This window comes from Maylandia zebra, linkage group LG1, assembly GCF_041146795.1.
Source record: "Maylandia zebra isolate NMK-2024a linkage group LG1, Mzebra_GT3a, whole genome shotgun sequence".
NCBI classification, from domain to species: Eukaryota; Metazoa; Chordata; class Actinopteri; order Cichliformes; family Cichlidae; genus Maylandia; species Maylandia zebra.
Genome location: NC_135167.1, coordinates 28,956,296 through 29,017,243, shown reverse-complemented (window position 1 = coordinate 29,017,243; position 60,948 = coordinate 28,956,296). Strand labels below are relative to the sequence as shown.

The window sequence follows — 60,948 nt, the reverse complement described above, 5'->3', positions numbered from 1 at the left end:
AGTTTGAAGTCCGCACGTTTCACCCAAGTTGAAATGGAGACTCTGGTAGCTAGTTATGTATCAGGCTAATGTTTAAAGCTTTCACTTGAGCAAAGTAACTGATATCACTGCTAAGTAATGTTAGCTAAGTTCACAGCATATTCCATAATAGCGCTGCCATACTGCATCACACTCAGTGCATTTCAGTCATTTCTCCAGCGAGTTTGATAGCTAGCAAAATAATCATAATTTTTTAAAAATAGCATGTGTAACGTACACGTACTGGAAAATTATTTACTAGGACTCACCTATCATGCGACTGGAGAGCGCAAACTCCGCCATTGTTGTTTTCCATCAAACACTCATTAAAACAGCACCCTACAGGTATGTTAGCCACTCATACCTATACAAATTTTGCCTCTACATTTTGCGACTCATTTTATTTCTCTATCTGATAAGAAAACTATTCAATCAGATAGTTATTTGTGGTGAATGAAATACAGTTACACTTTCAAGCACTTTGAAGCACAACATCTGAAATCCAAGCACTTTTCAAACCTTCAAAAGGCAACATTAAGATTCAAGCATTTTTCAAGGATTTCAAGCACACGTACGAACCCTGATAATAGTAATAAAAAAGGAGAGTAGGAAACAAATGGTGACCTTTGTCAAGATGGATTTGTTTACCAACAAACATTCACACTGTCGAAACCTGCGTCACGGTGACCTTCACACAGAGACGGAGCTGATGCCACTCATCTGTTCCCATCTTTGCGCCCTAAATCACTGGGACACCTCATTTCTGCTGTGCTGGGCGATGTACCGAGCCCTTTCTCTCTGCTGAACGTATTCATCTTCATTTAATCATTGTTAGCTGTAAGCAGGCAGCCCCAAACGATCCATTTCCCTAACAACATCTGAATGAAATTACCTCAGTGTGACACTAATCTACACCTGAATATGTTGTGTGTGCTGTCTCACAGCATAAGTCTTAATTTTATCACATGCAAAGTAAGTGCCCTTTGTTTTCCCGCCTGATAAAGTCACGTGGTTTGCCGTGCCCCGCGAGCAGACTGCGTCCAGCTGTTTTAAGTTCAAAGGTTTAATAGTTAAGTGCAAAATCTCCTGATCAGTTTTATATAAATCGAGACAAAAATATTCTTTCTACATTGCGTGTGAAAGATGGAAAATAAAGGCGAAAAGATTGAAATAAATCAATAGAACAATGTATCTGGCCTGCTATTATTCTGTGCGAGCAATAGGTGGCAGTGTTGAGCTAAAACTGTTTATTATTACCGACCCGAGAGTACGTCTTAAAATATTCCAGTCTGTGACCGCTTATTATATCTGTTAGGGTACTCATTTCATTGCGGGTGCACTTCTTCTGTGTGTGTGATGAAATCATATAAACTCATTTTGGCCCGCTCTTCTTTGCAGCGTCGCTCATTCAGGTTTGTGGGCACAGCTCTCTTAACGTCCCACCACAACCTTGGTGGCTACAGGTAACATTTCTTTGTGGTTTGTTCAGATGCTCTTTTGTAAACTGAAACCGTGCTACCACGAGACTCAAAGAAGCAGTAGTTTTAATTCCATTGATAGCTCAGTAGGTAAAGTGGTCGCCCCATGATCGGAAGGTCGGCGGTTCGAATCCACTTAACGGCTACCCTGAGGTACCCCTGAGCAAGGTACCGCCCCTACACACTGCTCCCCGGGCGCCTGCTTAGTGGGCTGCCCACTGCTTCACTGAGTGAATGGGTCAAATGCAGAGAAAAACAAGTAATTTCCCCATGGGGATCAATAAAGTATCCATTATTATTAACTTTAACCTTTTAACACAGCCCTGTAGAGTCTGAGATGCAGCTCTTGGATATTGTAGTTTCGCTGAACATGGTCTGACCTTGGGGTGAATTTGTTTGGATATTCACTCTTCACTCCTGGGATAACTGTGGTAACACATCTGAATGTTTACACCAGCAGACTGACAGATCTTCAGGGTTTTTATTTTTATTGAGGTGCTTGGTTAGCAAGCCCTGTGAAGACTTTATTTTTTTACACATTAAAAAAATGTAAATTTCCCTGTCAGGTGCTCTACCAGTGGCCTGGGAGCTTGAGGGTCCTGCGCAGTATCTTTGCTATTCCTAGGACTGCGCTCCTCTGGACAGAGATCTCGGATGTTGTTCCTGGGATCTGCTGGAGCCACTCGCCCAGCTTGGTAGTCACATTTTCACCTTCCCGGCCATACTCTGCACAGATGTTCAAGTATACTTGGTCATGATGTTCATTCTATGTCCTGTCTGCTAGCATCTTACACCCTGCTGTTACGTGCTGGATTGTCTCAGGGGCATCTTTACACAGCCTGCACCTGAGGTCTTGCCTGGTGTGGAAAACCCCAGCCTCCATGGATCTTGTGTTGATGGCTTGCTCCTATAACACACTACCACAACTCTGTGTTAGCTGGTTCCACACAAGGACCCAGTACATTCAAATCTTTTAATGCTGCCGACTGTTTTTGCATTTTGCTACAAGCATTCGCACCACTGTCCATGTACATGTCACAAACTGCTCTATTTATATCTATATTATATGCCCATGTCTTACTATATTTGCAATACTGCCTCTATTGTACATACCTTTGATTTTTATATCGTCTCTTGAATGTCCTTTCAATGTCTTTCCATTCAACTGTATGTTCTGTACAATCAGCAAATTTACTATTAAAAACAAACAAAAAAGCTTTCTAAGTTACGCTCACACATATTCATTTCTTTTTAAATGACTTGTTCCAGAATCAGATCATGACGAAAAGTGATTATCAGTGCTCAGACACAAGCAGCACTCTCTAGTTTCTATATTAATCCATTCAAGTTTTTCATGTGGTTTGACCTGAAACTAGTTTATAATTATCTGCCTTCAGGTATAGTTCAGATAAATGTGAAACAGGATGTTTAACAGAGGGCTTAATTGTCTGCACAAATTCATTTTGTATCACATACTTTGCTCTCCTGCTCAGGTAGAAGGTTATGGTGGAGACAGACATCCACTCAGCTCTTTGTCTGTCTCCTCTTATACAATCGCGAAGAAACAATTAATAATGAAGCCTCACTGCTGCGCTGACTGCCTTTCAAATGCATGCACATACAGCAGACTTTTGTGAGCCAGCTTTGGTCCTTTCACACAAACTATTCGTCACCACAGCAGCAAGGTCTCTGCAGCGACAAGCAGCTTGTTCCGGCCCTTTTCCCCTTGAGGGCATCAACAACAAAGCCTGCCTTCATGTTCAAAGCCGCGCCGCGCCTCTGTGACGGCACAAATGTTTATGGTTTGAATTAGCTCGTAACGTAGCAGTAAGTAAAGAAACAAGAGAGGGCTGCTGTGGGCCTGTAATTACCGTCTCTGTCTGCTTCTGAAGACAGTATGAAATTATCCACCGCAGACAAGGAATTCCCCACACTGAAGGAAATGTTAATAAAGGGCTTTAAGTACATTTCATGCGAGCAAATCTCGTTTAACTACAAAACTCAGCTAACTGTGATTCATAATGTTGATTTGTTCCGATGTTTGAATAATTATGCACAGTCAAGAAATAAAGATGCAGTTTGTCATGTAAGATTAGTTCCACCCAGCCTCAGTTTCTTTCGTACTTAGCACATAGGCTCACGTATCACCACAAGATATATATTTTATTTTCGAAACAACAATAATACACAGAAATATAAAGCATCACATCAACTCTTCATAAGCAGAGAAAAATAAAAGGGTTTTGTACAAGACATCTAAAAAGACCAATTCAGAGCACAGAAGCAGAAATCACAACTAATAATAGCGATTACAGGGTGAGATTTAAACAAAGGGGATAAAAAAACAAACAAAACTAAACTAAACACAAGCAGAATGTATAAAAATGACAAATTTGCTTTAAAAATAATCCCTACCAGGTAAATACAATGACTATGAGCCCATCAGAATCAGGACTACTGCATTCGAGGACACTAGAAGCTCTACAAAGAGCTGGCTCGTCTCAGATTGGTAGATGCTACTGTTTCTGAAACCATCCCACTAAAGTTTGCAGGTTTAAAAGTCATCATCATTCCAAAGAGATCAAAATCTACCAGCGTTGATGGTAAACTCTCGGGCCTTTGTTGTTTACTCTTCAGTCCCTAAAATGTTAAAGACTAGCACCACTGGGCTGCTGTTAACATCAAGAGCCTGGACAATGTAAATAAGCACAGTACAAAGATTTAAAATATTTTTCATGCTCACCCACTGAGTCTTTGTCTAGTGTTAGAGAACAAGAAGGAAATGGTTCCACTTCCATCACAGTGGGTGGCTGAAAGGAAACGGGACTAAAGCTTTGACTGTCTTTCTATTTCTGCCATCGCTTTTCCCAACATTTGTTTTTCTTCAGTTTTTGATCTTTTTTTCTTCTTCTGTTTCCAAAACGATCAACATTATAAAGGCTAATGGCCACATTATTAAAACACACGTATACTATATGTACAGGCCTAAAAAGAAAAGACAAAAAAAAAGAAAAAGGGAATTTTGAGAAGCTATTGGTATTTACATGCCTCTTATTTATCTCAACAAGTCCCTTTGTTAAAAGCTGTGCTTTGTACTTAAACTGTCTTATCCTCACAGATTATTAAGAAAAAATATATATATATTTAAAGGGCTACTACCCCCCCCCCCAGACCTGCCAGCAGTTATTTTCCACTGTATCATGTTACAAACCTAATTGATAGCAAAATAGACTAAAAAGTCTCAAAGGTCATACATCTCCTCTTTTCATTGGTTTCTGTATATTATTCTGTTTTTTTTTTTTGTTCTTTTACAGTCCTGAGTGCACAAAGTCAGCATGGCTAATTTTAAGACCAATATTATGTATGGCTGAGAATATCAGCGAAAGCAAAGGCATCCCTTTGCTCCCCTTGCACTTCAAAGCGTTCTGCAGATACATAAACAAGTCTGTTCAATCTGCAGTTCAAAGGGGACCTTTTATATTTTTGTTATACACACGTACCTTTACAGTGCTGCATGCTGTTATTAAACATGGCCATTACTTCAGATCCTGTAATAGCACACAATAGGTAATCTCAAGCAGAAAGCTCTTAAGCGCCTCCTATTCAAACCTTCAGTTTGCAAAGGTCAGCCAATCAGAAGAAAGGTGACCTCGAGAGTAGAGGAGGTAACAGTCTGCTCCTGACAAAGCATAACCAGAGCTGCTGGATGCAGGATCAGAGTGACAAAAATGAGGATTATTTTGACCACTGAGCTCAACAATAAAAACCTGGAAGCAGAAATAAGCATAACCGGTCCCCTTTAACAATGCAGAAATGTACAGTATGTGAGATGTTTTCAAGTCTGCATGTGTGACACACTACAATATAAATTGGCAAAGCTTCCAGAAATGAGTGCAGAATACATTTCACTGATAAAGCACCACCTCAGCTGCTGCAACAACACTTTACCGGAGAATCAACATTTTATAAAAGTGCACCACCCTGAATGATCCCACATGTGAGATATGTAACTGTGATTCAGGTAGTAGTTCAAATCAGCACTTGATTAAGAACCACCTGAATGGCAGCAAGTTTGACTGAAGCTTTGCTTTCCTTTGTTTCCGTTTGAAGTTTGACTGTGAAGCTAAAACATCCTGTTATTCACCCAGACAGAAATATATTCCCATTCCTTCACGCTGTATTTTTTATAAATGTTGGTTGACTATTCCCACTATACAATTCTTTTTCAAGCCATCTGACTGGGTCACATTTTCATAAAGTATTAAATGCCCAAAAACAGAAACAAAATCATGTAAAATGCATTTAACATGCACATACACATGCATTACAAATTCAAAAGTAATGGTTAAAAATTAAATCTTTTTTTAAAATGTTTTTTTGGATCAGCCATTTTCTTTAACATCTGTACAAAACAGGTAAAAACTATGAGACTAATGTTTAAACAAACACGACCAGACAGGAAGAAGCTCGTGTAGCAATAACTTCAGTCCTTTAGGTAACAAAGGATAATTACAGACGTCAAATTTAGAGATCCTTCTAACATTTAACTGTTTTAATGCACTCGGCCCCTTTCAAAACAGACAAGTAAATAAAAAGTGCTACTGACAGCTGGTGGGGAGGAAGAACAAAGTAACAGTGGCTGAATGAGGGGGTTCGTCATCTTTCAGTACTTGTGTAGCCGTTCTCGTCCGTGTGCAGTTTGTGTGTTTCTAGTCATTGACAGGAAATGAGCAGGTGAATGGTCTCCCTAAGAGACGCTGGAGCAGCGGAGACTCGGGGAGCCCATTTGTGTGAGCACCTTGTCCAGCCACTGCAGGGGCCCGTTCAAGTGCAGCTCGATCCAGCAGGGGGTGCTGGTCACTGTCTGTCGCCTGGGAGAGACCAAAGAGGCACAAAGGGATGTGAGGTAAACAGACACAGCTGTTAAAGAGTGTGGGCAAACTTACAAAGTCACATTGCTCTGCTTTCATTACAGTGTTGATGTAAGACAGACAACTTTCACAGCTTCTTTGAGTTACACTTTAACACACTGTGTCACTAAAGATAGAATGCAAAAATTCTACTGACTGAAAAACCAACAACGGCAACTATTGATTTTGACCTCTTAAGATATGTATTTGTAGTTCTAATCAATGACACATACTTCTTGAATTTGTACAGTTCAAATAAAGAAATCATTTGGAAGACTTGCAGCAACTGCAAAAAAAAACCTAAAACTACAAAATGATGCAGTTTCTTAAGCTTTTTCTTTAGTTTTTTTTTCTCACTAAAGACAAAAAGGGGGCCATAACATTTTTTCCTTTACTGCTTTTCTCACAGCAGAGAGAAGTGAACAGACACAAGGGACTAAAGAGTTAAACAGACACAGCCAACAATGGAAACAGGCAGTGAGAGTGAGGTGAAGGTGGAGGTAGAGAAGGAGGGCCTGGCTACTCCAGTAACCTGAATCCTGTGTTTAAGTGTCTCCACATGTGAGCATTTGGTCTGGACAGGACTGCTGAGCAGTCACTCCCAGCTCAAAGGTTTCTCCCTTGTGGAAACCGCCTGAGCACGGCCAACTTTCAGCCAATCATCTGCTTGCCTTTAATTCCATCTCTTCCTTTCTTACTATCAGTGAGTCAGACTGTGTGGAAAAAGGGGAGGGAATGGAAGAGGGAAAGTCTGACATCTCTTTTTGACACACCACATGTGTGTTTGCTTAAAAATAGTCTGGTTTGCCAACTGGGGCCCGTTTCTATAGACGAGAGCTCTGTGACATCATTGACCGGATTCACCAGTGTGTGCACATGCCAGCGAGCGGGGGCGGGTGGATTGTGGGATGTAATTCACAGTCTGTTTGTGTCTATTGTCTTCGTTTACATGCAGACCTCGTATGGATTTTACACTGCTACACTGTTGCAGAAACAGGAGACGAGAAAGTGGCTAGCATTAACTCAGAGCTGCAGCTTACCTGTACTCGGCTCCCCAGCCCTTCACAAAGCTCATGCGGATGGTGCACATCCTGGTGAGCTGGTACACAGCCTCGAAGCCCTGGTTTACTGACTGTGCGAGCAGTGCAGCAAACTCCTGATTGTTGAAGATCTTTAGGTTACATCCTGATGAGAACAACAAACAATAGATCAATTAGAGGTGCTAGAAAAAAAAAATCAAGATGAAGCTGATCTCTAGCTTCTACAAAACAAACAATTTAAATTTATCTTACATGAGAGTAGTCAAACTAACATTATTAATCTGATGGCTTTCCACACAGACTTGTGTTAAAAGTGGAGAAATATCTTTCGTGGTCCTACCGAATCAGATTGCAGTGACTTGGATGAAAACAGCCAAATTAAAGGAATGTGTACTTGAATGCGTCACTGACTCAACTAAATGCTGCAATGATTGTATAAACATCTTGTTTCAGACAACAAACTGTTAACATTTACAGATGTGCTTGGGGAAAGCTTTTAACAATCCAAACCAATTATGTGGTAAAAATAAAGAGACCAGTGAGGAAAGGAAAAAAACCTTATTTTTAACCCGACCACAGTTTAGCCAAAGGAGACATTGACAGGCTGGCTGGTGATGAGGTACGCGATGTGTTGTAGCCTCATTTGATGATTGAGCCTCAGGGAATCATTTCTGAATCATCAATCAATTTGTTTTTGTGTATATTGGCCTCTGCCTCTCTTTGGAAAACTGAATGGAATCATATAGCACTTCAATCCCAAATTACTTTACATTCAACCATTTACACACACACACACACACACACACACACACACACACACACACACACACACACACACACACACAAGTTTTGGGGATCGAACTGCCAATTCTGTGAAAAGTAAACTTTGGTCTTTCTCTATTGCACTGTCTTCCGTCCTACTCATTTGTCTTACTCCCTTTCCCTGTCCTGTATGTCTCTCGATGCTCCCAGTGTTAGCTGGACACATACCTGGAGGGATCTTGCAGACTGTAGCAGGATGCCAACCATAACGTTGATTACAGTTGGGGCTCTGGACAAAGATTGCACTGTCACTGAGACATTCTGCAAACACTTCTCCACCAATGTAATACAGTCTTACGCCACGACCTTGAGGTAAAGAGTGAGAGGCAGAGAGCCGAAACAAGTCAGCAACAACAATAATTAAAAGTACAATGTTGAATAACAGGTCTAAAGCAATACGTAATCATGTTTGTTAATAAGCCAATAGTCTTTCAAGAAATCAAGTGAATAAAAGTGTTCTGAGAAGGCAAAGGAGATATTATCCAAATGGAGTCATAAGGCCTACCAATGTGTCTGCGTGTCAGCTCCACAGCTGCGTTGCGGTTGACATTGGACAGAAGACCCAGGCAGAATCTCTCTGAGTTGGACGGGTCCGTAAAGCCGTCCACTGTCAGCGAGGGCTGCGAGGCGTGGAAGGTCTCCCCGACTCGCTGATTCAGCTCATAGTAAGAAATAGAGCACCAGAAGGCCGGCTCACAATACGTCACTGGCTGGAGGTCTGAGACAGAGGAGGACCCCAAAAAGGAAAGAACTGAGTTCAATACTGTTGCTAATACAGTGCAGAACAATTAAACTAATGCAATGTTTGAATGTATTCTCAAAGTCAAAGTAGTAGAATAGTAAGACAGAAATCACAGAATTAATAGACAGAAAATTATTCAGATGGTAAAGAAAACATACATTAAGAGCAGTGATAACAAAGAAGAGGCAAATATATGGAGAAAAGGGCTGAGAGGCTGCAGACAGAGGAAAAAAAAAAAAGAGAAAACCAACAAAAACACGGAGAGAGCCTGCGTCACAAAATGTCAAACCCATACACTGTTTCCCAGAAGCTTTAACCAGACAAAATGTGGAAACTCAACCCTCACTTGAAGGATTCTGCAGCCCAGTTGGACTTGTCCATGGTACTCTTCAGTAAATTCAACTGTTTCTGGTAATTTGCTCCTTTTTGTCCCCCTCTACCAGCTGAGAAACATTCTGTCCTTTGCTTTGAAGTCCAGAACACAACCGGACAGCACTGCCAAATGAAACTGTTGTTGCTTTATTATTTCACCAACTGTGTTCCAGCCAAGCCTCCTGGCGCTTTTCCGTCTTGATAGAATAAACCTAGGATATTGTTATTGATGTTAGTGTGGGCTGCGTGGTGTCTTGACCTGTTCAAAAGTTCACATGGTGAGCGGGGAACACAAAGGCTTCTTTCATCATCTGGTTTCCTCTTACAGAAATGAGTTAAACCAAACAGAGAATTCCCACTGGGGAGATACGCTGCTGAAACATTTGTTTGCAAATCAAGGCAGACAAACAGAAAAGTACACAAACAGACACACGCATTTCTTACCCAAGTTATTGTGTGTGGGTGAAACTGGGTTAGGTGACAGATTTGGGGAGCTTGTGTCCATGCTATGAGTCATCTGGTGATCACTGGTTTCTCCATCCTCACTGAGGTAGCCTGGTGGAGGTGTTTCTGAGACAAGCAAAGACACAAACACTCACTCATACTGAAATGTTGGTGGCCCCTGATCACTAACCAAGCATTGTAGCTGCACTGAGGGAAAAATAACAGATAGAGATGAGGAATGAGAGTAGCCCAAAAGTACTTGTATTTAATAATTTGATTAAATCCAGTATGTGTTACTACTATTATTACAGTTGGCCTGCTGTGCTTTAATTATTCTGAAGTACAACATAATTAACGACGCAAAGAGTGACCGTACAATCACCTACACAGAACTTCCTAAATAGTGAGAAGGTTCTAGTCGGTGAGTGAATGAGTGAAAGTGTTTAAAATTTAATAATCGTTAACCTGTTGAAAAACAGCTTATGTAAGTAAATCCCTTCCTAAATTCATAGTCAAAAGGCCATTTTCTCAATTCTCTCACAATACATCAGAACTCGACTTTTGAACAGAAAAGCCAAAAGAAAAGTAAATCAAAAGGATCAATAACACTTCAACAGCTACCGGTTGACAATAAACATACAGCCACATTATAAATGTGGCTGTATGTTTATTTATAATGTTAAAAGCTTAATCTTGAAACAGAAACACCAAACTTATTGTACATTGTGGCCCACATGAAGCACGCTTTGACCTTATGTGGGCCAGTCATGCAGCTGCCCGATCTCTCCATATAAAGAGAAGGGGAGGCCCTAAACAGTATGAAAAAGTGTAAAAAGTATGAAAATGCAGTTAGGAAGTCCAATGTTTGTGCCCTTCTTCACATATTCCAAGCTTTCCATAGGACCAGATTGGAGTCTTTGTCAGGCCAATTCTGACCCCACGTCCTATGTTTGATGGTCCTGTCCTGGGACGATGTTGTAAAAGCTTTTCATCCAACTCAAGATTCAAAAGGAAAATTATAGTAAAACTAGTTTAATTACACACACACACACACACACACACCTTTGCAATCACAAACTAGGTAGGTCTCTTCCAAGAGCTGTACTTCTGCCTTTTTTGTGACAAACAACCCACAAGCGTGCACCATCATCCTCATATTTTAAGTACTTTACTACTACTCCTTCTCTGTTACAGTCAGTTTTCACCAAACTCTTCAGTACAGCATAAACAGCCCACCTTACAAACTAGTTCTCACAAAGCATAAACCATAAGGAGGTACTTTGTGTGAGTCATGCTAGGAGGCACGCTGGTACCTGGTATATAGTTGCTCTGGGGCTCGATGCCAGCAGGGAAGTTGGTGTTTTCAGGGATTGAATGGCTGTAGTCATCCAGAGGTGGGAACTCAGTGGGGATTTCTGTGTGTCTGGGGACCAGCACTGGTGGGAGTACTGCATAACAGACACAAACACACAGAAAGTATTTTTCTCAGAATATAGTAATAAAGCAATGACTGATTTCATGTATGGATAAAGTAAATATTTATTGGAACAGAAATTAATAAACCGTTGATCAGCTGATAAGAGGAAAGGTGTTTCACAAACCCTGTGGATACAAATAAACCTATAAAAACATCCAGTGGGAGAAAAAAACAAACAAAAAAACAAAACCTATTCCACTAACCAAGACCCATTAGAACACACTGGAAATGTACGTAACTATTTTCTTCAAACAACACAACAGTGAACAAAGAAAGAACTCTGTTTGTCCGAGCTGTCATACCTGGTGTCTCTACTCTCTGATAGTGGTATGGGTTGACACACACTTCATCCTTCTTCGTGTGGAAGGCGTACTCGCACAGCTCCACCGCCCGCAGCTCGTGGTGGGACTGCAGGTCGGGCCAGCGCCACAGACGGCAGTAGATGACGTGGGGCAGACCTTTTCTGTGGGAAACTTGAAGACGGCCATCCAAAGATCTGTAAATACACGAAGAGGAAGAAGCATAAGTTTGAGACATTTGGTTTGACTTTCCAGTTATCCACCGCTTTTTTTTTTTCTTTTTGTGTAGGCTTATATTGTTTTCTGCTGCGTGTCAGAGTGTGTGTTGTGACTAAAATGAGAGGGAAGTGTGCCTGGGCACGACCTTATACTTGCCAGCAGAAAAATATCTGAAACCTCCAACTGAAAACAGAAAATAGAATAGTTACTAAAAAGAAGAACTGCTGAATTTGTTTCTTGATAGCATCTGGCTCTGATGTCATTTTTCTGAAAGGGCTATGTCGGTACTACCACTCTGAGGCTGGTTACGGTTTGATCCACCTGTCCCTTCCCCTGCTGTGACCTTTTGTTTATAAAAACAAATTCATGAACCTAAAATTAAATATTCTCATCCATTGTTGTCATCAAGTAGTAATTGTGTGACACCGCTCCTTTTGATTAATTGTTACAGTATTTTTGGTACTTGATGATATCCAAATTATGGGTATACAGTCTTTGCCTTGACAGTCCTGAACAACTAAAATATATTTCTTCTTTTTTTAAACTGGTTTTCAAGCAAAAATTCACTGTACGCTGCTCTGTCCTCTAAATGTTATCAAATGCTGGATTTGGTGCTCACTACTGTGCTATGCAACTACTTCCCCATGACGAGGGTCCCAGCTGTTAGTGCAGAGGCGATATGAGGTCATGTCTAATAATAAACAATCGGCAATGACATTACAGTATGTTTAAAAGGAATTTCATTGTGTTGTATAACATCTGCACTCATCTGGCATGCTTCTGGCAGGATGATGATTTAGGCCGGCAGATAGTAATGAGCGACAGTTTGACATTGTGGACTGTCATAATAAGGTTAAAGGCTGTAATCTTGGAGCACAATAACCCTTGACAGAGGGGAAAAAAAAAAAAAACAAACAAAAAAACCTCCAAAACAAAACTAAAAAACCCTGCACAACATCTTACGCAAGAGGCAGCAGTCACATACGTCCCCTCATTTTCTGTGTCCCACCCACTCACTCTCTCACACAGAGTAAGGGTCAAAGGCTTAAGATAAAGCTCTTTAGAAGGACAAATATGACTCTCTAAATAAAAACAAGGCCACGCCCAACTGCGGAAAGCTCAGTTGAGCCTCATCTAGGTCAACCACGGCACATCGGGCAAGTGAATGGTGTATGGTGTGATGTGGTGTGTATTGGCAGATACCCAAAACCAAGATACTGGTATCATACTGGAACTGGGAAAGCAACGACAGAAGCTTTTATTGTTTCCCATGCAGAAGTCGAGAGCTATGAAACGAAGCAAATGTCTGATCAAATAACTTCTAAAACTTTATTTTTAAAAAGTGTTGAGAATTAAACATAGAAAATTACAAAGACCTGGCAATTTAAACAGCAAACAAAGATCTCTGGGTTACTATGCATATTGAATAGAAAACCATTTGTTCAATATTGCTTTCTGAATATACCAGTTTTCATTTAGTCAACAAGATCTATAGTGGGTGACTCCACAGTGCACTGTTTAACACCCAACATGTAAAAGATCCCCTTTTTGGAGGAATCTATCCCCGGCAGGATTGTGACCAGAAAAGCATCCGGTGTAAAGATCTGCCAATTCAAGTGTGCTGGAGCAACCCCTGAACAAGAGAGCAGCTGAAAGAACCTGTTTATCAAAGCTATATAGCAATCTATAGTAATGTTAAGCCAGATTTTGCATAATCTTGATTCTATGGGGGTCTGCTTGCAAACACAGTATCTCTTTTCTTTTGCGGTTTTCCTGTGTTGGCATTTATTGTCATGACTTATTGTGGCTGCTTCCTTTTACCATACTGCATAAAGCCACGCATCAAGAAGTCACTTAGACTGCTGTTAGACCTCTATTAAACAACTTAACCACGCACCCTCATTCAATAAACAACTTGGGAAAAACTTAATGTTACACAGAGCTTATGCTGAAATAGTGAATCACTGTAAATTAACCAACAGTGATGATGACATGAAGGAAATGCATGGAAAGTGCATCTACAAGGAAACCACATTCACATGTAGGCACGTGAATGTGACATTTTTCACTGTGGATGTGTTGAATCGTGAGAGAGGGCTGATGTGATGTCACTGGTATGTCTGCTACTGGGTGGGTGGGACTGTGTGGGCTCAGACAGACATACAAAATCTACTGGTCATTTGGTGCCCTACTTACTGTCCCCGTTTCCATTCAGTTTTGTTTGGGTTTTTTTAAATAAGAAAATAGTTATAATGTATAATAATATATCAGCCACAGTAATAACTTCAACCAGGAAAAGGGTATATGACTTTATACTGCAGTAATTACAAGTGACATCACCTATGTATAGGCAGGCATTAACTAATAGTCAGTTGAAGTTATTTGATTTATAGTATATATGTGCTGAACAATGTCTCAGTGACATGGACATTGTGAGTCCATGGACACGGTTTATAAACAGTTACAAAAGCAACAGTTTATAAACCAGAAAGAAAAAAGGAGTGAAGTAATAAAAGTCAGGACAAGAAGAAAATGTCAAGCAGGCTTTTAGTCATTACTGAGAGACATAATGAAAAACTTAGAATTAAACTATGAGCTGGCATGCTATGTCTTTTGTGAAAAAACACTAGTGCTCACATCTGGCCAATAAGCATGCCGAACATTTTCAGGCGGTCTGTAGTGACACATTTTGGTTTGCTTGGAGTCCACTTGGAATTTTCTTGTGTGAAAACAAACCAAATCATAAGGAAAAGCTACAAGTTCACAAACTCATCAACTGATTAAAACCAGAGTAAACAAACTATAGCTGTGAAAACACCCTTAATATAACTTTTAACACTGGCTTCTACTCTATATTTAAAGTGCGCATGGCTTTTGGTGTAGGAATAACACTTTTTTATGGCTCTACGTCATCCTGATTTAGCACCCTGAAGTTAAAAGGCTGGATGATACAATGTTGTATAAACTAACCAGTTTTATTTAGACGTGTAACATAGATTTTCCTACTGCTATAGACAGTGCAATTGCTGATTTGTGTTGAGATGATGATCTTGTGGTTGTTACATGTGCCACTAAATAACTTTTCTCCCAGCACTGACCACCAGTAGGAGGCATCCTACCAGAGGCCCATACCACCTCAACTGGGTTCTTTTAATGTGGAGGAGCAGCTGTTTTACGCTGAGCCGAATGACCGAGCTCTTCAATGGGTCACTAAGGGAGAGCCCTGCCACCTTTAAAGGACACCCATTTCTGAAGCTTGGATCCACGACCTTGTTCTTTCAGTTACTAAGAGCTTGTGACCACAGTTGAGGCATAGACTGACCAGTAAATCAACAGGTTCATTTTTATGCTCATCTTTCTCTTCACCATAACGAAACTGATACAGCATCGCTCCAATCTTTCTGTCAATCTCAAGCACCACTCTCCCCTCTTTTGTGAACAAGACCCTAAGATACCCCAACTCCTCCATCTGTAGTAGTAACTCATCCCTGACCTGGAGTGGGCACATATGTACTAGAAATGTGTAATCACAACTTACATTCACAGAGGCCGGAGAAAGAGATTCATATTGAACTCTCCTCTGCTCAATAAGACACAGGGCAAATCAGCCTGGATAACCAGGACAATTATCTCCCACCTAGGCCCGAGACCTCTCATTTAAAAATGCACGATTTGTTGACAGGAGCCTCAACACCTCCCAACCAAGAACTGAAATCAGATGCAGATCAAAGTTTGTGCCAAGTCCATCCTGGTCTAAGTTGACCTCCTACTCAAGCATACTCAGGCACTGGGGAATTTTTTTTCCTAATACAGAAGCTACAACTGTTTAGTTAGTAACTGAAATGTATGAACCTACTACTGCTGCCAGCTGTTTTACAAATACATACAAATACACCTCAAAGAAAAATGAAGCAAGAGATTTAAAAGAGTAATACTAAACCATATCTGGCAGTAGTTGTGAGTTGATGCTGTTTCACTTGTCAAGTTTCTGCCCACCTACACTGCCAGTCAAAAGCTTTGATTACTGCTTTGCACACTCTTGGCATTCTCTCGATGTGCTTCATGAGGTAGTCACCTGAAATGGCTGATTGGTTCTGGCCATAACAGGGATTCTTGCACTTGTCAAATAGGGCTGTCAGCTGTTTACCAACCTGACTTCTGCACAACACACAACTGATGTTCCCAACTCCATTAAGAAGGCAAGAAATTCCACAAATAAACCCTGACAAGGCACACCTGTGAAGTGAAAACCCATTTCAGGTGACTACATCATGAAGGTCATTGAGAGTCCGCCAAAGGTTTGCAGCACTGTCAACAAAGCAAAGGGCTGCTACTTTGAAGATATAAAATATACGGCATTTTTAGAGTTAATCAATTTTTTCTTTGCTACATAATTCCATATATCTTGCTTCATACATTTGGTGTCTTTAGTACGCATCTATAATGTAGAAACTAATAAAAATAAATTAAAAAAACATTAAATGAGAAGGCGTGTCCAGACTTTTGACTGATAGTGTATATCCACTAATCACGTTAGTTTGCATCAATCTTTGCTACCCATCAACAACATTAACTGAGACTTGATGCCCTCTTGCTGTTACAGGCTGTAAATTAAGAAATAAACTCCCCAGTGTTTTTTCTCTTTGCCACAAACAGTCTATGCAGAGCTGCACCTCAGCCAAACACCACACTCACCACATCATTATAGTCCATTACATCATAAATGATTATATCTATGTCTAACATCAATTTCCACATAAAAGAAAGTAATTTCTTTGTCACCTGATCTGCTGTTTAATTACCAAATTAATCAGTGAATTACTTATATGGGCACAGCTCTCACTATCTCTATTACTACACCAGAGAGTTTATCACCCAGTTTCTGCATGAAGAGTAAGTCAGATAGGTTATACATGTGGGAGAGCACCAAATCACAGTCAGTGTACTTCAAACTGTGATGAATCATTTAGTCCACGATAGCTACTGAGCTCAACTCTGTGGTTCTCAACCCTTTCGCTTCTTCTAAACCCGGAACAAAAAGCTCACATTCCACAGTTTTTATATAAATTATTAACAATAAACAAGGGATCCAGGTTGAATTTTACTTGAACAAAGGTCAGCGAATAGGATCAGCAAACTCTTCTTTAGCAGATGAACAACTGAGGGTAAACAAGCATTAGATCATTACTCTGCACTGCTGACAGGCAAGGTCAACTAACTCTCCTACAAAGGTGTTTGTATGATTTAAACGTAAACCAACGCTATCAGCAACAGACAGTATTGCGTATGAGACAAGTCAAGACACATTATATCCTGCTCAATGAGAGTGACTCACTTCAGAGATTTACGATGGCCCACTGAATGAGACAAATGAGAAACCCTGCTCTGACAGCAAAAACCACTCCTGTGAAACCATCAAGCCTCAGTTTGTTGTTTAGTGGCAGTAGTAGCTCTATTTAAACAGCCAACCTCAGATATTGAAGAAAAAAAAATGATCTGGACCTCAAAATACTCCAGACATGAGGCAGGAGGTAGCTGAGGGGAGAATAATCATGACCCCAAATTCCCAGCTGGGCTGACCTCTGCGTGTGTGTTCCAAACTGAAGATCTGAAGTCCATGGGTGGGGCCTTCAAGACTTTATACAGGACATTTTTCACTCTTCAGCTTCTCTCTACAGGATCAGAAACTAATCAAATCAGCACTGACTGATTTTATCTACAAAACCAAAATGTGAATTGAAAAAGTGAACATGGGCACTTAAAATGAATGAATAGCATTATTGACAGTGAATGCATCCAAAGCTAGGGGAGTCACATTTAACAATATATCACAACATAATTCTATTTTTACAGTATATCCAATACCATAATGCTATAAACCAGGGGTAGGCAACGCCAGGCCTCGAGTGCCGGTGTCCTGCAGGTTTTAGATCTCACCCTGTGTCAACACACCTGAATCAAATGATTAGTTCATTACCAGCCCCCTGGAGAACTTCAAGACATGTTGAGGAGGTAATTTAGCCATTTGAATCAGCTGTGTTTGATCAAGGACACATCTAAAACCTGCAGGACACCGGCACTTGAGGCCTGGAGTTGCCTACCCCTGAAAAGCCATGATTGATTGGCCTGGTTATCAAGTTCTAGCTCTACAGGTTAATTTGACCTTAAATTTTAAATAAAATTTTGTTAAAAATGGCTAAGATTTCTTAAATCTATCAACTACATTAAGTATTAGATAACTCTTTTTAAAAAATCAAATAAAACCAGTGGGTGTATATTTTGCTGTTACATAACATAATCAAGAAAATCCTCAAATCAGGTTTCTATTGAAGGAAGTACAATGAAAAAATTATAATGGATTTTTGGTTCTTTAAAAAAAAAAAAAAAAACATTGGCTGTGTAATAATTCAATTATCTAAAAAGAAAACTAAATTCAGCTGAAAGTTAACTTCAGAGGGGGAGCATTTCCTTCAGCAAGGCCAATCCTGGAGCACAAAATTTAAAATAAAGTGATTCAGATCCATATGTATTCTTCCTTTGCCTACAGTTCGCCTGCCCCAAATATTGCCCCATGAAATCTGGGGCAATATTTGTGTTTTTTCATGCAAGCTGATGTTGATCTCAGAATATAGACCGGAACTGATGTCTAAAAATAAAGGGATAAATAGGTATAGATTTTTGCCAGAGGGGTAAATGTGTCAACATCATTTTGGCTCATGATCCAAAGCTGAGACTGAACATGAGCTTTACATCCATCCAGCATGTATGTTTGCGTGAATGGTAGAGCTCCACAGATGGACACACGTACAGAGAAATGTAAGAACAGAAGGGATATAAAATAATTAAGGTAACTTTACATTTGAAGTATGCATTAATTTAGCATTTGCCAGTGTAGCAAAAGTAGTGAAATAAAAAAAATATATAAGCAGATGTTAGTGGCTGTGAAGGTTAGTACATACATAAATTTTGAATATGTGCGCTTTTGGCTGACTCAGACAGAGCAGATTGAGCTTCACTAAGCTGGGGAAGGGGGAGGGGGCAAAACAAACACCCTGAGGCATACCCAGTTACGCTCAGAGACACAAACATATACACTGTGTGTGTGTCCAGGCTGGCAACAGTCCGAGAAGTGTTGAACACACACACGCCTTCCTTGTGGGCTTAACATGGACTTTTTTTACTCTCTTACTGAAAGCCTTACCTCGCTAAGAAGATGCCAGCACATACAGTTAGAAACTGAAGGCCTTGGAGAAAAAATTGTTCTCATCCAATGCTGGTTATTAACTATGTAACTAAACTTGCATGTTTAACTTTAAAAGTAGAATATTTTCACCATTTTAAGGTGCCTGCAAACACATCACAAAGATCAGGATCAGTCACAGTCTGTCCTTTAAAAGCATGCAAGGGTAGAGGACAAAGTGGGTGATGGATAAAGAAAGGAGGGCTGCAGCTGCACAACAGGTCTGCCAGACCATCTCAACAGCTCAGGGTAGCTCAGAGTGTCTGTGACTGAACCCCTAAACCCCCCCTTTCCTTCTCCTCCGTCTGTCCCACTATCCTGATCTCACAGCCTCCATTGCAGTGCTGAGTGCGGGATGAGGGCGGTGGGGGTGAGGGGCTATTGGGCTGATATGGCCTTTGTGCCTTTCATAAAGTCTGTGGCCAGTCTGTTGAACCCCGACCAACAGGGCTACAATCTGGTGACATTTAGCAGAGGCTGGTGCCTTCCAACAACAACAACAACAACATGTAAAGAGACAAATCATTCACCAATTCTACCTTCGGTTAGACACGACTAACTCAGCAGTCTGTGACCTTTAAATAATTTTTTGTTAGCCCTGTGATGAAGCGAAAAATTGTTTAATTTGCTTTTCCCTGTAGTAGCTGTTTCTGTGCAAGCGTCATCACAGATTAATCCTTCACTATCCCAACAGTTTAAGGATCTGAAACTGCAGAATCACACAGAGTCAACAACATAACACAACTGGGAAAATAAAGTTGGTTACAATCTGGACTGTCTCTGCAACCAACCTCTTTGTAAAGTCTCTTTGTCTTCCTTGGCCAATGCCAGCCGATACGAGGGAGAATGCAGCATTATCTTTTAGATAACTGAAAGAAAATTAAATAATCCACGAAGGATCATCCAGAATAACAAATTTCTAAATTGCTAGTTCACCCGAAACTCTGGCTGATTGGGACCCACACCCAGTTTCACACCTTGGCTCAGACGATTAGATGATCATCAGGGGGTCCTTTGTCCCTCTGTGGGGGGATACTCCCACTAGGTTTATATCTGGGACTCTCCACCATTTGACCTTAGAACTGAAGAAGCTTCTCGGATGAGAGGTGAAACATCTTCAAGTAACTTAAAGAAGTCCAGACGCTTTTCTTTGCAAGCTCCTTTGACTACGATGACCTGGATGACTGAGAACCTTCACAGACATATTGCTAGTTCACTAATATACTTGTTTGAACTACAAGCCCACATGTGCACAATGGTATTCCTTGAGAGTGTGGTTACTAATGTCCTGAAAAACTTATGCCAACTGCTAAAAATACAGCTCACAACATGACCGGGGCAGGCAATATTATAAAGTAAGAAAAGCAGCGATTCTGGATCACTGTAGAGTTTGGAAGTGAAGTTCATGTATAACTGAGATGCCCAGTTTCTCTGCCACCATCTCCACATCAGCAATAATGCAACAACCTCCAGTGTTCACATGGAAGATATTTCAAATTTGGACTGGGATAATTAAGTCCCAATCTCTCCAGTAGTGGATATGCTCTAATCATCCAGATAAACACAATATATGCAACCATGTGAACTGTGTCGACATTAGAGGTATTGCAACACTTCTGCAAAAAGTTTTCCTTATTTTACTTTACATATCCTGATATCATCTGACCCTACTTGCCACATAATACTTTCTGTGGTTGGTTAATCTATTCTGGTTTGCTAAAACAACTGTCAGCTGCAAATTTAAAAAAAAAAAAAACTACAGAAACAGATTTCACCATGGTTTTTTTTGTTTTTTTTAAATCAAGACTAAATCTGTTATTAACCTCTGTCTCCCTTCCACAGCATGTCTTTTATCCTGTCTTCCTTCTCTCACCCCAACCGGTCGCAGCAGATGGCCGCCCCTCCCTGAGCCTGGTTCTGCCGGAGGTTTCTTCCTGTTAAAAGGGAGTTTTTCCTTCCCACTGTTGCCAAAGTGCTTGCTCATAGGGGGTCATATGATTGTTGGGTTTTTCTCTGCATCTATGAAGCGCCTTGAGGCGACTTATGTTGTGATTTGGCGCTATATAAATAAAATTGAATTGAATTAAATAGTGTACTTAGTACAGCTGAAATAATAATTTTTTAGTCAACAAATAGAAATGTGTTAGCTAACTAATTTCATAGCTGACCAGTTATTTCAGTTTCAAGCTAAGTCTCTGAACATTCATGGGTTGTAAAGTCTGGTAACTTTCATGTTTTGCAAAGTGGTTTGAGCTACAAAACAAGACATTTTATAGCCTAAACAATTAAGTGAACAATCAGAAATTGCTGTAAATGACCTTTTTCTTGAGTTGAGTTTGTCTTCATCCAAATGCTTTAGTTTACATACATTTAATCACTGATGTCTAAACATATATGGACTTGCAGCAGTCCAGCAGTGATGAGGCTCGGGCGGAAAAACACACAAAGACACACACCAACCTCCCACTCTCTCTGGAAAAGCCATCAGACTTCTCTATTTCTAACAAAGGTGGAGGAAGGAGGAAAGGAGGGGGTGTCTGGCCCATAGGTGATATCATAGGGCTGAAGTGTGCTGGGACCAGTGAAGGAGGGCCTAAAGTGAAATACAAAACCAGCAGACAAACGACTGGCAGGGCTAGACGACAAATAACAGAGTCTGGACTCCAAAAATCTGGGGAGACAATGGAGGACTGGGAGCCATTAGTTTTACTGCAAACAGTCAATGAGCAGAGCAGTATGTCTCTCTCTTTCTGAAGCATGATGATGAATTACAGAGAATATTCCAGATGCAAGTCATCAATAAATTTCTCTCTACAGTCTAGTTGCATTTTTTCGTAGGGAAGGGCAGAGTGTAGGCTGGTTTACCTCTCATGAAAAATTAATGTTTATTCTTAAAAACATACCCCCATGCTGTGTCAGCCTGATATCCCTCAAAGAGAAATTTCCACTATAAAAAAAATTCACAAATTTCACAACTGACCTTAACTTGTTGATTCTTCAGTGGCAAAAATCCAAATGATGATATAATTAAAGCTCAGAACTGGGTAACTAAGATAAATTAAGGTCATTACGGTGCATGTGTGTGCCGTGAACCCTGGATGCTTTCCTCGCCAAAGTTAGAAACCTGTGTGCTCGAATTCATACATGTCAGAATTGTTTAAAAGATGCTGGATATTTGTCTGTTATCCTGACTGCTTATTCTTTATTAGGCTTTCGATTAGAATTCATTGTAAGATGGCGAAAGATGTACCCTTAGGCCCCCTCCTCGATTCAGAGATGGTCTTTCCCTTTTCACGTAAATGGCCTCCTTGACTCCGTGCTCAAACCAGCGTTCCTCCCTGTCCAAGATGTGTACATCCTCATCCTTGAAAGAGTGTCCGCTGGCCTGTAGATGTAAACAGACTGCAGAGTCCTGGCCTGACGAGGTAGCTCTTCTGTGTTGTGCCATCCGCTTCGCCAGAGGTTGTTTGGTTTCCCCGATGTATAAATCCTGGCAATCCTCTTGGCACTTAACAGCGTACACTATGTTACTCAGTTTGTGTCGGGGGATCCGATCCTTGGGGTGGACCAGTTTTTGGCGCAGCGTGTTTTGGGGGTTTAAAAGCCACAGAGACTTTTAGAAAAAATGCGTCTCAACTGCTCTGATACTCCTGATACATACAGGATCACTACAGGTTTTCGCTTGGGCAGCGGTTGTCCTTCTCTCCTGGGTCGGCTGGAGCTTTCTTTAGGTGCCTTTCCAGCTTTGACAAAAGTCCAGCTGGGATAACCACATTTACTCAGGGCCTTCTTGATGTGGTGTTCTTCTGCCTCCCTGGCCGCTGTGTCAGTGGGGATGGTGTTCGCTCTGTATTGTAGCGTCGTAATGACACCCAGTTTGTACGCCAGTGGATGATGAGAGTCAAACCTTAGATACCGATCCGTATGTGTAGGTTTACGGTACACATCAGCTTTTAGATGTCCCCCATTACTGATGGAAATCTCACAGTCTAAGAAGGCTAACCTGCCACTTTTCATATCCTCCCTGGTGAATTTGATGCGTAGATTTGATTTTCACCCAGGTGTCATCCACATATCTGCACCAATGGCTTGGTGGTGTTCCAGGGTAGGATAGCAAAGCCCTCTTTCCCACTTCTTCCATGTACAAATTGGCCACAATGGGTGAAACTGGGGAGCCCATGGCACACTCATGTTTCTGCCTGTAGAACTGACCCTTGTATGTGAAGTAGGTGAAATGAAGACACAGTTCCAAAAGCAAACACACTTGGCCGATGCTGAGAGTGGTCCTGTTGCTGAGGTTGGTGTCATCCTGTAATCTCTTACAGACTACCTCCAACGCTTCCGTGACTGGGATGCAAGTGAAGAGAGATGTAACGTCGTACAAGACCATGGTTTCATCTGCCTCCATGATGACATCTCTCACCTTCTCAACAAAATCCAGGTTGTTCTGGATTTGGTGTTCAGAGCTGCCCACCAGCGGGTTGAGGATGGAAGGCAGAAACTTGGAGATGTTATAGGTGACAGAGTCGATCATGCAGACAGTCGGTCTTAAAGGTGCACCCTGTTTATGTATTTTCAGTAAACCATACAGACTTGGTGTGGACTCCCCTGGGTATCCGGTTGTTCAGTGATGACGCGACGAATCTTACTTCCGGGTCTAAAGTAGTCTGGTTTAATATGGCTTTTGTGTTGTTAACATGTTTAATGTTATGTATTTTCTTCTATTTAATCTCAAAAAGCTCCTAAAACAGTCAGTGATCCCTGTTGACCTCCCTCGGCTTTTATTACCGCTAATCATTTATTTAAGCTCAGTTTTTAAAACCTTGGGATGTAACTACAGCCCAGCCCATGCAGCAGTATATGAATGACTAACCTCGTATTGTGGATGGATTATCTCAGTTGTTCTCCTGGCTGAAGTTTGGTCCTTTTAAAGCATCCTGCCATGCGATTACATTTGTTCCTGACCACCGAGAACACTCACGGTAACTTTTATCGAGTGGAAAAAAAGTTAGCTTGTTTATATTATGCTAACATAGCTGTGTCGCTAGCGGTCACGTAGCACATCATTATATACCAGCTAGCCCAACTTCAGTAACCCTACAAACGTCACTGCTGTTTAGTTTTCTGTCTTCATTTATGCTGGAAGTGATAACAGAGCTGTACGTTTTAATTTGTTTCCAAAACCCCACAGTCAGGACATGCTATATTGTATTTAGATAGAAGCTAGCGAGCTAACTCCCTGCTAACTTCTAACTCCGTTAAATGTCATAAATTCCGTTTTCATGGATGCCTAGATGTTAAACTTAATTGTTACACCTGGTAGAGCAGAACGCTGATCATTTTATTAAAGATGAAAGACTTTAGACAGTTTTTCGACTCTCAGTAATGCCATAGTGATCGTTTGATATATGGACCTGCAGCGGAGTTTAGACCCAGACACGGCTAGTGACGTCAGACTGAACAACCGGATAGCCTGTGGTATGAGGTCCGGTCAATAGCCTTGTCTTGTTCCAACTGCTTCAGATAGTCTATCACCCTCTTCCTGTAGCCACTTCCTGGGTCTCGTTTCAGGGGCTCATAAGTATTTTCATCACTGAGTAGTGACAAAATTTTCTCATGATAGTCTTTCTGGTTTAGCAATACTGTGCACCTACCCTTGTCTGCCGGAAGGATGATAATGTTGTTGTCATCACTAAGTGATGTGAGTGCCTTCCTCTCCTCCATGGTGATGTTGGATGCTGGGGGCTTTGCATTGCTGAGACAGGCCGAAACTTTCCATAGTTGCTCTGCTTCCACTTCTGCAATATTGTTGTTGCAAATTGCTGTTTCTGTGGCTGTGATCAGCTCCACTAGCGGGATTTGTCTCAGTGTGACAGCAAAATTCCCTTTAGCAAGGATGTTTTGTCTCTGTTTGGGTGAGCTGTCTGTCAGACAAATTCTTCACCCACACAGAAGAGCTACCTCGTCAGGCCAGGACTCTGCAGTCTATTTACACCTACAGGCCAGTGGACACTATTTCAAGGATGAGGATGTACACATCTTGGACAGGGAGGAACGCTGGTTTGAGCGCGGAGTCAAGGAGGCCATTTATGTGAAAAGGGAAAGTCCATCTCTGAATCGAGGAGGGGCCCTAAGGGTACATCTTTCGCCATCTCACAATGCTGTGATTGCAGCCATTCCCCAACTCTCTGTGAATGGTACTCATGGCCATTGATCAGTGGGTTTTGGTCAGTGGTTGTTGATCAATGGTCATGAGAATTTGCATAATTAAGATTAAGGAACTGACCTCCCAGCCCATTGTTCCATCAGTGGACTGGTTTCAGTCATTATGCAAATGTACTGTTTATAAGATTGGGGAAAACTGCAGTCAGCTGAGACTGAAGAAGTCACTTGGATGAGTGACGAAACATTTCTCCCACAAAACGCTACAGATGAACAGAACCAACTTTTGGAGATTTACTTTCCTGGATGATTGAGAATGCATCAAGACATATAATCATTTCCCAACACTTGGTACAATTATAGCATAATATATCCATCTAGACACACGATACAATATCTAAAGCATTTCTTATCATGTTTCTGCCCAAAGTTTCTCGTGTCACTATTTCAGGTGTCATTGACAGTAAAGTGTAAGAAGACCTCACAGTCACCGCTTATCGTGATAAAATGTTTCAGCCTATCAAACCTTACAAATTGTGGCCCTGTGGCCAAGAAAGACTCATGTTTCTTTCCTGTTTCTTGTGTTTTCAGCAAGTCCTGAACGACTATGGCAACTTCAGTAAGAAACACTTATCACACAACCTCCTTGAAAAGTCATTGCGTAATTTCTGTATTTTATGACTTTCACCTGTACTTCCTCTCCCTGCTTAAAAACCCCTACTCCTTCCAATCAGCTGACCTTCCCCCACATACCCAGCTTTACCCTAGCACCTGAAGCAGCAGCAGCGGCAGCAGTGGTGGTGGCAGTGGCCAGTGGAGCACAAAGGCGCATTTGTTGTCTGGAGAACACGTCTGTGTGTGTGTGTGTGTTTCTGCATGTGCACTCCCCCGCAGATAGTGAGACAGGCTAGGGCCAAGTTGAGGCAGAGCTGTGTCTCTAACCCTTCCACCCGTGGTGCAAGCCACAAACCAAACAGCAGCCCACACCCTCCTCAAGGCCCCAGCAGTCTGAAAGAGCATTCCTCTAAGCTGACTAACTACATGCACACACGCACACAGAGTCATGTACAATGGCATAAATATATTTATATCTATTAACGTATGGTTAAGTAGCCTGAATTCTACAGTCAGTATTCTGTTTATTTCCTTTGAAGGAACAGAAAACAGAAGCACGATGAACACCAAGCTTCAGGCATGGCATATACACTAGACTTATAATTGATCAGGATCTTAAATAAATTCTGTTATTGTTTGTACAACCAATGATACCCTCAACAAAAATGCAACAATATTAGGATGACATCACCATGTGACTTAACTAAGAAATTACTGTCCAACAGTAGCGAGGACACTAAACTCTTTTGTTTTTAAGGTCCAAACAAAGTAAGCACAACAACACAGTTACTACTGTCTACAAACAGACTTCAGTCATGACTCACAGCAGCAATCCCTTTCAGTCAAGTAAATCAAACAATGACAGGAATCCTGAACCCAATCCTGAAGAAGCAGACTTGTCACTGTCATTAGAGACGCCAACCACACACAGACAGACAACACACATAAACTCTCTGTGACCCGTCTTGAACAGAGTCCTGTTGAACAACACTGTCTCGGGTGACCCAGGTGTGATACTTGACATGAAAGTGAATGACAAAGTGTGTGTGCTCATTTAACAAAGTGATGACGCATTTTGTTAAATCACGCCTACAATATCAATCTAATGTTTTACATTCATTTGTCATTTTAGCTTTCAGCTTCCTACCTTGAAAACTTGGTGTTCTTCATTCTCATAACTTTCTAAAAAGTTTGATTTCCTTGAGGCGGGGTTGGATTTTTAATTGCATAAAAAAAGATGAACTTCTTACAGTTCTGAAATTATACAAACCACACAGTTGATTTGATTATGTGAGAATATAAGTAGCTAAATAAACAGAAAATTACAAAATTATTATTTGAGAACGAGAGGAATCAGAACGGAACTACCAAAACAAAAGTTTAGCAGGCACAAACCTCTGTGGGTGCTTTCACACTCATGCCCTTTAGTTAGGGTTTCCCCTGTGCTGCGATTTCATTGAGCAGGCAATCACACTAAAGTGCAGAATAGAACAACCAGAACCTTCATAAGAGGCTCAAGTCCATTCAGCTTTAGTTATTTTAGCTGTCTTACTTAATCCAGTCCCAAAGAACTCTGGACAGGTTGTTTGTAGGAGGGAAAAATGTACTGCACAATTCTGTAGCCTGGCGTGCTTTGTATTCTGGAAGGTAGCTGTGCACTCAAACTTTTATTATGAAGCAACATACTGACTGCTAATTTCATGAAAAGATCTCCCTGGTTCTGCTCAGGTGTCTGGCAGCTCCATATCATCTTTGCAAAGTGTGCAGCAGTAAAGTTGTTTAAGACACGTCCATAAAGTGCTTTTAGCACGCTTCTAGAGTAGTTTTATCTGCTCTGCTCATATAATTAGCACAAGAATGAGCAAATACCAGCTCTGTTGTTGTTTCACTTTAAAACTGCACCACATCTCTCTCTAACAGACAAGATCCCAAACCACGAAGGCTCATTATGTTTTCACTTTTGTGCTCCCACCTCAGACACATCGGACTGATCATCAACATGCTTGCTCCTCTGTAGTGACACTGGCCTACGCTTACAAAATCACCAGATGATTTGAATGAGACAAAATTAACTCTGAATATGACAACAGCACAATGACATGACAGGGCCGAGGTGCACACTGTATGAGTTTGGCAGTGTGTGTCAGTGTGCATTTAATGAAGTCTAGTCTGTCATCCAGACACATGCAGACATCTCTTTTGATGTTCAAATGCTGTCTAGAAGGTAAACAAACCAGTTCTATTTCATCTATTAGCCGGTATATTTTTTTTGTGTGTGTGTGTGTGTGTGTGTGTGTGTGTGTGTGTGTGAATCCCACTAACCACTGTCTCCCTCTGATAAGCCTGAGAATTCAAGACGCTGCAGCTTGCCAAAGAGACTGCTTCCTCAGTGTCTTTCATCTCAACCCTTGACTTTCTGTTACCTTCTACTTTTATACTTTTCTCATTTGTCAACTGTGTTTTTGGTCACCCATTAATGTCTCATCTTCCCTCATTAAAGCACATTTTCCCCATTATAACAACAACTTCCTTGCAACACTGGGAATTCCATACTTCTCTTCTGCACTTTTTTTCCCTCTACATCTCTCTTTCAGTGCAAGTGTCCACAGCTTTTATAATGAGGCAAAAAATAAATACTGCTTTAATTCTATTGACTAACCGGAAGGACTATTAACCAAAAGTAGCAAATATAAAAAGACACCAAGTATACAGCAAAAGTAAATCTGTTTGTTTTCAGTCTACATTTCAGGATTAAATTCTGCTGATGTGGATCACAAAGCCATCTTTACATAACTGCTGCACACTGATAAGGTGGAAAACATGATGGTCTGACAAAAGTCAACAAAATGAATTTCCTTAATCAAGAACTGTATTGTTGAAGTACTTTCAACAGTGATGTATAAAGAAACAGCAGTGTGGATGCAGTCCTTCTCACTCTTGGTCCAGTCCCTGTCTTTCTCATTTTATCCCATCTTTTACATCTGAACTTGAAGATCCTACACTCCCTCCTGCCCCAACATGCAGTGTGAATCAGACTGTAACCTTAGTGCCAGGAGAGATGTGTGTACATAAGACAAACCCTCTCACCACCCCTTGCACAAAGTCAGAGAAAATTAAGATAAAAGGTGAGGAATCCACTTCCCCAGGCTCTGTGAATATAAAACTCACTGTCCACAGTACACGTATCACACATGATATTAAGACAATGGAAAATGTCTCAATGTCTTTTTGATGCCAGTGTGCAACTGTTGGAACTCATTAACCCCAAATATATATTTTTAAGCACACACACAGAAGACACAACTTTGATGAGTGTGTCTTTCTAAGGAATATTTAACTCCCATTAAGTTTTGTCATTGAAAAGTTACCTCTGTTCTAGAGCTGGGCGATATATCGAGTTTTTAAAACATATCGATATATTTTTATACGAGATATAAGATGTGACAATATCCTTTATATCGATATAGTCTATGTTACGTTATAATTATAGTTGTGGAGCCGCAAGTTTGCCTCTCTTTCGTCCACTTTTGTCTCTACGCAACGTTACTCCGCCTCGCCTTCACTGAAGACAACTCCCCCTCCTCCCCCATCGCTTCACATGCAGGCAGCGACAAGACGGACACGGCAAATCTCCGTTAACGAGTTACTGCGCATCGCCCCATGCGTGGGGCTGGACGGCGTCAACGTGCTAACGAGCTAAACATGCTAACGAGCTAACAGCGCTAACCCTAAAATCCTTTCATTCTCTCAAAAGTTGATAGCGCGCCTTATGTATGAATTCTGGTTGTGCTTGATGGCCACGAACTGATTTTATGTGGTACACGGCGCTCAGCAATCTGTCAAAAATGTTTGAGTACGACTTTGGTAAGCTACGGAGCTGCACCGCTTGATAGATTGTCGGCGCATTACGGCTACCGAGGAGCTTCGCGGAGTGATACGTACTGTGCATCAACGTAATATTACCGTATTGTGTGTGGATAAGGACCATAAATGGCACCTGTAAGAGACGTGGTTATGAAGCGGATTTCAAACTCCAGGCTATCAGTCACACAGTAAAACTTGGGAACAGAGCAGCTGTGAAATCTGTCTGTCTTTGTTATTACGCTCAGCGTCTTTTAGTTTACATTTTGACTGCACAATTGTGAGCTCTTTGTTTAGCACAAAAACAACCTTGTTTTCTTTTATTTATGGAGCATTATTATTTAATGAATGCTCATAATTTAATTTTGAGTAATTTTTCATGTACATCTGTGCTGTATGTTAATAAAAGTGCCTGTGTGACATCTGGGACACAGCTTTGACTAAGAACTCTCTTTTTGTTCTTACTTTATGGCTTAAAAAAAAAAAATCGAGATATATATCTTATATCGCCATCCAGCTAAAAAATATCGAGATATGAATTTTGGGTCATATCGCCCAGCCCTACTCTGTTCACACATGACAGACCCTATATGCACAGGTACATGATTGTGTCATAATTATTAAACATTTGGCACAAACAACTAGACAACAGATTGAGTTAGTGTGATGTTGTCTACCTATTGTCACAACAACTATCATACACAAAGTACAATCAGGTCAAAAGCAGCACAGTATCTTCTACAAGTTTTGTTTGTGATTAGTTCACACATTATACTGTACTTACAGGAACTACTGATTCCTCCAATGACAACTTGTATAATTGGTCATTTCAAAAAACTTCAAGCCGATATCTGATTCCAGCTTCCCAAAAACCAACACTTTTTGTCTTAATTTCATTTATTTTATTATAATCTATATGCTATACGCTTCTAAACAAAACCTATCTGAAAGTGTCAACTCGGACTGCACAAACAAAGTGTATCTTTGTTATTTCTATCATTTTAAAAATCATCTTAATTACTTGAGTAACCAAAACATTAAGAGATTGATCAACACGGCAACAGTTATTAGTGGTTGCCCTAACTGACAGTCACACATTAGTATTTACAGAAGACAGTCCATCTCTAAGGTCTGTCTCAGAGATCCTCCTATTCACAACAGCAAAAATGGTGTGTGGTGAAGGTCAACTGTTTGCTTGTAGACTAATCTATGCAATCCATAAAAAACACAAATAAAACAAATTAAAAAAAAGGACGCTGTAGTAATAATAAATTTCAAAGTAACAGCTAGTTTAGGGTATGGAATTATATACATTGGTGTTCTCTAGTTTATGAATGGATTCCCAGTCATAGATGACAAGAACAGAGTTTTCTATACTTCACCATGATTTATGCAAAGTAGCCTGTGAGTGTGTAGTACCATAGTTAGACCCCCTGTCCTCATCACATCTGTTTTGTTTTGTTTTGCAACCAAGATAGCAATGAAGGAAACACTCAAAAGGCTTCAAAAAGGGTTTAAAGCAACCAATAGGTGACCTTATGGTAGCAATGTCCTTTTTTATACCTTCTATAAATATATATCTCTAAAGGAGGTACAGGAAGAGATTATATTGTTTTTAATCAATATGGCATTTTTTGTTACACTGTTTGCAACTGTTTGACTTGCTCAACCACCGCCTCCCAATTACCTGCACCTAAAATTCACCCTCAAAAACTTTAAGTTTAAATGTTTACACTAAGTTTGACTGTGTGGCAATGGTTGACAAAGTTTTTTCATTTGGGGGGGGGGGGGGGGGGGGTGAAATGTGGTAGTGTCTCCCAAAACAGTGACAAAACAAGTCACTTCTCTGAACAGAAAACCACTCAAGAATGGACACCACTATGGTTGGAGTTTGAGAGAAAAAAACGTGACCTGGTTAGGGTTGGCAAAAGGTCAGGGATTTAGGTTAAAATGTGAAATGTAATAGTTTGCTTTAAAAATGTGGTCTGGGTAAAGTAACTACTTCCTTAAGGCTAAAAAGCCTACGTAATCTTGGTTGACGTTAGGAAACAATCATGGCCATAACTCAGGAAAAGAAAAAAGAAAAACGACATTTACTACGCTTAGGAAACAGGAAGCATACGTACATGTTTGGTCTCAAAGCCTGAGGTTTTGTTGACCTATCCAACCAACCTGACCTCCTCCCAATACTGACTTTGTAACTATATTTAACTCTGCTCCCAGTTTATCCTGGTATAACGGAAACACAACTTGGCTCCTGTTTATAGATACAGGTCTTGGTAAACAACAGGACACACATCTGTTAGTCATCTTGTCACACTCACACAGCAGGCTGTCACACTACACATCCTTCCCTCATGCATTAGAAACTCATAGTGGCTTGACGCACTTTACACACTAGTGTTTTCGGCTAACCCAAGTTTACAGCTCACAGGAAGACAGGACTTTAATAGGGCCAATGGAGAAAAGAAGAGGGTAGGTCAGTACCACAGCTGCTCGTTGCTGAATGAGTCAGGCTTGAACTTGGACAGAGGTTTAAACTTTTACTTACGTCTTAAATGAGTAAAGCTGCTCATTGTCAAAAACCACTAAAAGGCAAGTAGAGCAATGGCACTCTCTGAGTAACAGTCAAAGCCTGCAATACTTTGTTTTGACCTCAACTGGGAACATGACTAATGTTTTTTTCATAAGATAAAGGCACACCTACACCTACATGCAGCCCCACTGACCACGTCAATGACCTCCAACCCAAAAATAACTTAACCACCAAACTCACCAAGCTGTTATACAGTTTCCACAGATAGTCCTGTAATTGTGTGCTAGTGTTATCTAGCAGATTGCAGCCATTCAAAAACAACTAGTCTTTCCCAAAGCTCCCCAGCTGATTCGAAGATTCATCTGACAGACCAAACTCACATACACAAAAAGAAATAAGTGTTCTTGACACGACAGGAAAAAAAAAAAACAGCCTTGAGATTTCAATATAATATTCTGTCACTTGGCCTGCTGAGATCTGATCCTTTCTTTCCCCATAACTCTATCTCAATGTACACCACTGAGATGTGATATAATTTTCCTGCTATTCCCCCACCATATACAACTATTGATTCAATCAATATACACAGAGCCCGCTTCCTTCGACTCAGCATCACTGCAAACCACCATTAAGACGGGTAGCAATGAGCTTGAACAGGGAGTTCATGTGTCAGAGAGATAGAAGCTGACCTCCCTGTGGACAGGCCTGAACATGCAAGCAGCTGCTGTCAGCAAGCCAAAACGTGGGGGAATTAATAGAAACAGCAGCTCTCCAGGGACTCTGTTAGCCAACACTGACAGCCAGCTCTGATCTGGGGTCATCTTAATGCACTCCACCTCTTCCCTTCTGCATTAGTGGTGGGAAATATGAAACCTGGATCATGACAAACATTATTTAACTTTCTGGGTAGGCTTAATTCTAAACGCTGGCCCAGGCCTGTGCAAGCCGTGATATGCACACTTGTGGCAATGAAGAATGTGGGAGTGCCCCACTGAGGCTCAATTTTCATCTGACAGTATGCTATTAAATCTGAATAGCCCACAAACACTAGTGAGATTTTGCAGATGCAAGCAAAGGTCTGGAGAGTTTAGTTGTAAAAGTGGAGAAAGCAGAAGAAGTAAAATACATGTGAGCACACACTGTACTTTTAATACAAGTTCCACCTGTCCATCCATCCATTTTCTTTCGCTGCAGTTGGACCTGGTTAAAACTAATTCTATTTGATATGACATCTCCAAAGCAAAATGTATCATGTTCAGTTTTTAGAACTGTTATAGGGACGTGTAACAGGCTCTTTATAGCTATTTTGGAGGCTGCAGACTACTCGCTTCTTCTGCACAACAGACTGGAGGCATTCTCCATCTGTAGATACTGACAAAGCTTTTTATTACTGACACGGGTGTTAATTATATGCCAAGTATCTTATCTTAAAGGGATGCCCCTTAAAAACCACATCACGTAAGCTGACACATGTGAGTATGCAAAATGACTCAAATTGATTATCCATGTAACGGACAAGAACTTTCAAGTTGACGAATCAGTTAATCTCTGCTCATTGGGTGGATTAAGGTGTACTAAAACAACCGGCAACTGAGAGTTACTTGAAAAATCAACACTGCAGTAATACCACACATACATTTTAAAGAGTGGCAGGGGTAAAATCCATGATTTGTGTTTACATTGTGCACCTCAGAGGCTTTTACAAGCACAGCCTCTCATCGAGGGAGGAGAATGACTGCTCAGGAGAGAAGTGACTCACAGAAGCTACCAGCTGTGATTTACTGACAAATGCCACTGTTGGTTATTTGTTCTAAATAATGTGTTGATGGACAAATGGCTGTGCAGACTGAGAGCAAGAAGAAGCCAGCTCCACGGGCTCGCCTACGCACTAAGAACGCTAGAAAGCGTCCCAGATTAAGGCCAAGTTATATAACTTGGACTCCATTAATGCTTTTGCACTGCATGTGCTCTGCTGGCTAGTTAATGCATGGACTGTACCCTTTTTATTCTCAGCAAAACACCCTCAGCTGAATGCTGATGTGATAATAAGAAAGTGCTGAAGGCTGCTCGCTTAAAGTGAAGTGTGCACACGATGACAGCATGATGCCCCAGCAGCTCGCCACCGAGATGTTTCAGACATGATCTGCTAGCTCTGCTCATGGTCCAACGCTAGCTCGTTAAGCAGCACCTTAGCCACCATGTTGCTGCACAATAAACACGTAAAGGAAATCAACAGTTTGAAATATTGACGCCAGAAAGGAAGTGGAAATGTCAACTTCTCAAGTCGAGCAATGATGCCATACATGTGCAAGGCGCCGAGGATGACAGAAACCAGGGAAGAAACCTTTTTGAGTTTTCTGTAACAAAGCTGTAATGAAATCAGCTGAAGTAATAACCCCCCGGGGAAGCTACTAAGTGTACAGCTAGCTAGGATGCTGATTTCACGGTCAACGCTCAAACTCTCCTTACCGCGGTATAGTGATGCATTTCGTGTTGATATTCTGGGTGGTGATGGCTTTCTCCAGTTCGTCCAGTTGTCCCGTCTTCTTCAGCTTCTTCACCAGGCTCTTCACCGCTTTTTCACACCACTTCTCTTCCTGGCCGTTCTGCTCTCCCTTCTTCCAGCCCAAAAGTCGTTTGACAATGGGGGGAGTGAAAGGCAAAATTGACATCTTTTGAGTTCAGCTGAAGTCAGTCCAGTGTCGAGAAGTCCGTCAGTTTGGAAAAAACACGGAGGAACAATTGTCCCTAAAGCGCTCCGAGTAGTGGAGACGACGGGAGTAAAGACAAACTGCTGCTGTTGTTGTTGTTTTTAATGTCACACAAAACACATCTCGGAGTCGCACCGACCACTTTTAGCGGACTCGCTCCGTCTGTCTCGAGCTCAGCGGTGAACTGTGCACCGGTAGTCTGTTGCGCTGTGGATTTAGTGCTACTCCGCCAGAAAACCTAGTTCCGTCTGCACTCTTTCAGGCCAGAGCTAGTCTAAACACACCTCACTTGACTCACACCCAAAACTGCGTCGCTAGCTCTAAGGCAGAAACGAAAGCGTCGTGATAGGTTTTTTACGTCTCTGAATGCTCTAGCCTTCCACGAGCAAAGTTTTTGGTTAAGTTCAGAGTCATCCGCGGGTGCTGGAGCCTCCGACTGAAGTCTGCTAAGAGTCTGCATCAAATGCAAATGCATGAGCTGCTGCTGAGAGTCTCAATTCAGACTTTAGACTGCACAGCAGACCCATGAAAGGCCAGTGTGAGCAGCTGGCCAAATGTGTTTCGCTGATATTGCGCAATCTCCATCCTTTTCCCTGTTATTGCTGATAAACCTCCACGTGGCTGTGTCTAAATAAGCAGTCACAACAGATCACTTGATTTAGTTATGTAACACTGGGCAGTTTTTGTTCTTTTGCATGTGACTTCACTTCAAAATTTCTGATGAAATTAGGTCCTTGTTTTCCTTCTGTTTTTCTTTTGTTTCAGTAGGCTGTATAGGACAGTGGAGCTGTCTAAATAAAATAAAAAAACGTTGGCTCTGTTGTGTTTCAGTTTAGACTGTGAGACATAATTATAATCAAAAGAGCTGTTCTTTTTAAAAATAAGTGTAGGTTTCCAACTTCAGCTGGAAAACATACTCTATGCTTCTTTTTCCATTTTACTTTTAGAAATCCACATATGCTTAATTGCCTGGCTGTCAGCCACATAACCAAGGTTGCATAAGAATACAGCCGTGCCTATGTTTTTGTTGAATAAAGGCTTGAGGTTTGACATTCAGCATCTCTAGCGCAAAGGGTTTCCAGTAATTGCTACTGGCTTGTTTTGTCTCCAGATGGGTGAATAACTCTGGAGCTGCTGTAAAGATGGAAGGTGATAGGAGTCGTACATGAATGCAAGAGATGAGCCACTAACTTGCCTCAGCTTGTTTTACATGTGAACACAGGAATCAACGAGGTGGCAGTTTGGCTTTGCAGCTTGGCTCAGCTCCACTAAAGCACAAGTACAGCTTGACACATGCACATGTAGGCCTAAACACCTCCACCACACCACCTTTCACACACACTCCCTGTTTCAGTGTCAAGGAGTCAAGTGGCAGATGTACAATGGGCCGTGCAGTGCCGCTGAGCTCACCGCAGAGAGAGTGATAGCGGGACTGTTTAGGGTGTGAAGCTGCCTTTGTTCCTGCAGCTTCAAAAGAAAGACTTTACTGCTTTCAAGCACAGTTTCCAAAGTCGGGTATCTTATTAGCAGGCACTTGAAAGAGTCGTAAAATGTGAACGCTCTGCACAAAGAAGCCGGTGCACTTGCTTGGATTTAGTTTACAAATTTTCTATAGTCACACAGAAGAAGAACTTACACAGCTGGAATTCAAATGGCCCACAGTGGACGCATATATGAGGATAGTGATGGTAGTGAGGTGCCAATATTTGCTCACTGCCTCCACTGACTGTTCAGAATTATACAACTATAGTGGCATTGACCTGCTGTTACCATTTTGGTATGTGTGTACAGGCGCATTGACCTGCATTCAGCCAGCAAGCCCCCTCCTCCACTCCTATGCACAGTGTGAAGTTTGTGCTAAAAATACAGCTGGCTTTAAGCTCAGCAGGACATACCCGTCTCCTTTCATCTATTTTGGTTGCACAGCAGTGTGTATTTTTATATCTGCTACAGGCATGTCAAGGTTTCTTCATACATGATATCTTTGTTAAATGAATTCTCACCCTTGAGCAAAGATTTTCTAAAAAATAAACAAAGGACTTCTCAGATCAATGAATGTGAGGAAACTATCACAAGCACTTAGTGTGAGCAGCTGCTTTGACCTGTAGAGATTAGGTTTTATGTGCAGTCCCAGATATCAACAGCTCCTTGTCTGTAGTAACAATCAAGTCCACAAAAGTGTAAAACACAGGTTGGAGGAGAAGGCTGGAGGAGCGTGTGGCCGTGTGTCACACGCTGAGGCCCCGCGGCCCTCTCGACACCTGTTTACGCCCCCAGGGACACGACCGGCCAAGACAGCTGGTTTGTTTTGGAGAAGTGCAGGCCGAGACGGAGCGGATATGGGGGTGCGGGGCGGGGGGATGGGATTACAGATGGGCCGCAGTAGACAGGCGGGAGGACGGGTGTACGGGTGGGGGTTGGGGGTGGAGTTGTGGGCTTCTGTGAGAAGAATTACTGAGCACAAAAGGAACGTCAGCGAGACTCAATGGGCAGTGGCCACTGCAGTCCGATGGATGATAATGACATTGTGCTGGCAGCAACCTCAGGGGACTTGGTCCAGTGTGTGTGTGTGGGTGTGGGTGGGTCTTTGACGTCATAATGTCCCAGTGGAGAGGCATTCAAACTGTGGGAGTCTGGATGGATGTGATAAGGAAGCAGATGACCAGTTATTAGCCAATTTTAAAAAGACAGATGCTGAAGATTATCATTTGAACTTAGATGTAAATAACTGCTTAAATACAGTCAGCATCCCCTAGAAAGTTTAATTCATCGCTCATGTGTACCAACCCCAACTACATCTAAAATTATCGCACACTTTTATTTCAGTAAATTAAAAAAATCAATTTAAAAGTTATATATTGGACACAATAAACACAGATCTTTTTCTGTTGGTTATGTTCTGCAGATTTTTGTAACATATACTGTTTAGAGTTTTTTCAGAAGGTCCTGGTTTTGGATAATCACATATAAAATTTTGTATTTGACAGTTGCTACAGATGTTTGAAAAGCAACAAAAATACACAAAAAAATGTAGGTAAATGTCACAAATCCTGCTTAAAAACCCCTCACAGAAGTGTTGCAGCTCGAACGCAATGGATTACTAATAAAACTAGTAAAACCAGACCATGAAATAGAGTGATTGCTCCAAATGTTACATATTTTACTGTTCATAGTTTGTCAAAGGAGATCACTTTATAACAACCCTGTGTATGATTTTACAATAAAATCCACAATTATTATGTCAGAAGATTACACATTTTTAGGTGTTAAAAACGAAATAAATAATTTTAAAAGACAATATTTTACCTGGCCATGAAGATTATACACATCTTTCTCAAACTAAATGCGCAAAATCTACCATTCACCATTGTTTCACCACAGACTCTCAAAGTTTTTTTGGCATGCCCTGCTAGAGAGAAAAAAAACGTATATAATCTTCCAAAAACCTTTTTTTCTGTTATTAAAAATGAAAAAGGAACAAGTTTAATTTTAGTTTTAAAAATGGTGCAATATTCTTTGACTTCTTTTTTTTTTTTAATTCCTTCTCCTGATCCGTCACACCAGCTTCTCCCCCTGAGAATCACTAACATATACAAAGTTGGCGTGACTGCCTGCATGCGTTTGTTTGTGCGTGTTTGACATATACCAGTTCATGAGTGAACAGAGCTCAGGGGTGCCATATAAAAGTGTTAACACTGATCCTCTTGGCAATAACAGGACACTGTGTTTTCCCTCTGAGAGAGCCATCAATCGTTCAACAGCTTATGACAGCTCCTCCAGGGATGGTAGAGCGAGCACATGGTGTACCAATCAACACCATAACTATCACGCACACACAGGCAAACCCACACACACCCTTCCACATGCAGTAGGCCCTTCCTTTCTCACTTCACTACTCTATAAATGACAGTTCGTTGTGCCTGCTTGTGCTTTCACTTTTGTATGCAGACCCATCAAAAGTGACTCTGTTTCCACATTGGTATACAGATTGTTTTGTTCCGGCACTTATTTTGTGTGTGACGTCACTCTTTTTACCAGCTCATCTACTCAAACACAGGAAATGGTGTTCGGTCCAAATCCCTTGTGACAGATCTTTTGAAACTTTGTGCTGTTGCGCAAGTCCCTCTGCTATGAATAACAGGAAGGCAGCTATTTTTCATCTCAGTCTAATTGCCAGTCACTCGGCTAAATCTTCATAGTCAGTCTTCATAAGCATGCCCTTATTGGTTGTTTGCAGTTACTAGAATCACACAATTGCAAGAAAAACTTGAGAGTACATTCTTTTTAAAATATTTGCAGCGTTCAATCTGACTGAACTAACACACAATGCAGGTTAATAAACAATCACACAAGTGAACTCTCGCCAATATAACTCATAGAAAGCGGCAACAACCTCCATTTCCTGTAGCTGCTTATGAGAATTGCACACTGATGATGATTAAATTAGGAAGGTTCATTTTTGCAGAGCTGTTTCAATTCACTATTTCTGCAATGCCTTAATAGAGCAGCTGTCTTCAGGTCCGGCAATAGTATTTTAGTTGGGCTAAGGGGTCAGAATTTAGTCTTGAGTTGATAATTCAAAAACATGCGGGTTTTGTTTTTTGGGGGGACGGGGGGTCATTTACTATGGTTCTCCTCATATACTCCTAAATAAAATCTGGACACAATTTTGAATGTATGCTGATCCGTCCATTGTGTGCAGACCCACTTTTCCTCCAAATAAAGGCATGTTAAACTTTAAACTTGGTCGTAGGACTTTTTTAGTGAGCACGCTTTGTAGTGACACCTTTTTATAACGACACTTCTGCAATCCTAACGTCTGATCTCATCTCCTTAAATTAGAGAAACTGCCAAGTAGCTCTAGGGACATTTGTTGCGACAATGACTGTCTTTTTTTTAAACATCTTGTACTGTAAGTTATTACTCAATATGTTCAACAAGACTGCTTGCCTATTCTCTTCTGTTTATCCAATTTAGGCTCACGGGAGGGCTGGAGCCTATCCCAGCTACCATAAGGCATGAGGCAGGGTACACCCTGGCTAGGTTGCCAGTCTGTCGCAGGGCTTACACAGAGAGAGACAACCATTCACGCTCCCATTCACGCCTACGGGTGATTTAGAATCACTAATTAACTTGCTCACACTAACTGCATGTCTATGGACTGTGTGAGGACGCTCGAGTACCTGGAAAGAATATGCAACCCCCACACAGAAAGGTAACGGCCAGAACGTGGATTCAAACCCAGGACCTTCTAATGAGGCAACATGCTCCACATAACATCCAAAACCTATGAGATTGTGTTGCCTTTCTTTATTTTTGCATTGCTAGAGAAGCAGTTTTTTATTATACAGAATGTTTACATTAGATGACAAATAAACCCCAGAACAACCCAATATTGCTGCTATGAATTTAAAAAATCAAATTAATAAATTAAAGTCATTGTAATGTCTCTTTTTGCCAGCCACGGCATTTTGAATGCATGTTATTTGTTTGAAATGGGCAATAGGAATAAAACTTCACTGTCTGATGGCACGATGACTCAAATTGGTAAAATAAAGCAGAAGCAAAGAACATTTCCCATAAAGCCAAGCTTCCTGAGATAGATTTCCTCTCAGCGCAAATGTAAAATGGTAATAACTGCTTATATTACCCCCTACACCCGCTGAATTATGAACTTTACTGCCCAATAGTAGCTGCTGTTGTTTTTCTCAAAATAAAAGTTCAGTATATTTAATTTTAAACTATTTGTTAGATATTCCCAGAAAAACAAAGGATAGGAACTCAGTAATAAATATTTCCTTTTAGTTTTTCAAGTAGGATTGACAGGATGACCCTGCAGGGAAATGGGTCCGTGTGAGTGTCCTGACTGGTACCACAGACTCATGTTTGTTGCTCATCAGCACTGTGTGACTCTGCTCATACGACTTCTCCCTGGTACTACATAAACACACATGACTCACAGTCCAGGTGGGTCTTTTCTCTTTCCTTATATAGCTGTGGTAAACCTAGTCTTTGTATCTGCAGTGAAAAGTTTATCTCCACTTGAGCTATGACTCACCGTATAAAACGATAGCCCTGGTGATAACCCGTTGTTCCTACTATGACTTATTATAAAATGCAAGCTTGTACAGTGTCGTCTGAGGCAGCGCTGCCATGACTTACCTCTGAGTCATGAGTCACTATAAATGGCTGTTGGTCAATCCCTGTGAGAGCAAATTTCCTTTTGTTAGCATGCCTGCATAATCTCATTGATAGCAGACAGGATATTGAGTTAAGGTCACTCAGTTTGAGACACTGTTTGGAGGCAAAGAGTACTGAATACTGTGCCATATGACACACGGAGTCATTAGGTATCCTCTAACAGCCTTATTAGAGTACTTTCACTTGTAATTCGGGATGTGCTAAACTTGATAAGTAGCAGAGTATGTGGCCAAATATAATTGGAAGAATAATCCACTGAACGTAGACATATTTGATGACAGAAAGTCAGATAAAATAAGCTTTACAACCGATTTCTCATCATATTGACATACCCACAGTGTAACACATATACTTGATATTCAATGAAGGAACTAATCAGTTCTCTTAATTAAGTCTAAAAGTATTACTTTGAGCAAAATCAGATTAATCTAGAATTCTGACTTATTTTCATACTCCTTTACAACGTATAAAGCTCAGTTATCCTTAAACTCATTTTTCTCAGATAACTATACTGTTTCAAAAGAAACATGATGATTATATTACCAGATGTGTATTTTGAGGGTTCAGAAAACTTCAAAAGGGATGAAGGGAACATGATATTCTCCATTTAGTCAGTTTCCTGCAGGAACTTTTCACCTATAAGTAATAGTAAATAGGTAGTAGTTTAAAAAAGAATAGGCAGTATAGGTACTTTGTAGCAAATGTAAAAGTAGGTCATTAAACTGATATAATAACAGGAAGTAAATGGCATTTTATGTTTCTCAGAGTAAAGCGAACAATTTTTCAGTCATCATTCACTTTATTGAACTTGTTTATTCACATTAAATGAACTTAACTCTGTGACTCATGAGGTGATTTGAAGTGACTCAGTCAGCGAATTCCCATTGTTTAAACAGCTTTCAATGATCTATGTGTCTAAAATGACTGCTGCATATAGTATAACAGCATGATTCTGGTCCTCCTATCATCAGCTCCTTTCACTAATGACTCTAAATTTACTCCAGTGTAAAGCAACTGTTGAGCCCTTAGCACAGCAATCTTAATAATTAACACTTGAACAGCTGTTGCTTCAACCAAGTCTTTTTTTTCAACTTTACTCAACAGTGACACCTCAGTGAGGTATATGTGGACATCATATGCGGACACCACAAACCAGAAATAAGGTACCAGGAGACCAAGAGTGTAGCGCTGAAATGGGAAAATACAATGCAGTAAATGATCAAACTAACTGGCTTTGCCAGGAAAAAATTCTGTTTTTACAGACTTTGGGACTTACATTCAACGACCATTTGAACGCTAGTGGCACAGATTCAACAACATTTCCTCAGACATTTTTCTTCATATTGACAGCATGACAGAGTTGCTACAGATTTGTGGGTTGGAAGTGAACCTGTCACTCCACCACAACTCAAAGCTCCCTACTGAACTGAGATGCAGTAACAAGTGAACAGAAATCGAGACTCATCACATCAGATAACATTTTTCTAGTCTCCTGCTGTCCAATGTTGGTGAGTCTGTGTAAATTAATGGGGGCACAAAGAAAGATCCAAGAATTAATTTCAGTAACCATGACTCCTTCAGTCAGCACCACTGCTCTTGGACTTAAACCCAGGGTTGGCCTTTTAAGGGTCTGACAAAATCAAACCATCGAATTCCATCCAACCATTTTCCTCAGCTTATATAGGACCAGGTCGCAGGGGGCAATAGCCTAAGCAGAGAAGGCCAGACCACTTCTCTCCCTAGTTCCCTTCTCGGGCTTGTCTGGAGCAACACCAAGGCATTCCTAGGCCCGCCAAGAGATATAATCTCTCCTGGGTCTGCCTAGGGGCCTCCTCCCAGTGGGACATCACCCTATCTCTAAGAAAGTGGCCAGTCATCCTTCGCAGAAAGCTCATTTCCGCCGCTTGTATCCCTGATCTTGTTCTTTCCGTCACTACCCAGAGCTCATGGCCATTTGTGACGGCCGGGACACAGACCGACCGCTAAATTAAGAGCTTCGCGCTCTCTTTACCATGACGGACTGGTACAGGATTCGTGTCACTGCAGCCATAGCACCAATCGGTCTGTCGATCTCCCGCTCCCCTCTTACTTAAAGTTCCCCACTTCGGGCATCAACTCATCCCTGACACAGAGTAGGATCTGAGTATTCTAACCAGAGGGTGGAAAAAGGTGAAATTGCACCACCCAGAGGTTATTTTCCGTTATTACAATCATATATACCTAATAAATCATCTTTCTGACAATGTAGGCTACTTACTCAACCAAACAGAATATTATATATCTCATGATTCAGTAAAAGGACTAGATGTTATAGTCCCTGATATTGCATTGCTTTATATGGAGAGAATCTTGAGGGATGGCTTTTATGAGGAAAGGCAGCCCAGAAACTTTACCAGCAGCACACATCGTCAGTATTTTATCTCATAAAATAATTAAAGCTCATTAATCCTGGACATAGGGTCTTAATCTTTCTTTCTCCTCCTAAAGACGATCAGCCATCTTTATGTCTAAAGTCCTGCTACTCTGTGGGATTTTAGTATGCTCCAGTATGCACATCAGCAAACAGAAAAGTGGATGAGACTGAGTAAAATCCCAATTTGACTCATAATTGCACATTATGTCAAATATACCAGCCTGCTATTTGCATTTATATGGCAACTAAAGCCCTCAATCTCAGAGAACATATGCATAGAAGAGCAAGCATTTGGTCACAGACCATTGCTTTTCTTTGTGGCTGATATCATTTCTCAATCGCCTAAGCCCCATTCACACACCCCATGACAATATGCAAAGAATGTCCCTGGGCTAACACTGTATTGCTGCAGCTGAGCAATGCGAGAGGAAGGAGCACTCTGGTTGTTGGAGTTGTTATCAGACTCCATAAGCCTTTAAAAATGTGTAACATATAAGTCATGGACACGAACAAAAGAGGTCTGCTTAATAAGGGTTCTGCATTACCGAAAAACATGCAAAAAAGAAGACATTAAACTAAAATTTTCCTCGAGATGGATGTTTAACCAATTTAAGATAAATAAGATTAATAGTAGCAGCTTTTTTTGGGTGCTTACTTGTAAAACTGGAGTCAGTCTACGTGCTTGACTGGATACTTTTGTGCCTCCAGCAAGAATGGAAGCAGGAACATTTCAGTGTCAAGCAGTTGCATTCCCCACTACACTGAGCAGGCAAAAACATTCAACAGACTGACTGAAGAGTCTGCCAAGAACAGGGAAGAATATTGACATGTGACCTGCTTGTAAAGAGAGGGTCAACTAGTGAACTGGAGCCTTGGGATTCTGCAAGGGACCAGCTGGCAGCTACATAAGGATGTGTGAGGAGCAAATAGCTTCCAGTGTGTATGAAGCTTAATGGTAATTAGTATCGAATCACATCAAAGAGATTAAAGCTGGAACATCTGAAGAGCATTTTAACCCAACCCAGATACTGTACCTTCAGTTAGCGAACGCAGTCATCTATTCACACCTGATGCATTTGTTTACCTCCTGCGCACATGCGCTTGAAATACGTGTACATCATACGTTTGCCTTTGATGTATCAAAGACTTCTGGGCTATGATGTCAGTGCAAAGTTCGGTCAGCTGTAAGTAGCAGCAGGAGCACTGACTACAACAAATCCATGTTTTTCTGTATTTATTTGATTGATTATTTTTTATTATTTGGCGAAAGTAAGTACTAAATGCCCCTAAAGCAGCAAGGGTGGAGTGTTAGGTGCTACAAGCAGTGTTTAAGGTTGGCTGTACCTAACATTGTAGCCACTAACCCAGCAGAGGTTATCACTGACCTCTCTGCGGTTCACACTGAATACCATGTTCTCTCCCAAGTGTTTAGTAAGGATCGGGCCTTGCCGCTCCCGCCTCACCATCCCTATTACTTTTGTATAGGTCTTCTCCCTAGCGCTTCCTTTCCAAACAGTTGCTTGTACAGTTTCTCAAAGCCTGAGCACGGGGCTATGGAGCACTATATAACGGACTCACTTGCAGCAGGCATTATTCGGCAATCCACATCTCCCCTCGGGGCGGGATTCTTCTTTGTTGATAAGAAGGATAAAACCCTGCGCTCCTGCATTGATTTTCGGGGGTTAAATTAAAAACTGTTAAGAATAAGTGCTAGCTGATAGCATACGCCTTTGAGCTACAGCAGGTGCCACAATCTTTTCTAAACTCGACCTCCACAATGCCTATCATCTGGTCTGCCTTCGAGAAGGGGATAAATGGAAAACTGCTTTCAACACTCACCTGGGACACTTTAAGTACCTCGTTATGACGTTTGGCCTCACCAACCCCCCCAGCTGTGTTTCAGGCCTCTTAAAATATGTTTAATAATTGTTTGTTTATACCACACAGGTCTGCTGTTGAGGCTGAAACATTACATGTCTTATTTCACTTCAGCTACATGATGACAGCAAAAATGTTATGTGACGGCTGCGTGCAGGCAGGAGAAGGACCCAAAGTGCAGACTCCGGAGACAGAAAGTAATTCAAAACAGCTTTAATGCTGAACTCAAAAGGGTAACAAAAACTAAGACTACAAAATACACCTATGCAGCCAAAACACACAGCAAGATAAAGGTAGATCACAACAATGACAAACTGAAACACAGGGCTTAAATACATAGAGGGAGCAATCAGGGAATGGACAACAGGAGGGAAACACAGCTGCGGCAAATCAGAACTGACAAGACAAGGAAACGTAAAGTGAACACACTGAGATAAGACAGAGACCTTCAAAGTAAAACAGGAAACACATAACACAGACTGAACAAAGACACAGACTCACATGCAGGCACTACAACAGAGGGAACAGAGACGTGGGACCAGGGCAGACACAGACACTGACTGGACACGGGGATATAGCGGACAGGGGAGACAGCAACTAAGGATTACACAGAGACAAACCATAAGACAGAACTCTAACAAAAACCCAAAGACTAGAAATGATAAATAACATAATAAACTCAAAAACCCTGGGTCAACGACCCAGGCATCCTAACAAAAAAAGCCCATACATAAATGTAAAGAGCTCAGCCAAAGCTGTTCTGATCAGTTTTTAGTTTAATGTTAGTATCTTGGTCACATTTTTAATTTGTTTCTCATAAAATAAAATTATACTGGCACAAATTACGTTTTTCTATGTCTTGTCTGTTATGGTAACTGTCCATCACAAGCTGTTTAATTTTGTCATGTGACCTGGCGTAAATGGTAAATGGCCTGTATTTGTATAGCGCTTTGCTTAGTCCCTATGGACCCCAAAGCACTTTACACTACATTTTGTCATCCACCTATTCACACATACACTGGTGATGGCAAGCTACATTGTAGCCACAGCTGCCCTGGGGCGCACTGACAGAGGCGTAGAAAGAGATTGAAGTCCTCGCCCATCCACATCACAGCTAAGAGACAGTAAAAGGTCTCAATATTCAGCCTTATGTGAGTAAAAATCATCAGAGTGCTAAAATAGAGCTTTTCTCTATTTCCAAATAGTGAAAATTTTTTATTCACAAGGATATAAATCAAAATATGTTTGATCAGTATGAGAAAAGCAGTTTGAATAGTAGACATAGCTGTTGTAATGTCTGAGTGTTTGAGGGTGTGTGTGTGTATGAGTACATGTGCCAGCTTCAACCTTGGCAGTTTTGTGTGTTTTTGGAGAAATGCAGGAAGATAAGAACTGTGTCGCCAACTCATCATCCAAATAATCCTAAATCAGAAGAATAGCATAAGCGTTGCAATTCTTAAACACAGAGCGGTTTATATGTGGTTTTGCTGATGGTTAACACCGTTGCACAATCAGGGGGAACCGCAGCCCAAATTGTGAACCTGTGAATAGATTTCAAATTCAAATTCAAATTTTATTTGTCACGTACACAGTCATACACAGTACGATATGCAGTGAAATGCTTACACAACTGCTCGTGACCTAAAGAAAAAAAGAAAAGGCTATGAATAAGATAGGAAATAAATATGAAAATTAAAAAGGGTAAATTTAACTAGGAAGGAATAAAATAAAATAAAATAAAATATAAAAATTTAAGTTAAAAATGAAACAACTGTACAACACAAATTAGAATGAAGGGTAAATTTAACTGGGAAAGAATAAGATAAAATATATAAGTTAAAGTTGAAAATAAAATAACTGTACAACAAAATACACAATACACAATATAGAAGTATATAAGAATGTGTGAAGAAATATAAATATATATATATACAATAACAACAGCTGTACAAGTATTAAATGGAAATGAAGAAATATAATGTCCAGTGTTGTGCAATCCACATTTGTGTCTTGATTTAAGTGATGAAGTGAAAACAAAGTCCAGAAAGTCCAGTGTGTGTGTAAGAACCATATGTGTGGGTCAGTACTGTGTGGTGGTGTGATTGAGAGACCGTATCGCCTGCGGGAAGAAGCTCCTCCTCAGTCTCTCTGTGTTGGTCTTCAGGGAGCGGAATCGCTTTCCTGACCTCAACAGAGAGAACAGTCCGTTGTTGGGATGGCTGAGGTCCTTCACGATCTTCCTGGCCTTGGTCCAGCACCGCCTGCTGGAATTTTTGGCTTTTCATCTGCTCATTTTTGCCGTGTTAGATGGTTAATTCAGAAGGATTTGATTAACATCATATTTCTGAATGCCCAGCTGCTTTCCTGTTGGGTGATTTTCATCAACTTGGAACACTGGGATAAGTGCTTTTTTAGATCCAGTTGTGCTTAAATGCTTATATTGTCAATAATTTTATGAACATATATATATTTTATTAGAAAGTGGGTCTGTTTGCCATACCTTTGTTATAGTGGTGGTGGAGATGCACGCACACATGCACAGTGACATTTTATGCCTGCTCCAGAACACAGTCAATACTCTGACCACAAGTTTGCATCATGGTGCTGATCCAGATCCAGAATCCTTATCTTATTGTTTATTCCTAGTGCTATAATAAAAAAGTAATAAAAACAAAAAAATAAAGTAATAAATTGTTGAGAAGCACTAATGCAGCAAAGTGTTCGCAGGTTGCCTCTGTGGTGGCCATCTTATTTTCCCTGCCTCGGTTGAAGCTCTTTTATAGGCCAGTCTGAATTGAGAAGGCGTGGCCTCAGATTATTTAAAACTGGCAGCTTCATAACATAAATATAACTTTGTATAAAATGTATTTATGATTAGTCAGTTTGTTTGACTATCCACTCTGTGCAAGGAAGAAAGGCTATTAAATGTTTAAAGTGCAGAGATAGAATAATTTTACTGCTGTAAAATCAGCATTTTGTCATATTTGAAATAAAAATCTAATATAATGTGTTTCTTCACGTATTTTCTTTTAAAATACAGTCTGTCTTTTTGCATAATATTATATATATATATGATAATAATCCATAATTATGTGGATATACATATCAAATATCAGTTTTTAGTGATATATACATCTATAAATTCTTATTGTTTAGAATAAATCTGCAGCAAAAGTTATGATGGTAACAGTGGTACCCAGGGTAAGTAGTAAGCCACCTTTGTACACCTGAAAACCCATTCAAACCTCAAGTCTCCTCATTAATCCTTAAATCCTATTTCACAGTATAAGTCTGTCATATCAGAGCACATTCAACATAGACTTGAATTTTATTAAGGGGAAAACCGTGTGGCTCTAGTGCTTTTCATCTGTCTTACTGTTCAGTACGTGAAATCTAAACAGATTGTTCGAGGTGTTTTGTAATTAGTAATTTTGTATCATAATATACACAGTCATTTAAGAACTTTCAAAGGACACACATGATTTTTTTTTAAAGCAATGTTTTAATAAATTAAATTAAATAAATGAAATGAAATGAAATGAAAAATATTTAATTAAAAAAGAAAAAGGAAAGAGAGAAAACCCCAACAATATGTCGACCGGCTGGGTGTGAGGCGCATCAGACTACAAACTGTTAACTAGAGTTACGTGGAGGACGGATGTTTCTCTCTTTTTCCATTTATACTTAACTCCACCACAGTCCTGCATGTCTCCACAGTTTTAGTGTTCATGCCATGCTAGTTTGCCATGAACTCTAAAACTGTAGATACACGAGTACTGGGAGTTGCCCCAGTTGTCATGAATCCGTAGTGTCACGTACTTCACCACACTGATGTTAGATTCCTGTGAGACAAGAAAGATAAATAACAGTTAGTTGAACAAAACCAATGTGACTGTTAAAAAGGTGACAAGATGGTAAAATCAGAGATATTATCATTACTACAAGAGGATATAGGGGATAATCTACAATTATTATTTTCTAAAAAGTTGGTAAAAAAAAAGTGTATGTGCATGTGAACAATGACACAGTGGACTCACGGCTATCTTAAATGTTTGAAGCGGCCCTCCCTTTGGGTCATATTGAAAGGTACCCAGATAAATGACTGGATCCTCAGCATGTTGATTTCCCTGAGACACAAAGAGATGCATATCAAGTTTTTCTATAACACACTGTAATGTATGCAGAAGTTCAATCGTGTGGTACTGAGGAATCTGTGACTTACAAATACTGAAAACTTCCTGGGCGCACTTGACACGGTCAGATATGGAGATAGCATCTGTGGTATGTGCCCCAGTGACACGTGGCTGATCGTGATGTATTGGGCCAGGCCAATTGAAATCTGTCCCTGGCTACCACCAAATGCCCAGCACTGACCTGGAAGCATTGGTGCCCGGCCCTAAAGAGGGGAACCAAAAGGAAAATAGAGTTGAGTAAAGGGCAAAGCAGTCGGGCTGTTATATCATGACATATTTTGCTTTGTGGAATACGTTTTTTTTACCTCAAGAAGGATTCTTGGGCTTCTGTATGGTCGCTGGTTGGGACAAATCAACGTGAAACCAAAGATTCGTAGCACCGGTTTATCAGGGGGATAGCTTTCTGACGTCTTATCGTAAATTATTCTAGCTCCTATAGATAAAAAACAGTGAGAAAGAAATTCCAAAACAACAACATATTTTCTTTGGACCTAACTGACAGTTTGAGTTTCTGACTTACCGAGTGACTCCAGGGCAAAGTTTGGCATCCTGTCTGCCACCGGAACTAGAAAGTCTATTTTCTCTTTCAGACTGGCCAGTTCACTTTGAAGCTCCTCGAGTTGTTTCCAAGCCTGCTTGGAGCTTGTAGTGAATATCTATAATTGCAAAAAGAATTTGTTTATGTTTAATGTAAACACCTTTACAATATTACTTTCTGTTCAGGATTGTTTTCCTTTTATTGTTCTTCTAAACTGCATAAGTACGCCATACCTTTGTCATGATGACAGAGGGGATGCCGGTGAAAACTGCCAGACTGAAGAGTAGACCTGGTGGATGAAGAGAAATCATGTGATAAGACGTTAATTCAAAAGAAAATCACATATTGCTACTGGAGAGGATGTAATGGTTTGTGGAAAGGGATCATTTACCAAAAGAGAAGACCAGAAAGATGAGGAGAAATGTCTTTCTTTTTGTTGAGCCACATCCAGGCTCCGCGTCATGTTCAAAGTGACGTTCTTCGCCGTTTCGGAAATGAAATCGACGCCTTTTGAAAACTCTGAATGAAATAAAACCAAATGAGAACAAAAGTCTGCTTGAGAACTGCTGACTGTTTAATGAAAGCATACATGACATGGGTGTATACACACGTTTGACAGCAAAAAAATATGCATACAAACACTTACCTATACAGTCTCTCCTTATAGGAGATGACTGGTTCGCCGGTGCTATTATAATAGCCATTAGACTGTAACCGACTGCTTCTTTTCAGCATAGCTGTGAAAGACAAATATGGAAAGAATTGTTTTTTTAAATACAAATATAGAACATATATTGTGCAACAAAATCTTACAGACCTTGTTGCCTTCTTTGGGAAATCATATTTTAAAGATTTGGTACTTACTTTCACCAAATAATCAGAATAATCAGTAAAGTCAGATAAACGGGATTCGTTGCAGTTAATGCTGTCCTATCGAGACTTCTTGCTGCTAAGTTAATCTTGCGAATTTTTGACGTCATACGAAATGCTTTGCTCTTTCCACCTTATGACGTACACGTGTTCCTAGCGCATGCGCACAGAAGGTAAACAACTCCGCTAACGGTAGGTACAATATCTGGGTTGGGTTGAAATGCTCTTCAAATGTTCCAGCTTTAATCTCTCTTATGTTGACGTGATTCGACACTACTTACCATTAAGCTGCGTACACACTGGAAGCTATTTGGTCCTCGCACATCGCTATGCAGCTGCCAGCCGGTCCCATGCGGATGTCCGAGGCTCCGGTTGCCTAGGTGACCGTTTGTTTACGAGCAGGAAAGAGGAAAAAAAGTTGGAATAAATTGCGATGAGCTGTGAAATCAATTTAGTGTCCTCTTTTTTCCATGCAGAACCCTTATGAGGCATATCTCTTTTGTTTGTGTCCATGATTTATATAGTCTGATAACAACTCCAACAACCAGAGTGCTCATACCTCTCGCATTGCTCAACTGCAGCAATACAGTGGTTTGCATATTGTCATGAGTGTGTGAATGGGGCTCAGGCGAGTGAGAATTGATATCAGCCACTAAGAAATGCTTGCTCTTCTATGCATATGTTCTCTGAGGGTTTTAGTTGCCCTGTAAATGCAAATAGCAGGCTGGTATATTTGACATAATGTGCAATTATGAGTCACATTGGAATTTTACTCTCAGTCTCATCCACTTTTCTGTTTGCAGCGTATGATGTGCAGCAGACATGCTCATAAAATCCCACAGAGTAGGAGGACTTTAGACATAAAGTATGTTGTTCGTCTTTAGGAGAAGAAAAAAGATTAAGATTTTTCAGGATTAATGAGCTTTAATTACTTTATGAGATATATAATATTTTATTTGGTTGAGTAAGCAACCTACATTGTCAGAAAGATAAATTGTTAGGTCTATATGATTGTAATAAAGGAAAATAGCCGCTGGTAGTGCAATTGTACCTTTTTCTCTTTATTCACAAAGGCTGTCGATTTGGTTGGAATACTCAGATCTGTGGCTGCTGACATGCCTCAGTGTGAGTGCACTCTTAGCACTCTGTGTTTGTCAAACACCAATTAATTATTTATATTTATTTTTTGCAACTTCCTTTTATTAAATCATACATTTCATAAGTCAGACATTCTCTGAGATTAGTGGCTCCAGTATATTGCTCTGACCAACCAAACACAGCAAGATCAGACTGTGAACAAGCTCTGAGCGAGGCCTGTTATCAGAATCACCGTTCCGTTTCTGATTCATTATACTGGTTAACTGAAACATATTTATTTTTCTTTATTTTTTTATTTAACATGCCAGTATTGAGCAATTGAGCATGCCTAACTCTCATTAAAACCAAATATAAGTTATGCTAACTGGTACATATTCATGTTTAATATGTTTTGTTATATTTTGATTTGTTTTTAAAAAAAAAAAAGATTTATGAAATGCTGAACAGGTCACTTCAAGTATGTGTCATATTTGTGTGACACTGTTGAGCGAATGTGATTAAATAATAATGATATCTTGATTAAAGTATGATGTAAGCCCAGTGTGCAGGGCTGTTATATGCCTAATGGGGAAGGTGGTGACATATTATTAATTGTTATGTTCATATCAAGGTTTTAGCTGTTAATTTAATTATAATCTCAGCTGTGGGTTAAGGTTTATCTGGGAAATTCTGTAAGAGGTTGAAAATGGATATACACTTAAACAATGTTTTGTTTTGTTTTTGTGTACCACACAGGTCTGCTGTTGAGACGGAAACATTACATGCCTTATTACACTCGTGCCACATGGTGGCAGCAAAAACTCGCCAGTTGCACAGTGAGCAGCAAGTGCCTGCTGAACAAAGATAAAAACTCACTAACAGTGTCTATTTACATGAATCAACATTTCTTAGACAGCATTTTGATATGAAACAGTAGAGGTAAACATAAGTATTACTAACAACACTATTAAAGGTTGGATTGTGTTTAGTTTATACAACAAGTGAAACTATTTCTAAATAGAGACATTATAAAGTTTAACAAGAATTAAATTTTTTTAAAATTCATTTCTTTTGCTCCTTTTAGAAAAATCTATTTCCAGTGGATACACTAGTATAAATGCCTTCTGTGGGCTGTAGCAGCGTTGTTTGCATGTTTCTTTTGTTATTTTCTCACTACAGGGAGTGCAGAATTATTAGGCAAGTTGTATTTTTGAGGAATAATTTTATTATTGAACAACAACCATGTTCTCAATGAACCCAAAAAACTCATTGATATCAAAGCTGAATGTTTTTGGAAGTAGTTTGTAGTTTGTTTGTAGTTTTAGCTATTTTAGGGGGATATCTGTGTGCAGGTGACTATTACTGTGCAGAATTATTAGGCAACTTAACAAAAAACAAATATATACCCATTTCAATTATTTATTTTTACCAGTGAAACCAATATAACATCTCCACATTCACAAATATACATTTCTGACATTCAAAAACAAAACAAAACAAATCAGCGACCAATATAGCCACCTTTCTTTGCAAGGACACTCAAAAGCCTGCCATCCATGGATTCTGTCAGTGTTTTGATCTGTTCACCATCAACATTGCGTGCAGCAGCAACCACAGCCTCCCAGACACTGTTCAGAGAGGTGTACTGTTTTCCCTCCTTGTAAATCTCACATTTGATGATGGACCACAGGTTCTTAATGGGGTTCAGATCAGGTGAACAAGGTGGCCATGTCATTAGTTTTTCTTCTTTTATACCCTTTCTTGCCAGCCACGCTGTGGAGTACTTGGACGCGTGTGATGGAGCATTGTCCTGCATGAAAATCATGTTGTTCTTAAAGGATGCAGACTTCTTCCTGTACCACTGCTTGAAGAAGGTGTCTTCCAGAAACTGGCAGTAGGACTGGGAGTTGAGCTTGACGCCATCCTCAACCCGAAAAGGCCCCACAAACTCATCTTTGATGATACCAGCCCAAACCAGTACTCCACCTCCACCTTGCTGGCGTCTGAGTCGGACTGGAGCTCTCTGCCCTTTACCAATCCAGCCACGGGCCCATCAAGACTCACTCTCATTTCATCAGTCCATAAAACCTTAGAAAAATCAGTCTTGAGATATTTCTTGGCCCAGTCTTGACGTTTCAGCTTGTGTGTCTTGTTCAGTGGTGGTCGTCTTTCTTACCTTGGCCATGTCTCTGAGTATTGCACACCTTGTGCTTTTGGGCACTCCAGTGATGTTGCAGCTCTGAAATATGGCCAAACTGGTGGCAAGTGGCATCTTGGCAGCTGCACGCTTGACTTTTCTCAGTTCATGGGCAGTTATTTTGCGCCTTGGTTTTTCCACACGCTTCTTGCGACCCTGTTGACTATTTTGAATGAAACGCTTGATTGTTCAATGATCACGCTTCAGAAGCTTTGCAATTTTGAGACTGCTGCATCCCTCTGCAAGATATCTCACTATTTTTGACTTTTCTGAGCCTGTCAAGTCCTTCTTTTGACCCATTTTGCCAAAGGAAAGGAAGTTGCCTAATAATTATGCACACCTGATATAGGGTGTTGATGTCATTAGACCACACCCCTTCTCATTACAGAGATGCACATCACCTAATATGCTTAATTGGTAGTAGGCTTTCGAGCCTATACAGCTTGGAGTAAGACAACATGCATGAAGAGGATGATGTGGACAAAATACTCATTTGCCTAATAATTCTGCACTCCCTGTATATGCTGCAACTTCTCAGTGGTTACCCAGCATGGCCCCTGCAGCGTTGGTGGCTGTTCCTTATACTGCCTCCTCCTGGTCCCGGCGCAGTACTGCAAGAGAAGGAGAATCCGGTTGTTCAGTGATGACGCGACGAATCCTACTTCCGGGTCTAAAGTAGTCTGCGTTTAATATGGCTTTTGTGTTGTTAACATGTTTAATGTTATGTATTTTCTTCTATTTGATCTCAAAAAGCTCCTAAAACAGTCAGTGATCACTGTTGACCTCCCTCGGCTTTTATTACCGCTAATCATTTATTTAAGCTCAGTTTTTAAAACCTTAGGATGTAACTACAGCCCAGCCCATGCAGCAGTATATGAATGACTAACCTCGTATTGTGGATGGATTATCTCAGTTGTTCTCCTGGCTGAAGTTTGGTCCTTTTACAGCATCCTGCCATGCGATTACATTTGTTCCTGACCACCGAGAACACTCACGTTAACTTTTATCGAGTGGAAAAAAAGTTAGCTTGTTTATATTATGCTAACATAGCTGTGTCGCTAGCGGTCACGTAGCACATCATTATATACCAGCTAGCCCAACTTCAGTAACCCTACAAACGTCACTGCTGTTTAGTTTTCTGTCTTCATTTATGCTGGAAGTGATAACAGAGCTGTACGTTCTAATTTGTTTCCAAAACCCAGCAGTCAGGACATGCTATATTGTATTTAGATAGAAGCTAGCGAGCTAACTTCATGCTAACTTCTAACTCCGTTAAATGTCATAAATTCCGTTTTCATGGATGCCTGGATGTTAAACTCAATTGTTACACCTGGTAGAGCAGAACGCTGATCATTTTATTAAAGATGAAAGACTTTAGACAGTTTTTCAACTCTCAGTAATGCCACAGTGATCGTTTGATATATGGACCTGCAGCGGAGTTTAGACCCAGACACGGCTAGTGACGTCAGACTGAACAACCGGATTATAAAATACTCCCCAGCTTTACCAGCCCAGCTTCTTCTGGTATTGCCCTCCACCCTGAACCCTCCAGCTTCAACTCTCACCATGCTGTTGAGCCACAGCCACATCCCACAGCCGCGGGTGATATTCACATTTTACTTTTAATTAAAATCACAGATGTTTTAAAATTACTTTTCAAACTCTTGTCAAATGTCCTTGCTCTACTGGATGTCATGAGTATGATGGATTTCCTTACTGCTCTGAAGATCTGCCTCAGAGACAGGAAACCAAATAACTAAACTGATTACAGTGTGCCTGTGTCAGGGTGTTTTAAAGGGTGAAATGGGTCATGTTTGAATTTTAGGCGTGATTTTAAAGGCCTCTGAAAAATAATTGTTCTAGTAAAGTCAGAATTGCACTGTAGATGCAAGGATAACTGGCATGTAATATCTGCAATATGCACAGTATTCCATTGTTTTTTAGGTGCAATGCAATGCAAACCCTGGTGCCAACATTTCTGTGGTTTGAGTTTTAGTTAAAAAGAAAAAAAAAAGTTCTCCTTAGGTTTTGAAGATGTCTTGATTTTCAGGACTTTCCAGCACATTATAGATGAAAATGTAATAGCACAAAGAAACACAGACAGAGAGGGAGAAATCGGATTTGAACGTAGCACTGCAGGGCATGTGTTGACAACTCCTTCAGTTATCTCAAGAACATCAGTAGCGATGGTTGTGTTGCCTTTAGGGCTCAGGCTAGTACTTGTAACACTAGCACCCTGACAGGCCAACATAGTTTTCTCACCTCCACCTCGGTTTGATTGACAGTAGAGGAGTTATCTTCTCTTGTCAGTTCGATGGGTTGAAAATGATTCCTTCAGTTTCCAACATGTTACCCTTAGAGCTGCAGGGGCTCTCTCAATTCCACCTTTTTATTTTTGTTTTTAACACCTTCCTTGAGACAAAGGGTGAGAGAAGAAAAATGGATGTTATACCTCTGACTGGCTCAAATGGGGTCGGACAACGAGGCTTTGTGGCTTTAGATGGCTGCTGCAGTTCAGTAACATGCTTTGATATGAGGGATAATGTCTTTGAAAGAAAAGAAGAAAGGAAAAGAGATGAAAGAGTCACGTTTAATGTCTCCAGCCGTTTGGGGCTGTCTGATGCAGCCCTGCACTTTCTTGTGTTCAGGTTCAGTTTAGTCTTGCTCACAAATGAAGCCGTTACCACAGATTGCAGATGTCACGAATGCAGCCAGTTAGAGCATTAAACATAATAATTATACTGAGAAGGATGAAAGGCCTATGGGCAGGTCCATTATATTATTATTTTCAGTGTATAATTAATGAGTTCTTTAAATGCTTTTATTTAAAAGGTGAATGGGAAGACAAAAGGAAGAAAATGTAAAAAGAAAATCTCTATATTGGGATTTACTTCCATTTTTAAACTGCACAATGTATAGAAATCTGAAAGCTCTGGACAGGACTTTAAAGGGGACGTCATTAAATGTGTAAAATAACTAAGTCCACTCTTACTGCTTCCAAAGGAATAAAGAGGGTCAGTAAGCAGCTAGATCCTGCTAGTCGAATGCACTTGATTAACTGATCGTCATAATTTGTTTTCATTTTTATTTTTATATATGTATCATGTAACAATGCCAAAGCTGAGAGGCAGAGAAAAGAGAAGGAAAAAAGGAGAAAAAATAGGTGAATCGATAAGACTAAAAGGTCAAAGCACAAATAAAGTGGAACGGGTCATCAACTGCTGCATCTGCAACAAAGACAAACAGCACCTGAAAGGGGAAAAAATAGATACACAAACGTGTGTGTGTGTGTGTGTGTGTGTGTGTGTGTGTGTGTGTGTGTGTGTGTGTGTGTGTGGTGAGCGTGAGACAAACAATGAGGGTGGGAAACTGCAATAACGGCCCCTGGGGCCCAAAGGCTGACAGAGCAAAGTCCAGGAGACCCGGCCAGTTCACGGACCCCCAAAAGAGCTGAAGACCCGAGGACACATGTCCTGATCTACCACGGTCTACCATTGCATGTCTAGAGCCCCAAAAGACCAGAAGCAACAGGCAGCCGACTCTGCCAGAGGCCGGGTGTCGGAGTACGAGCTGAGGGCAGGGCGCCAACGTTCTTTTTCACATCTGGGGTGTAGCTGTAGGATGGGAATAACAGTGCGCTGGTTGGTCCAGCACTATGGGCGAGACTTTAATGTATTGCATTAGATGAAGGGCTAAAATAATGTTCAACAATTAATGGTCGCAAGTAGAAATCTGTGATTCAATTCAGACTACTTTTAAATGTCCTGATAAAGATAAACTGTATTTCCTTAACCTTTAATCTGTTTTCTCATCTTCCCTCATTTACCTTCCTGATTATGCACTGCCTTGGTATCATAATATCCTCGACATGATAAATATTGATAAAGTAGCATGCATGATCGTTTAGCTTTTAAATCCAACAACAACAACGAGAACAGCAGAGCTGCTAGCATGGCTGCAGAGCCATTGAATAGTAACAGTTCAGTTTCTCAATGTGTATTGGAAGAATTTTATATTTAATACATTTTATTCACATTTTGTGACATTTATTAGTTTTTCAGAAATGCACAAACTTCTGAGGAGTAGATAAACTGCGGCTTTATGAATGTTCACTTACAAGCGTGTAGCGACAGGCTCATTCTTCAAGCTAATTGCTGTCAGTTTTAAATGCTGTTCATGCAAATTCAAAAAAACCCCAACAACTCCTGACAAGACTAGGTCAGCATTAAACATGCTGCTATGCATACTGAAATTTATCTACATCTACATTTTCACATGCTTCTCACTATGTCACAGCATTTATATGTGCTTTCCGTTGTGCTTGCACAGCACATCAGGGCATCTGCTATGATCTAGACACTTTATGGTACAGGAGGAGAAAAAACGGGCACGGTCAGCTGTGCTTAAATGATGCCTTTTGGGTCTGTTCAGAAATTTTCTGTTTAGAAAAGTCACGCAAACACATTTGTACAGGATTTAAAATCAGCTCAATCGCTAACAAAGGCAAAACACAGTGTGCACAACAGAGAAATGAGAATTCCCCCAGCGAAACGAAACCTGAGCAGGGTCGGTCGGTTCTGAAATCTACCACACTGGCATCTACCAGAGCCAAAACCTCACTGTGGAAGTTTGGAAAGCAGAGTGGAGTGACAGCATTTCCTGCATCCATTTAGAATACCGCAATATGGAAAACATTTAAACCTCTTAAAGAAGAAAAGTCAAGTCGTACAGTGGTTGCGCAGTGATTGTTTTTTTAATTTATTTGTGTGTGTGTGTGTGTGTGTGTGTGTGTGTGGGGGGGGGGGGGGGGGCACTGGTATTTTGGATAAATGCAAGTTTTGTAAGTGGAATCTTTTATCTGTGAACAATAAGAAATTGAAAACAGGACTGGTTTTGATATTTGATGGTGTGGTCTCGTGCTGTAGCTATCGTCCGGGTGGTGTGGCTCTACTCCAGCATAACCAGCCATGATATTTTCACTAACCACTATTGAACCACTATTTGACAACCATATGTTGTGTGCTTTTTCATTGTTTTCAGATACATGCCTTTCAAAAAGATGGAGGAAAGAAGCAAGCTAGCCCCGATCTAGTTGTTATTTGATGTCTGGCAGATTTATGCAACATGTAAGAATAAGACATCATATGCATTCAGCTTTTATGAACACTAATAGTGCCATGGATTTGGTTTTTTCCCCAATCTCTAGTCTAGGCTGGGTTAAGCACATATTGCTTCCTAGTGTTCCCCGTGTGGCTGAAGAGTGTCCCCACCGAGCTGCTCACCCTGCTACAACTGTACAACCAGCATAAAACAGACCAGTGCCCCCCAAGTATCCTTCCCAGACCGAGCAAGTAAGCAGTCACATATATTTTGTGCAACTCTCGTGAATTAACCAGGGGTGACCAACCTCTCCTCTCCACTAGTGGCTCCAGTCCCTGTGATCCAAATTGTCCCCAATAGTTTCCGTGGCTGTGTCTGTTTGCCTCAGCTCAATAAACCTTTTGAATTTTGAACTTGTCTTTATTGGGTCCTGCTTTAGAAGCCACTTAGCTTTATTGCCACTTTGGCATTTGACAAATAGGTCTATAATTGGGTTGTGCATAGCTTGTAAAGTGGAAAAATCCAATATTGGTATGTTTGCATTTATGTCCACAGTGCGTTTTGTTAAGAAACAGCTGAAGAGAAAAACTTAAAAACGAAGAAAGTGGGGGATGATATACAGTTGGCTAACAGGCCTCTAGTCAGGTGAACAGGTGAGAATGATGCCGTTTTTTCCCTGTATGCATTTTTTTTATGTCGTTCCATATTGAGTGTGAACGGCTTTTTTATTAACATTTGCTTCTACTTGTACAGCCAGAAGGAGTTCCAGGGTCTCAGGTGCTCGTCAGGGGGATGCAGCTGTAACATCTGGCCAAGACTAACCTCCCTGCTATCAGCGCATTTTGTGGCACTTAGAGTAACATAACGACTTGCAGCCAGCTCAGGTAATCTCATCTTCTCCCGGCTGCTCTGCTCTGCTTCTAGTCACCTGTAAAACGCACACACACATGGAGATAGAGCACAGGAGATGTACGTCTGTGAATGACAGCAAAGTGCATTGAACACTCTGACACTGAGGTGGAAATGCTGCATTAGGTCAAATAAAAAAGTAAATAAACAAAACAATGTAGATAAAATAGGGACTAGCTAGTCATTTTCAACAGGAAGAGGAGGTGGGCTGCCCCTTGATGCCGGTAGGGCAAACACCATAATACTAAATAGGCAGCAAAGATTAAAGTCAGCAATTGAGATCACTGAGAAGCCAAGATTTTTTAAAAGTTTGATGCTTAACATAAATTTTCACATCACACTCGGTGGCTGTGTTGGTGCAGAAAATCCTTAACTTCTTTACTTCTACACCTACAGGTGCTGCCTCAGTCTGGATTAGACCTAATGAATGATAAATGAGTCTTGTAAAAACAAACGAGAATCTCCCCTCTCTGTGTTTTTCAGTACCTGGCAGTGGTTAATAAACCAACCTGTGGATCACAACCGTTTTAAAGGGTAAAAAACGTCACTTTCTACGTTTGCCGATTGGTCAGAACTATTTTCTGAGACACAGGTGAACTGATAAAAACCAAAAACCTGTTCGGGTG

The 60,948-nt window shown here is 40.7% G+C and overlaps 2 protein-coding genes and 1 long non-coding RNA gene across 4 annotated transcripts; 1 reads left to right on the top strand and 2 right to left on the bottom strand.

Annotated features, from left to right (window-relative positions):
• Nucleotides 1-3,640: 3,640 nt before the first annotated feature.
• On the bottom strand, nucleotides 3,641-35,391 carry LOC101485832 (mothers against decapentaplegic homolog 3). Its single transcript, XM_004557932.6, has 8 exons — nucleotides 34,705-35,391; nucleotides 11,606-11,799; nucleotides 11,140-11,274; nucleotides 9,827-9,952; nucleotides 8,774-8,986; nucleotides 8,437-8,574; nucleotides 7,447-7,591; nucleotides 3,641-6,367 (listed from the first exon to the last, which is right to left on the bottom strand). Exons 1-8 carry the CDS (start codon nucleotides 34,905-34,907, stop codon nucleotides 6,244-6,246), a joined length of 1,278 nt encoding a protein of 425 aa, XP_004557989.1. The 5' UTR covers nucleotides 34,908-35,391; the 3' UTR covers nucleotides 3,641-6,243.
• Nucleotides 35,392-48,955: 13,564 nt separating this feature from the next.
• Nucleotides 48,956-51,472, bottom strand: LOC101485377 (SUN domain-containing protein 2-like). Of its 2 annotated transcripts, none has more exons than XM_004557930.5 (9): nucleotides 51,321-51,472; nucleotides 50,816-50,906; nucleotides 50,561-50,688; nucleotides 50,403-50,458; nucleotides 50,152-50,287; nucleotides 49,937-50,064; nucleotides 49,661-49,834; nucleotides 49,476-49,565; nucleotides 48,956-49,280 (listed from the first exon to the last, which is right to left on the bottom strand). In XM_004557930.5, the coding sequence occupies exons 2-9, from the start codon at nucleotides 50,902-50,904 to the stop codon at nucleotides 49,158-49,160; spliced, it is 924 nt and encodes a 307-aa protein (XP_004557987.2). In that variant the 5' UTR covers nucleotides 50,905-50,906; nucleotides 51,321-51,472; the 3' UTR covers nucleotides 48,956-49,157. The 2 variants fall into 2 exon arrangements, with proteins under 2 accessions (XP_004557987.2, XP_004557988.2); XM_004557931.3 differs by lacking the exon at nucleotides 51,321-51,472 and adding an exon at nucleotides 51,034-51,161.
• An 8,061-nt stretch (nucleotides 51,473-59,533) lies between these two features.
• LOC143418691 (uncharacterized) lies at nucleotides 59,534-60,293 on the top strand. The gene is made up of 3 exons (XR_013098801.1): nucleotides 59,534-59,664; nucleotides 59,969-60,066; nucleotides 60,167-60,293. It is a non-coding gene; the product is annotated as an uncharacterized LOC143418691 (long non-coding RNA).
• Nucleotides 60,294-60,948: the final 655 nt, after the last annotated feature.

Excerpts from the sequence above, each read along its gene's own strand:
- LOC101485377 (XM_004557930.5), bottom strand. The coding sequence starts at position 50,904 with ATGCTGAAAAGAAGCAGTCGGTTACAGTCTAATGGCTATTATAATAGC. Across the intron at positions 50,065-50,151 it reads CTTTGCCCTGGAGTCACTCG|GAGCTAGAATAATTTACGAT; the intron begins GTAAGTCAGAAA and ends TTTTATCTATAG. Across the intron at positions 49,835-49,936 it reads GCCCAAGAATCCTTCTTGAG|GGCCGGGCACCAATGCTTCC; the intron begins GTAAAAAAAACG and ends TCCCCTCTTTAG.
- LOC101485832 (XM_004557932.6), bottom strand. The coding sequence starts at position 34,907 with ATGTCAATTTTGCCTTTCACTCCCCCCATTGTCAAACGACTTTTGGGC. Across the intron at positions 9,953-11,139 it reads CCAGAGCAACTATATACCAG|AAACACCTCCACCAGGCTAC; the intron begins GTACCAGCGTGC and ends TGCTTGTCTCAG. Across the intron at positions 8,987-9,826 it reads ACCCACACACAATAACTTGG|ACCTCCAGCCAGTGACGTAT; the intron begins GTAAGAAATGCG and ends CCTCTGTCTCAG.